The sequence below is a fragment of the Octopus bimaculoides genome, chromosome 4 (assembly GCF_046866305.1).
Source record: "Octopus bimaculoides isolate indiv1 chromosome 4, ASM4686630v1, whole genome shotgun sequence".
Taxonomy (NCBI): Eukaryota; Metazoa; Mollusca; class Cephalopoda; order Octopoda; family Octopodidae; genus Octopus; species Octopus bimaculoides.
The window spans coordinates 103482099-103554187 of record NC_142931.1 but is presented as its reverse complement, the minus strand read 5'-3'; the positions used below and the strand labels follow the sequence as shown (position 1 = coordinate 103554187).

The 72089-nt window shown below is 37.4% G+C and overlaps 2 protein-coding genes, 2 long non-coding RNA genes and 1 other non-coding gene across 7 annotated transcripts in view; 1 reads left to right on the top strand and 4 right to left on the bottom strand.

The window, feature by feature from the left end:
* Nucleotides 1-2380, bottom strand: part of LOC149136190 (uncharacterized) — a 5347-nt gene extending 2967 nt beyond the window's left edge. Inside the window, exons 1-2 of the long non-coding RNA XR_016241635.1 lie at nucleotides 2104-2380; nucleotides 1-643 (exon numbers count right to left, since the gene is read on the bottom strand). The exon at nucleotides 1-643 is cut by the window's left edge and continues 2967 nt beyond it. This is a non-coding gene — a long non-coding RNA (uncharacterized LOC149136190). The remainder of the gene's footprint in view (nucleotides 644-2103) is intronic.
* Nucleotides 1-22316, top strand: part of LOC106883776 (dynein regulatory complex subunit 4) — a 28587-nt gene extending 6271 nt beyond the window's left edge. Inside the window, exons 1-10 of one of the 3 annotated variants that reach the window (XM_014934906.3) lie at nucleotides 2435-2934; nucleotides 4127-4231; nucleotides 6088-6285; nucleotides 7045-7251; nucleotides 8955-9215; nucleotides 10908-11075; nucleotides 12500-12586; nucleotides 14451-14660; nucleotides 16099-16164; nucleotides 16818-17073. In XM_014934906.3, coding sequence (XP_014790392.1) covers nucleotides 2926-2934; nucleotides 4127-4231; nucleotides 6088-6285; nucleotides 7045-7251; nucleotides 8955-9215; nucleotides 10908-11075; nucleotides 12500-12586; nucleotides 14451-14660; nucleotides 16099-16164; nucleotides 16818-16967 — 1461 coding nt within the window. In that variant the 5' untranslated portion in view covers nucleotides 2435-2925 and the 3' untranslated portion in view covers nucleotides 16968-17073. Of the gene's footprint in view, nucleotides 1-2434; nucleotides 3053-4126; nucleotides 4232-6087; nucleotides 6286-7044; nucleotides 7252-8954; nucleotides 9216-10907; nucleotides 11076-12499; nucleotides 12587-14450; nucleotides 14661-16098; nucleotides 16165-16817 lie in introns of those variants that run through there. The other 2 variants (XM_014934908.3, XM_014934907.3) reach the window with 2 other exon arrangements.
* Nucleotides 22317-25154: 2838 nt separating this feature from the next.
* Nucleotides 25155-40344, bottom strand: LOC106883774 (large ribosomal subunit protein mL42). Its single transcript, XM_014934903.3, has 6 exons — nucleotides 40198-40344; nucleotides 35594-35660; nucleotides 31968-32052; nucleotides 30518-30550; nucleotides 28963-29084; nucleotides 25155-25302 (listed from the first exon to the last, which is right to left on the bottom strand). Exons 1-6 carry the CDS (start codon nucleotides 40250-40252, stop codon nucleotides 25248-25250), a joined length of 417 nt encoding a protein of 138 aa, XP_014790389.1. The 5' UTR covers nucleotides 40253-40344; the 3' UTR covers nucleotides 25155-25247.
* A 2753-nt stretch (nucleotides 40345-43097) lies between these two features.
* Trnaa-agc (transfer RNA alanine (anticodon AGC)) lies at nucleotides 43098-43170 on the bottom strand. The gene has a single exon. It is a non-coding gene; the product is annotated as a tRNA-Ala (tRNA).
* A 10674-nt stretch (nucleotides 43171-53844) lies between these two features.
* LOC149136189 (uncharacterized) lies at nucleotides 53845-54454 on the bottom strand. Its single transcript, XR_016241630.1, has 2 exons — nucleotides 54074-54454; nucleotides 53845-54040 (listed from the first exon to the last, which is right to left on the bottom strand). It is a non-coding gene; the product is annotated as an uncharacterized LOC149136189 (long non-coding RNA).
* Between the last annotated feature and the right edge of the window lie 17635 nt (nucleotides 54455-72089).

Here is a 72089-nt window from a genome sequence, read left to right as displayed (position 1 = left end):
TTTAGGGAAGCGGGTTACTCAATTACATCAACCCCAGTGCTCCACTGTTTCTAATTTCATTAACTGCAAAATGCTGAAAAGCAAAGTTAACTTCAGATGCACTTGAATTCAGAATGTAGAGATGGAAGAAATGCTGTTGAGTATTTTGTCCAGTATGATAACAATTCTACCACCTTAAGGAGTGCTGTAATAATGGTTTCAAATTTTGGCACAAGGCCAGCAATTTTAGGGCTTGTTGTTAATCAATTACATTGATCTCAGTCTTCCACTGTTACTTATTTTGTCATTCCCAAAAGGGTGAAAGGCAAAGTTGAGCTCAGTGGCATTTGAATTCAGAATGTAAAGACAGACAAACTGCTGCTAAGCATTTTGTTCACTGCTCACTGCCTTAAGGAGTGCTGTAATAATAGGCACCATTTTTAGCACACAAAATTACTGTCTCAGACACAGAAACCATTTTAAAACTTCTATGATTGAAGTGACAGTCTTTCTATATTTGAGTTTATGAGCATGAAACAAAAATCATAATTCATATTAGAAACATTGGAGAAATTAGATGTTTCATCATCGCCCTCCAGGTCATAGCAGAGGAATTTAAGACTGGAAGCTCATGGGAACTACTGCATGGTGATGATCTTGCCCTCTGTAATAGATTTAGAAAAGAAATTCGAGATGTGGAAACAGAATCTGGAATCAAAAGGTATTAGAGTAGCATATACAACAGAGCACTGGTGCATTGAGAGAGAAGTTGGGCATACAAGGAATTATATGCAGTGTGCAAGTTTGGTCATGTGATGTAGATAGATGAAGATAGTTGCATAAAGAAGTGCGTCGCTTAACCCTTTAGCGTTCAGATTAATTTGTCAAAAGTAATCCTTATTTATTCACATTAAAAAAAATATATCTGATATTATTTTGTAGCTTCAAGATAGGAAAGATGTAATTGCTTATTTTTAGAATGACATTGCAGGGTAGGTGTGAGATGCTGGTTCTGGCCAGTTTGAACATAAAACAGATAGAATATTTGGGCCGGATACAGCCGGTTTAAACACTAAAGGGTTAAAGTGGAAGGAAGTTGTGGAAGAGGGAGATCTAAGAAGACATGGGATGATGTATTGAAGGCCATCTCAAAATGCTGAGACTTATGAAGGAAATGACAGAGGAATAAGATATGTGGCATAGTGCTGTAATCAGGAAGACCTGCTCACCACAACAGAATTGAGATCCTAAAACCAGAATGCCATGTAAAAAGCATTGATGTGGCTGCTGGTTCCATGGTGCAGGTGTCACGTAAGAAAGTACTGGTGATGGTGCCACATAAAAAGCACTCAGCACACACTGTAAAGTATTTGGCATTAGGAAGAGCATCCAGCCATAGAAACTGAGCCAAAACAGACTATGGAACCTTGGTCTTACAAGTTGCTGTCAAGCCATCCAACTTATGACAGCATGGAAAACAGAAGTTAAATGTTGACAGTAATGGCAATGTTGATGATCTAAGTGAGATGTTCTTCAGTAGATTCCTGCTTATATTCTATGGGGGATTGGAAGGTATGTTAACATATTTTTTTATGGGTTTTGTATGTGTTTTATGTACTTAACATGGGGTCTTTATAAAATAGTTTTTCTGTGGGTTATATATTTGCAGTTTTCTTAGTTCATTATTGTATCAAACAAGTTAACTATTTTTAAGATAGGGGTTGATGGTTACAGATAATTTTAGGCTCTTGAAGAAAAGGGTATAAAAAACGGTGCCTATACATACATAATACATACATGCATGCACGCACGCATATGTTTGGACTCAGCCGTGGCTGTATGGTTAAGAAGTTCACTTTGTAACCATGATTTTTGCTTTAGTCTCACTGTGCAGTACCTAAGGCAAGTGATTTTTACTATAGCCTCAGACTCACTGTTATCTTGTGATCTTGGGAGTGAATTTGATATACAGAAATGCGTCATACAAGTGTGTGTATGTGTGTGTGTGTGTATACATGCATACATATTTGTACGTGTATGTATGCATGCTGTAATATTAACTACATCGAGCAAGGTGAAAGAACTCAATATAAAGTAGAGTATAGTATTTGATTTATATCGTACCCAAGACTAGTAATGACGTTACTGATGGATGTACCAAATAAGTACATAATGTCTATATTTGATTTATATGATTCCCAAATCTAGTAATGTCATTATTCACAGATACACAGAAGGGCTGTTATATCATGTCTGAATTTTGTTTATATTCAGAAATGCACGAAAAGGACTGTTATACAATATCTCTCATTTATCAACAACAAAGCATAGGATACTCATGCAATCAACAGGCACAGGTCTAGTCATTGAATCCCGGTTTTTCGTCAGGTTTCCTTCTTGTCGCAAGACATACAGTGTAGAAGGGATAATTCACTGCTAAACTAGTGAGTTACTTCCCTTTAAAAAGCTACGCAACAAATTTTAGAACTTAGCAGAATCCTTAACAAACGGGGCAAAATGCTTAGCGATATTTCATCCGTCGACTTTACCTTTTGCTCTTTCAGGGTCGATAAAATAAGTACTAGTTGAGTGTTGGGGTTGATGCAATCGACTTACACCCTTTACCCGAAATTACTGACCTTCTGATAAAATTTGCTATCAATATTTTCATCATTAAAAAAGGCGGCGAGCTAGCCGAATCGTTAGCACACGGAGCGATATAATTAGAAGTATTTCTTTCAGCTTTACATTCTGATTGTAACTTCCGCCGAGCTCGACTTTGCCAGCCATCCTCTCAGGGTCGGGAAATAAGTATACATGGAGCACTGGGATGGGGGGGGGCGACATAATCGATTTGACCCCTCCGGCCAAATTGCACGCTTTGTGCTTATTGTGGAAAGAATATTTATCACTAAAAGTTGATGGGAAGCGACGAAAGGCGCGAGAATGACTATGGTAGGTTGGGCTCATTAGGTTCTATTCTGTGAGTGTAATTGGTAAAGAGCATAGCTTCTTGAAAATTCAAGATGAAATCAAGATCGCAAGCTAGTGAAGGGCCACAACTCATGTACAGGTGAACAAAAATTTATAAGAGGGGATCTGAATTATTGGTTATCTTTTACTTGTTACAATCATTGGACTGCGGCCATGCTGGGTCACCGCCTTGAAAGATTTTAGTTGAACAAATCGTCCCCAATACTTATTTTTAAAGTCTGGTACTTCTATAAGTTACTTTTGCTGACTCGTTTATTAACGGGGGTGTAAACAAACCAACACCGGTTGTCAAGCGGTGGTGGGGTCAAACACAAAAGCACATATATTCACACACACGCGCACACACATGTATACATATATATTTTTTTATTCTTTTACTTGTTTCAGTCATTAGTCTTTGGCAATGCTGGGGCACCACCTTGAAGAATTTTAGCCAAAAGGATCAATCCCAGTATTTATTATTTGAAGCCTGGTATTTATTCTATCGGTTTCGTTTGTCCAAACCGCTAAACTGCAGAGATGTAACACACTAACAGTAGTTGTCAAACACAGACACAAAAACAAACCCCCGCGCACGCGCGCACACACAAAAAAAAAGGCTGCAAATCTACACAAGAAATTCACATAAAAGAAAAGCAGACGAATATTTAGAAAAACATTGATTTCAAGCTACTTTAAGCAACTTTACTGTAGATCGTTTGCTATGGAGTCACAATGGGGACAATGATGGTTTTGATTTTACCTGGGATTTGGTGAATATGTCTTTTACAGTTCTGTTTCTTCAACACAGATTGTTGTGATGCATCATGACACATCACATTATCAGTGCATACGCACTGATTTTATCAACATCCGAACAAAAGCATGACATTTTCTGCTCCAAATTGCAGATGTCAGTAAAATTCCATATCATGACAAAGTCATATTGATGGGCGATTTTAATGTCAGAATAGGCAACAAACACACAGTGTGGTCAAAAGTAATAGGAAAACATGGAACAGGAAAAACAAATGCAAATACAAGTAGTTTATGACTGTTTTCTTTTTGTCAATATGTTATATATAATATATTGTTATCCACATGGAGATCCACATAATAAATCAGGCACCAATTACTCTGTTTATCATTCTTGTTTTGTTTTGTTTTTTTTTAGCCACCTAAAAAGAAAGGCGGTAAAAAGGGTAAGAAATCTGGGAAAGGAGGTAAAACTCCCATCATCATAGACAATGTTTCCACAGAGGAGATGACAAAAGAACAGGTAAGATTTAAAGACTTCATAATTCATTCATTAATATTAATGTATTGGCATAAGGTGGCAAGTTGGCAGAATCATTAGCATGCTGGGCATTTTGTCCATCTTTACATTCTGGGTTCAAATTCTGCTGAGGTTGGCTTTACTTTTCATCCTTTTGGGTCAATAAAATAAGTACCAGTTGAGTACTGGGTTTGATACAATCAACTAATCCCCTGCCCTGAAATTGCTGGCCTTGGGCCAAATTTTGAAATCATTATTAGTGTATTGGTGAAAAAGTCTTATTTGCTGTCTTCAAGTTGGTGAAAAAGCCAAACTTGCTGCCTTCAACTCAGTTTTCATGTCTATCCTCACCTATGATCATGTATGTTGGCGAATAACCAAAAGAGTCCAATTGTGAATATAAGTGGCCGAAATGGGGTTTTGTGAAAGGATCTCTGGAATAACACTACAGAGATCCTTGTGAAAGGATCTGTAGAGTAACACTGTCTAGCTCAAAGATCAGGTGCTACTTCTCTGCATTGAGGTGTCAGGGTTCCAGTACTACAAGACATATGATTAGAATGTCACAGCGAATAATCACGATAGATTCTTCAAGCTGAGCCAACCAGCAGGAGACCTAGGGATAGACCAAGAATGAGATGGTTGGATAATATCTATAATCTCAGTTAGTCATTTTTGAGAATTCAGCTCTCAGAGAGTCTCATGACTTCTGATAGGACCCTATGGGAGTAGTACCTGAGGACTCTACCCCTGCAACCCTTCCAAGAATAGTCAGTAGAGATGGATGGATGGATGTTAATGTAGTTAGTCATTTTAGGTGTTCATTTATTTTTTATTTTTCAGCAATTAAGTCTTTTAACAGGCTTTTACTTTGAGTATCTCTTCAGATATTTCTCTAGGAATTTCAATTTTATTAATTTTGAGTTTTGTTAATTAAGGCATTTAATCTATAAAAGGCAAGCGACACAGAGAGGTAGGGGAGCCAGCTGGTATGTGAGGGGTTAAACCCACTTGTTAGAAACATAAGGTATGTATGTGTATGAAGAAGATGTTTTCTTTTTTAAATCATACCAAGCCTTTTAGCTTGTATTCTGATTACTGAAATACATAACAAACAATATAAAATGAAACCTACAGGTAATAGCTGGTCAGAACTAGATGAAATGGAGGCCTATTACCAGTTTTGCAGAGGCCTGGTAACACACAGTTGGAATAAAAGGGAAAATTATATTAGAATAAAAATAAACTGAAGCTAAATATATTTGATTTGTTAGCCTCTAATTTGATACTTTTGCCAATATATGTGTTGTGAGTGTGTGTGTGTGTGTAGGCATGTGGCCTAGTGGTTAGGTTGTTGCACTCACAATTACTAGATCGTGGGTTTGATTCCCAGACCAGGCAGCACGTTGTGTTCTTGAGCAAAACATTTCATTTCACATTGCTCCAGTCCCTCTTTCAATCAAGGAGAATTTTGGCCTGCTTACCTAGCCAGCAGGGTAGCATCATTCGAAGGTTAAAACAATGCAAAGCGCATTGTGACCAGCAATGTGTAACAACATCTAATAGTCTGGTAGGTCACATGATCATGTGATATATATATATATATATATATATATATATATACTTATACACACATGCGCTTATATGACAATGATAACTTAAACAATTAAACATTTTACTTTAATTGCTGTTAGTGCAATAAATGAACTTAAAGTTCAAATGTAAGTATAAATTCATTACTTTATAATTGAGTGTTTAAAACTCTTTATGTTGATATAATTCCAAATCTTGTCATGGAGATTGATACTAAGCCATTGTCTCGGCATGTTTCTCTGTTTCATCCATGTGTTTTGTTGCAGCTTGAAGAGCATGTGGTACGGATGAGAGAGCAGCTTGATCGTGAAAGAAGAGAAAGAAACTTCCATCAGCTGGAGCGTGACCGTGTTCACACTTTCTGGGACATAACTCAGCAAAAGTTGTCAGAACTTCAAGCTCAACTACGTAACAAAGACAGAGAAATGGAAGAAGCGGAAGAAAGGCATCAAATTGAAATTAAGGTGAAGTATCCACCTCATATTTTTCTAAACCTAGTCAGTTCTTCTTGAGAAGATCTATGACACGAAGACAGCTGATTGTCTTTTATCTTTTACTTGCTTCAGTCATTGGTCTGTAGCCATGCTGGGGCAACCCCTTGAAGGGTTTAGTCAAACATATTGACCTAGTACTTATTTTGTTAAATCTGGTACTTATTCTATCAGTCACCTTTGCCAAAACCACTGAGCTACGGGGACATAAACAAACCAACACCAGTTGTCAAGCAGTGGGTGGGGGAACATATACAAAGACACACACACACACACACACGCACACACACACACACACACACACACACACACACATATACAGTATATTAGTTGGGATATATAATCTAGGCAGTTAAAATATCAAGTCCGTTATTCTGGATTCAACACATATCGACAACGACCTGGAAATACTTGGGTATCACAGTGAGGTATCCAGTCACTTCATCTACAGAAGACAGCACTGCAGGAAATTTGGCTAAAACTTCTGAAATAAATGGTCAATGTTGACTAGAGAGAAATATTTTGTCTCATTCTTTCTTTTTATTCTTTTTCTTATTCTTTGCATCATGTGGTTGTGAAGTGAGCACACAGCTATGCTAACATAAAATTGGATAAATTGGTCTGTTATTCCTGACAAGGGAAGTGCAGAGATCAGTCCCTTTTATTTTAGAACTGGATAAATCATGGGAAACCTGTTACTCACTGACTTGCCTTTTCTGAATTTTCTAACAGGTGTACAAACAGAAAGTAAAACATTTGATGTATGAACATCAGAACAATATTGCACAGTTAAAAGCTGAGAGCACTGTTTCACTAAAACTGGCTCAGGAGACCAATTACAGTAATGAACAACAGTTACGTAAGGATAAACGAAATCTTAAGGTAGAACTGAAAGAAATGGAACTCTCCCATGAAGACATGGTCAAAACTCTGCAGAAGGTAAGCTTACTTTACAATCTTTCATGTGTTTTTAAATCTGGATGTTTCTTTAGATGTGCAGTCATGTATGAAATTCAGTTTTACATTTTTCAATCTGTTTGAATTTTAGTTGTTTATTTATGTTTTTTTCCATTTTGATTTAAGTTTGGATTCAATTTTCAGCAGTAAAACTAATTTGAAATCGATTTCATTTTTCAATTCTATTCCTCTAATTTTCAAAATGTCCTAAGAAAAAAAAACAAAATTCCCATTTCTGGTGATTTGAAGTATATGAATGAAGTTAATTTGGAGCAGGAAAAGAAGTTGTTTTAATGCTGATAGACGAAGATCATTGGTCAAATGGGATCTATTTTTACCTGTATTTCTAGACAAGATTAGACCTAGAGATGGTAATTAAAAAAAATATATATATTATCAGTTAGATCAATGACTGTTATTGAGGTAATTAAAGGCAGTGAGCTGACAGAATCATTAACATGCCTGGCAGAATGCTTAGTGGCATTTCGTCCATCTTTATGTTCTGAGTTCAAATTCTGCTGAGGTTGACTTTCAATCTTTCGGGGTTGATGAAATAAGCACCAGCTATGCACTGGGTCGACGTTGTTTATGGAAGACTAGCAGTCACCCATGCATATTAGCCTCCCCTCTCCAAGCCCCTGATGTTATCCAAGAGAATGGCATAGGCACCAGCTTGACACCAAAGTTTTAGGCTTTGTGCCTATAGTAGAAAAGATTGAGGTTGGTCACTTATGGAAAGGATAAGAGTTTACAATGTGTTAAGTTATGTCTGCTCTTCTAACAATAACCTAGTTTTCTTAACAAAAGTAAATGTTAAATTGCATTGTTGGACAGATAAAAAAAAAATGTACCTTTATTTTTGCCTCATGGACTTGATCAGCAAACACAATGGATTCTATGCTTTCCTGAGAAGGTTTAGTATGACTACAGCATGGTTGGAGTTGGCTCCTGTACATGTTGAAATGATTAGCATAATATATGTCAACATTTTTTGTCATCATATAAGTATTTCTAATTAGTTTTTTTTAATAATACTCAGGCATTAAATATGTTAGTCAACACTATTTTTTAAAAATATTCATGAACTTTAACATACTTCTCAACATTCTGAAGAGATCTGCCAAACCATTTGGCACATCAAAACGATCGTAAATGACTCATTATATAATCTCCACATAATTAAATCAATGGCTAACTAGCCCAATTGACTTGCTTCTTCTTGTGTTTGTTTCTCCATTCTCCACATAATTATATATATATATATATATATATATATATATATATATATATATATATAAAGATTAATCAGATGCAGAAGACAAGTATTCATGACATTTTCATAGGGTTCTTGTGATTATCAGAGGAAATGAGAGAAGAAAGAAGTCTTGATTATTTTCAAACTAAACTGGATCCAAATCTTTTCAACAAAGTGGACCCTGCTAAAGTATTGTAGGGTGTTGAACTGGGCATCAGACTAAGTGTTACTAATTTTTAAAGATGATCACAATGATGATGATAATGATGATGAAGTAACAGCAGCAGCAGCAGCAGCAGTAGTAGTAGTAGTAGTAGTAGTAGTAGTAGTAGTAGTAAACTGTTATTTGAATAAAAGAAAATTATATGAAACAGCAACAGTTTTATAGAAATATTTCATTCTGATTTTTTTTTTTTTTTTTTCCTTTTAGAAAAATAGTGAAGAAATCACAAACTTACAGGCAGAATTTGAGCGACGAGCAAAAGAAATTGAAAAAAAATATGATAGAAAAATGCAAGCTCTTCGTGATGAATTGGAATTGAAACGCAAAGTTGAGATTCATGAAATTGAAGAACGTAAAAACAGTCAAATTATTACTCTAATGAAGAACCATGAAAAAGCATTTAGTGACATTAAGAACTACTACAATGATATTACATTAAATAACCTTGCCTTGATTAATACACTCAAGGTAACAATTTAATTAATTATTCTGGCCCTAATTTATACTCTCAAAACATCCTATATAACCCTAATTAATTTTCCTGATCAGTATGGCTGAGTGAGTAGGGGGTTGTATTACTATTAGTTTGTGAGTTGAAATCTTCATCTGTATCTCTGTAAGTCTGGGTGAGACACTTACTCTAATGTACCTTATTCTATGTACCTATATCCCTTGTAATTCTGGGTGTGACACTTATTCTAATGCACCTTATTCTAAGTACCTATATCCCTTGTAATTCTGGGTGAGACACTTATTCTAATGTACCTTATTCTAAGTACCTATATCCCTTGTAATTCTGGGTGAGACACTTATTCCAATGTACCTTATTCTATGTACCTATATCCCTTGTAATTCTCAGTGAGACACTTATTCCAATGCACCTTATTCTATGTACCTATATCCCTTGTAATTCTGGGTGTGGCACTTATTCTAATGTACCTTATTCTAAGTACCTATATCCCTTGTAATTCTGGGTGAGACACTTATTCTAATGTACCTTATTCTAAGTACCTATATCCCTTGTAATTCTGGGTGAGACACTTATTCCAATGTACCTTATTCTATGTACCTATATCCCTTGTAATTCTCAGTGAGACACTTATTCCAATGCACCTTATTCTATGTACCTATATCCCTTGTAATTCTCGGTGAGACACTTATTCTAATGCACCTTATTCTATGTACCTATATCCCTTTAACACTCAGATTACTCTCACAAATGTAGTACTTATTTATTCATATTGTTTTGAATTAATCATGTATTATCTTGTTGTTTTGAGATTTCAATGATATCATTGTATATTTTTAGTATGACATTCTAAAAATAGGTTTGAGAGGCCAGATCTGGTTGGTTTCAACATAAAACAAGTGGAATATTTGGGTTGGATATAGCTGGTTTATATGCTAAAGGGATATACCTTATTTTTATGTACCTCATTCTATATAACTATGTGCATTATTCTTTGTATCTCTACATATCTGTAGTATACATTATTCAATGTATCTCTTTCTATACACTGTTATACTTTATTCTATGTACCTCATTCTATATACATTATTCTAATGTACCTCATTCTGTATAACTATATACATTATTCTAATGTACCTCATTCTATATAACTGTATACATTATTCTTTGTTCCTCTACATACCTGTATACATTATTCTATGCATCTCATTCTAGATACTTTATTCTAATGTATCTAATTCTATATGCCTATATACCTTATTCTTTGTACCTCATTCTATACAGCTATCTACTTTATTCTATGTACCTCAGTACAACTTACCAGGAATAGATAACTGATCTGTTATGGTGATTGACTAGGACTTAAGCTGGGAGGAAATTTATCTGTGATATGCTTTATATCATGAAACTAGCTCTAAACACTGACTCTCAGAAGCTTTGGAAAACATTTGTCTTTTATCCTCTCAAAATCTACAAGATTGTTACTTTTCCCCCTTTTTTTCCTTAGTTTTTACCATGTTTTTTATATAAAACCTCATGAAGTATTGCATATTGATGCTAAGTAGCTCCAATTAGAGCTGCTCATATAGACCCTGTAAAGAGACGAGGTTAAATAAAGGACCAACATTTACAAATTGAATAGAAATAAATTCTCTAAGTGTGCCAACAAATTAACACTACTTATGTTTCAGGAACAAGTAGAAGAAATGAAAAAGAAAGAAGAACGCCTTGAAAAGCAGATGGCTGATTTAATTACAGAAAACAAACGGTTAACTGAGCCTTTACAGCGTGCTCGAGAAGAAGTTGAGGAGCTGCGGAAAGCTCTTGCTAACTATGAGAAAGACAAACAATGCCTCAAGGTAACAAATCTTATTTTTCATTCTTAAAGTAAAAAGGTAATCACAAGGTTATAGTATTTGTAATGCATGGTATGTAACAGTTATATTGTTACACTATTTAAGTTACAAATTTCAAGTATATCACAGATATTGTATTCTATCATTAAGCAAAGCACCTTATCTTACCTCCTGTAGTATACTTAAAATGTCGGTCCTAGTATTGTATCTTTTTCTGAGAACTTGCTATTAAGAAAGGATTCATATAATAAGAAGTAATTGTTTTTCCTTATCAAGCAAGTATCTAAATTTACAAACAAATATATTTACAATATGTTCATACACACACACACATCCTCATAGATCATCATCATCATCATCATACTTTAACATCCATTTTTCATGCTGGCATGGGTTGGATGGTTTGACCAGAGCTGGCAAGCTGCAAAGCTACACCAGGTTCCAGTTCAATTTGGCTTGATTTCTACAGATGGATGCCCTTCCTAATGCCAACCACTTTACAGTGTGTGCTGGGTGCTTTTAATGTGGTACCGGCAGAAGCGCAATTACATGGCGTTGGCCCAAGTGCTTTTTGTATGGCATCAGCATAGGACTCTTCTTCCCCAAGGGGAGTGACCTTAACACTTCTGCTGTGGAGGAATGGTCTTCTTTAGTACAGCAAGGCGCCAGGTATTTTGGTCCTTTGTAATGTATGGTATGTAACTGTTATATTGTTACACTATTTAAGTTACAAATTTCAAGTATATCACAGATATTGTATTCTATCATTGAGCAAGGCACCTTATTTTGCCTCCTGTAGTATACTTAAAATGTAGGTCCTAGTACTGTTTCTTTACTGAGAACTTGCTATTAAGAAAGGTTTCTCATAATAAGAAATAATTGTGTTGTCTAATCAAGTAAGTGTCTAAATTTACAAGCAAACATGTTTATGATGTGTACATACGCACACACATACACACAGATCCTCCATCTCATCATCATTATCATCATCCTTTAACATCCGTTTTCCATGCTGGCATGGGTTAGATAGTTTGATCAGAGCTGGCAAGCTATGAAGCTACACCAGCTTCCAGTCTGATTTGGTTTGGTTTCTACAGCTGGATGCCCTTCCTAATGCCAATCACTTTACAGTGTGTGCTGGGTGCTTTTAATGTGGTACTGGCAGGAGTGCGATTATGTGGCACCAGCATGAGTGCTTTTAGCATGGCATCAGCACAGGAGTCTTGCAGGCCAATCCTCTTCCCCAAGGGGAGTGGCTTTAACACTTCCGCTATGAAGGATGGGTCTTCTTGAGTACAGCAAGGCACCAGGTATCTTGGTCCTTTGTCATTTCTGTATTAGTACACACAGATGTGTATACTAATACACACATTCATATAGGAATGTAGGCAGATGCTAATATATTGTTACCTTTTCCTTTCTTTCAGATGACCAAAGCTAGATTAAAAATGACCTTGGAAGAATTAAAAGGATTACAGTGGGAACATGAGGTCCTTGAGCAGCGATTTGAAAAAGTTAGAGCTTTATGTCCATTCTTTTGTATTTATTATTACTTGCTTACTTTCATAACACGAATATACAAATCACTGACCCTTTTGATATGAACCTGTCCCAGACCACCTCTGCTTCAGTGACACAAACTTTGTTTTAAAGTGATCTAAATTAAATCCTTCCATAAAAAAATTCAAGTTAATTTAGATTTCACTCACCGGCTTAACTGCGAAAAAGTTACTTTACTAAAAATAAGAAGTTTTGAATGGTACAACAATGCACTCTAATACAAAAAATGGACTATATACCTGTTGTAATTTAGTTATCTATAGTCCGATGATATTCCAGAGACTCCATCTAAGAAGATCTGAAGAAGGAATTGTATTTCGAAGTATCATCGGACTATAGATAACTAAATTACAACAAGTATATAGTCCATTTTTTGTATTATAGTGCATTGTTGTACCATTCAAAACTTTTTATTCTTTACAAACAATACACAATACTCTCTTACTTTACTAAGTTCTTCATAATTTTCAAAATCAATTTAAACAAATGCAGTGTATTTCAACAGAAATTTGGTACAGAAAAGGCTAGTATGAAAACATTAGTGGAACAAAAGATATTTAATTTGAATAACTTAAAATCTTTATAATTGTATGCACTTTCTTAGTTTCAATTTTTTTTTTAGATATAATTTTCTGCTAAAGATTACAATTGACCCTTATTCTCTAATATTGATATCTGAGATGCTTGTTATCAGTTTTTAAATAGTGTGTGTGTGTTCTATTAGTAATACTGTATTTTCCAGTGTGGTAAGAAGCTTGCTTCCCAACAACATGTTTACAGGTTCAGTCCTACTGCAGGGCACCTTGGGCAAGTGAATTCTACTATAGCCTTGGTCCAACCAAAGCCTTGTGAGTAAATTTGGTAGATGGAAACTGAAAGCAGCTAGCTTGTTGTATATATGTATGTGTGGTGTGTGCGTGTGTGTGTGTGTGTACGTGTGTGTGTGTGTCTTTGTGTCAGTGTTTGTCCCCCAACACTACTTGACAACTGGTGTTGGTGGGTTTATGTCTCCATAACTTAGCGGTTTGGCAAAGGAAACTGATAGAATAAGTACCAGGCTTAACAAAATAAATAAATAAATAAATATTGGCTGTGTCATAAGTAGCTTGCTTACCAACCACATGGTTCCGGGTTCAGTCCCACTGCATGGCACCTTAGGCAAGTGTCTTCTACTATAGCCTCGGTCCAACCAAAGCCTTGTGAGTGGATTTGGTAGACGGAAACTGAAAGAAGCCCATCGTATATATATATATATATATATATATGTGCGTGTGTTTGTGTGTCTGTGTTTGTCCCCCTAGCATTGCTTGATAACCGATGCTGGTGTGTTTATGTCCCCGTCACTTAGCGGTTCGGCAAAAGAGACCAATAGAATAAGTACTAGGCTTACAAAAAATAAGTCCCGGATTTGATTTGCTTGACTAAAGGTGGTGCTCCAGCATGGCCGCAGTCAAATGACTGAAACAAGTAAAAGAGTAAAAATAGTAAGGAGTAAGTACTGGTGTTGATTCATTCAACGTGCCCCAGTACAGCTGCCGTCTAATGAGTGAAACAATTAAAAGATAAAAGATGTGAGGTAAACATTCAAACATCCAAATTCTGCTGCATTTCACATGGAATTTTGGGTCCTCCAAAGTTGTCATGTTGAACTTATTGATAGAGGGACAAGAACAAGTGTCTTACTGAAGAGGTGAGTACATGATGGCTTCTCCATCTAAAGGGAGAGGGAGTGAGAGAGGGGGATGAATTAATTATCAAGTAAAAACTGATAGTTTCAGATGTCTTTAATATTGCTTTATTCTATTCTTTGTTCTGTAGATCCAGGAGGAGAGAGACGAATTATACAACCAGTTTGTCAAATCAATTCATGAGGTGCAACAGAAGAGTAGCTTTAAGAATCTTCTCTTAGAGAAAAAGATGGCTACTCTTGGGGAATTGCTTGAACAAAAAGAAGGCCAACTCAACGAAGTTCTCTCTTGTTCTAACCTCGATCCCTCAGCCCTCAACATGATCACACATAAACTTGAGGTAATTACAACATTTCTGCCTAGCAGTAATATTGCAGTGATTCTTCACTGGCTGTAAACTTTCCAAGAGTAAATGTTTGCAACTGTTTTTGTCACTGTGAGTTAATAGAATTTGATGCTATTTACTGAAATTGTTTTCATGTCTCGTTTGCAAGATTCTTTATGTGAATTCATGTGTTGAAACAAATATTGGCATAATGACTCTCCCTAGACACAACAAAATTACTGAAATTGGTTTTTACTGTTAATAGTTTGGAGTGTTATACAAGTGTGTGAAGGTGCATGGCTCAGTGGTTAGAGTGTTAGGCTCACAATCATGAGGTAGTGAGTTTGATTCCTGGGCTGGGCTGTGTGTTGTGTTCTTGAGCAAGACACTTTATTTCATGTTGCCCCAGTCCACTCAGCTGAAGAAATGAGTTGTGACATCACTGGTATCAAACTGGTGCCTATGCCATTCCCTTGGATAACATCAGGAGCTTGGAGAGGGGAGGATGGTATGCATAGGTGACTCTAGTCTTCTGTAAACAAACTTGTCCAGACTTGTGCCTTGGAGGGCAACTTTCTAGGTGCAATTCCATAGTCATTCATGACCAAAGGGGGTTTTTACCCTTTTATACAGGTGCAAACATGGTTTGTGTTATATCATTCTGAAAGTTGATGTTAGGAAGGGCATCCAGTAATAGAAACCATGCTAAAGCAGACACTGGAACACTATGCAGTCCTTGGACCCATCAGATCCTCCAAGCTGTCCAACCTATACCAGCATGAAACATGAACAGTAAATGATGATGATCTACTGCTGTTACGTACAAACAAGAAATTTCACCTAACCTTCTGTTTGCTTGTTAAAAAAAAACCCTGAAAAATAAGAAACTGTTTGTAAAAGTTGCTACACTTATTACACAGTGTAACAAAATTTTAATTTTTTTTTCGTCTTTGGTCAGTAAGAGTTATTTCCTATTTGCTCCTATCTAGAAATCAAAGGAAATGACTATTATTCCCTTCAAGCTTTGCTGTTATGACCTGAACACCAATGTTTTGAAACTGACCTATATTCCATTACATTTCAGACAGATTCAGCACTGACTTGTTGAAACAGAAATTTCATTATAGCAAACGTTTTGCTCAATACCACAGATCTGCTCGTCAATAGCTTGACCTTAACCACTTGAGCATGTCCCTTAGTAGCTGACAATATGTGCATCTCTGATCATGAGCAGGAGTAATGTGGGAGCATCATAGCTATGTGTTGAGAGGGATTCTTTTGGGGTTTGAATAAATGTAATAAAAACAAAGTTTGAAGGAAATAGCTATTTTTCATACTTTCTAGGGGTAAGCAAATAGGAAATAACAGTGGCTACCCAGGGACAAAAATCATGTTACACAGTGTTATGAAATAAAGTCAAGAATTGTTACAGAGTTTGTATTTTTCTTTGCAGGAAGTTTTGGTGTCCAAAAATACTGCAATTAAAGATCTTCAGTTTGAATTGGCACGAGTTTGTAAGGTAAGGTTTAGCCTTCTCTTATTTTATTGGTACATTTGCATTGTTGTTGTTTTTGTTGTTGTACAGCCCTCTGGATCAAGTAGGTCTATGACCAAATGATTAGGTGTTAGGCACTGATCTATTCTTGCAAATTATTCACTTATCTGAGAGACATATTGCATACTTCAATAGTTAATTGTGCAATGTGACATTCCTTCTATCATAAAATCTATTTCTGTCCGCTGTAATTTCTACCACAGCAGAGGTGGGTGAAGTGAGCTAATCAGAGCACAGAAGTTGCTGTTCCTCTGCAACTATCAGTGGTGGATGGTGGTAGTGGTTGTGACAGTGATGGTAGCAGTGGTGGTGGGGTTGTAATGTGCCTGTAAATTTCTTATGTTTGGCTACCATGTTCTTAAGTGCAAGAAAAAGATCCCAAAAATGTTCAATGCCTTTCCCTACATCTGGTTTTATATTAGCTTTAACAAAAGCTGGGGGGGGGGGCTCACTCCCAGTGGTCTTCCAACACATCAGACACCAATCCAGAATTTACATATATGTGTATATCTATCTGATTGTTTGCATGCATGCATGCATACATGTGTGTGTGTGTGTGAAATCAATCCTTATCATCAATATTAATTTTAATAAAATTCTTGATACTATCTTTCCAGGCGCACAATGATCTTCTGCATACATATGAAGCTAAACTTCAAACTTTTGGAATCCCTAAAGAAGAACTTGGTTTTAAGCCACTCGAATCGTCAGTGCCAGAGCAAGTCCTTGGTAATGGACCAGCTGGTCTGGTCTCAGCAAAAGTATAACATCTTTTACAACTTCCCTTCATTGCTTTAAAACGGAATGACATCTGAAATTCTGAAAACAGGAATGATATGTATAAAATAAAATATTACTTTTTATTGTATGAAATACTGGAAATTATTTATATATAATATATTTGTAATATATTAAGGTGGTGAACTGGCAGAACCATTAGCACACTGGGCAAAATGCTTAGTAGTGTTTTGTTCATCCTTATGTTCTGAGTTCAAATTCTGATGAGGTCAACTTATCCTTTTGGGGTTGATAAAATGTACCAGTTGAGCACTGGGGTTGGTATAATCAACTTATGTCCAGAATTACTGACCTTATGCCAAAATTTGAAATCAATATATTGATCAAACTTTAATGTAAACAGCAATATATGAAATGTTTTACTCTAAGAACTCTTCAAAAACTAATCATTAACAAAAGCAGTGTAGAAGAGACATCTCAGTTTTGATGGTCAACCTCTGTGGCGCTGGTTGCACAATACGATACATCCAGTTCAAACTGTAAAGTGGTTAGTGATAAGGTGGACATCTAGTCAATAAAATCGTCACTAAATCATGTCAGTTACAAATACAATGAAACACTTTAATTGTGCATATAGGAGTAACATTTACCATGTTAGTTTTTGCATAGTAATTGAATGGTTAGATGGAAACATCTAGCCATAACTGAGAATCCTTTGAATCCCAGCCACACACGTGCGTGTGCACACACACACACACACACACATTCTTATAATTTTATGCCTGTTTTATTCTGTGCTTGCATCAGTTAAGCAGATCTTCCCCAGTACAGCATTCTGCCACATGTGTTCCTTTGTTATATCCTTTCTGAAGGTCAACCTCCTGAGATCAGCTTCACTCCTTCTGCCAATGTCTACCTTTGTTTTCCTCTTTACCTGTTCCACTGGTTCCTTGCACATAGATCCCCTGGTACTTCTTTACTCACCTGTCATCATCCTTATATATTACCAATGCTGTCATCAGTCTCCCCTGTATGCTTTATCTGATTACTCTTATGCCCAGCTTTTCTCTCAACTCATCTGTTCCTTGTTGTTGATGGACTCTAACATTGTAGACCATGCTGAAAACTGAAAACTTTACCAGCTGTTACCCAGAGTTTTAGGTCTCCGATGTTCAAACAGTAGAGAAGGATAGTACAAAAAGACCTGATTTCATACAAAATGATAAAATCCTGGTTAGAACAACTTCCATTCTTACAAATGTTCATAGTTTGATAATTTGATTAGAAGGGGGAAAAACATATTCCTGAGTGATTAGCAGAGTGATCTACTTTGCTGGATATTCTTAGAATCATAGTGTCTCTTCTTGACACACTAACAGCCTAACCTCCTTTTCATATCCTTAATCATACTTTGAACCATGCAACTATCAATGTCAATAGCTGGTCCTTCTGTTGGATCAGCTCAGAGTAGTTCCTCTTCCTCTCATACATTCTCCTCATTCAGCAAACTCTTGTAGTAACATTTTCAAACCTCTTTTATATTTTATTTTAATCTATTATTTATTTCCACCAATGACAGCAAATGCACCACAATCATTCCACTCTTTATCAACGTTTTCACTTATACTGAAACAATACTTTGTAATTTAGAACACCACCCCAATATCTTTAATCTTCATGTCACAGAATATGTGTAATCTTCTTAATTTCTCCTTCTCCTTTATCTAAGTATTCCTGGCATTTAGCATTTCTTCTAGCTACCAGATATAGTTCATTACTCCTTTTCTTTCTAAGCTTCATTTGTAGCTTTTATGACTCTATCAAGTAATCTTCCCATTAAGTCACTTTCCATCTGCCAGGAATCTTTTACCAACTACAACCCTGATCTGCTACTCAATGTAGGTTGTCCTCATAGAAAAACTCAGTTGTCTTCTATGATATAAGTCTCTGTCTGGTCTTGTAGGTATAATCTTTATTTTGTGATCTATTTATTTCCTACCTTAACTTCTGTCCCACTATATCACTTACTGTCTTTTCATTGTTGTAAGGTGACAAGATTGTGCTAGAGGTTGTGGTGTAGGTGTTACTGAACCAAGAGACAATGCTGTCAGGTTCACCCTTGTCCCCAAATCTCAAACATAATGGAGTTAGTGTAAGGTTGCTATATGATACAATAACAGACCTTGCCTCTTCATTCTGTTCTTTGTTTTAAAAGCAACACATATTTTGCTTGATGCCAAACTTGACCTGACTGGAGAGATCTACTTTATGGACCAGTGATGACTGTCTCAAAATTGTGGATGGCACAGTCAAATTCTTTGTGACTTTGGCAATGCTCAGGTTAATTTCTTTCTTCCCCTTTCATACATGTGTGACAGTTTGGCTTGAAACTGTATTTATTTTTGTTACACATTCTTATTCTGCAGTCTTTCTTTTATCTAAATGTTCCACATCCAATGTTTGTTGCATGTTATGTTTGTAAAGATGAAATTAATCCTCCATTTATATTTCTAATATTATGCTCATTTGACAAAATTTATGCCTCTGAAACTGTTTAGCTTTAAGGTTGTTGATCACCAGGCTATATTAAGTAGAAAATTCTTCACTAATTAAAGGCTTTGTCTTCACAATCAATAGCTATCCTGCTTTCTATACAAGTAGTTTGCTTTTTTATCTTCTTCTTCAGGTGGATGACTAGTTACCTGAAGTGCTGCAATTAGGTCCTTTGCATTGCAGAACAAAAGGAACCTTGATTCCTGTATGCTGAAGGGTAGGCAGTTAAAGCTTTTACAGCTTTCATTGTGTTGTCATAGATGTCCTTTAAAAGTGACCAGGTATGATAATGAGATAGTTGATACTTGTCAAGGTAATTTAATTTTCTTGTACTTAAAAACTTATTGTCTTAAAATTGTTTAGATCAGAATTCTCTGCAGACTACATATGATAATAGTAGAAAAATAGAGAGATTGACATATAAGTCCCAAATAAATGGATAACAGAGAAATATATGACTGCATCTTATCATCTATGTGTAGACTACAGTAGAATTATCTCAAATATTTTAGGTTTACATATAGTACTGGAGTCTGAGAAATAGGTATGGTTACATAGGCAGTGTATACAATATTGTCCCACTTCATTGTGAAATCAAATCCTGCAGGGAAAAGTCCACTTTGCATTTCTTTCATTGAGGATCAATAAAGTAAGTTCCATGTATGAAAAAAAGAAATATGAAAAAAGAAATGGAAACAAAGAAGTTAATAAATGCATACAATAACAACCAGTTGGGGGTACTAAACTCAGCAATAGGTTAAGTCTGCTCTCCTTGCTCACCCCCCAAAAAGATGCAGTCTATCCCCAACAGGCTTCTGCATAGTTTCCATCAACTCAGTTTCACTAAAGGGAGTGTATGGTAGAAGACTCTTATCCAAAGTAGCATGCAGTAAGATTGAACTGGAGTCACATGTATGGGAAATGAACTTTTTACTTACATAGCTATCTTTACAAACAAATAATAACAACCCTTCCTACTATAGGCACAAGGCCTGAAAAGTTGGGAGAGAGTAAGGAAGGGTCAGTTGAATATATCAATCCCTGTATTTCACTGGTACTGAATTTATTGACCCTGAAAGGATGAAAGGCGAAGTTGACCTTGGTAAAATTTGACATCAGAGTAAAACAAGAAGTTCTGCTAAGCCTTTTGTCCAGCATGCTAACAATTCTGCCAGCTCACCACTTTGTTGTTGTTGTTGATGACAATGATTTCAAATTTTGGTACAAGGCTAGCAATTTTGGGGAAGGAGGAAGTCAATTACATCAACCCCAGTGTTCAACTGATACTTATTTTATTGGCCCAGAAAGGATGAAAGGCAAAATCAACCTTCATGGAATTTGAACTCAGAATGTAAAGGCAAGCAAAATGCTTAGCAACATTTTGTCTGGCATGCTAACAATTCTGCCAGTTTGCCACCTTTGGTTTAGGCATAAGACCAACAATTTTGAGGAAAGACATTTAGTTGATACCATTGAGCCCAGTGTTTCACTGGTACTTTATTATATTCTTTACTACTCTAGGCACAAGGCCTGGAATTTTGGGGGAGGGGGCCAGTCACTTAGATCGACCTCAATATGCAACTGGTACTTAATTTATCAACCCTGAAAGGATGAAAGGCAAAGTTGACCCCGGCGGAATTTAGGTACTTTATTATATTGACCCCAGAATGATAAAAGGCAAAGTTGGCCATTAGCAAGATTTGAACTCTATTCACAAACAAAGGTAAATAAATAACAAAGAAATTATCCTCGCTCTACCGGTTTTATCACTCACCACCTTAATCATGATAATGTTACTTTACATATGCTTGGCTACTCAGTTTCACCTCCTTAGAAGAAATGTTCTCTAGTACTTATATGAACCTCCTGTTTTAGAAAATGACGATGTAGACACAGTGTGGAACTTTAGACTAAAAGCCCATCAGATATCACATTTGAAATTGACTTAGCTTTTTGACTCATTGACTGTCAAACTGTCCAACCCATACCAGTAGGGAAGACAGACATTAAATGATTACAATGATGATGATGATGGTAATGACAACCAGCTTACCATATATCAACCCTCTGATTTATTGAATTCCTACTGAGTCGTCTAATGCATGATGACACAGAAGACAGATATTAAATGATTACGAAGATGATATTGACAAGTGATAAACCACCTGACATTACACTGGAACCCAATGCAGTCCTCCAACTCATGGATGCATTCAAGCCATCTAATCCATTGTCAGCATGGAAGACAGACATTAAATGATGATGATGATGATTATGTTGATTGAGGTAGTGATGATGATGATGTTGGTGATGTTGATGACGACAACAACAACAGGCCATCAGATATCACATTGGAGCATGATGCAGTACTCTAATTTGTTAGATCTTGTGAAACTGTCTACCCCACAGAAGACGGACATTAAATGATGATAGACCACTGGATATCACAATAAACCTGACATTACTGCAACAAAATGACAATAGGCAGTGCATTTCCAAAATGTGTTTTATGTTTATACCAATTTAAAGTGTGATCTGATTGTGCCTTTTTATATCCTGTCCCTTAGTTGTCTGGCAAATAAACATAAATACTGGAGTTGGTAGACATAGTCACAGCTAAAACCTTTGTAGGCAATAAATACCCCAGCATGGCCACAGTCCAATGACTGACATCATCATGAAGTTAGGGAATGCCATGAGAATTTCTTTTTGTACCCGAGATGGCTGCTTGGTCATTGAGAAAAGATCATCAATACTGGTTTATGTACACAGTTTTGTATCATTTACACATTAATTGAATAAATTTTCCTTTATTTTCTTATAAAGTGTTTTATCCAATGTTAAAGTTGGGTCATTTGACTTCACACATTGAACATCTGGTCAAATACTGCATCTGTATTTTTGAAAACCTCAGTTTTTCAGTTGAAATAAGGCTATCTATTATCAAAATGTGTTTTGGGTACAATGATTAAAAAACAATACGCATGTTTAACAAAGGCATTCTCTCACCTGGTAAAAGATCAAATTTTGAAATGCAAGGAAATTTGAAATGAGGTAACATATATTAATGATAGGAATCAAGTTCCTACTTCATAAGCAAATATAGAACATTTGTTAGGTTTAGAGATGTGGGTTTAAAGTCCCTTTGGCAGCCTTCATCTTTTCCTATCCCAAAGGGATTTTAATCCAATATTTACAAGTTGTTATTTTTAGCTTTATATATGTAGAAACAACCGTGCGACCAAGGAGATGGTGACGAAGGACCGTCTCCTTTTAGCGTGTCACACGGTCGACACAAATATAAGAGAAAAACAAATAGATGGAATAAGTTAAGTGCCAACAAGGAAAAGAGAGAGACTCGACTAGTAAAGATGTATAAAAATAAGGTTTATTGGTATAAACTAAAATGTCTGTGTAAGTGTGTGTATGCGACATAATAAAACACAATATAAGACAGGCTGTCATGTAAACAAAGAGTGTGTGCAAATACAAATATGTATGTGAATGCAAGTGATACAGAGCATAGTAAACTGTCTATAAATAAGTAAGGACGTCGTGAAACGTCAGTTTGTAACTAAGGTACAGAGCATAGAAAACAGTCTATAAATAGGGACGTTAAAAGTCCAGACACAATGAAATGTGAAATACCAGTTCGTACTAACACAGTGGTTGAGTTGCTGTAGCAAGAAGTTGTGGCATCGAGGCAGAGCTAAAATAAGACACATGTCGTGTAGAAGTTGAGGCTTCCATGCCGAGCTGGTTACTTGATACAGGAGTTCTCGCAGGTTGAGTTCGGACTGTTATTTCTGTGTGTGAGCAATTCACACAAACAGTGTTGAAAGAAACTGTGCGGGCGCTGTGTACATAGAGATGTCGGGGTAGACGCAAAGAAGCTGGAAGTGGCAACGCAGAAGACTGGTGTTGGTTCTCCAATGGAGTGGAGTAATGTCGTCGCTGGAATGAGCTGGTGCTCTGTGGTCAGCGACTAGACCTGAGAAGGTCTAGAGTCGCGACAAACTTAGCGCAGATGAAGCTGACTATTTTAAGAATAGAAATCGGCTTACCAGAGGATCAAAAACACTGTCTCACGTGACCTCATCAGAAGGCTATGATTGGTTGGTTTGCACTCTGGAGCGAAATAGAACTAGTGACTCTGGACGCAATCAGAGTGATGGACACAACAGGGTCCAAGGTGCGGCCGATGGCTAGCTGTTATCTGCTACATCCACATTTAGGTATATATAACAGAGGGAGAGAGAAGGCTAGCTGTTATCTGCTACGTCTGCATTTAGGTATATATAACAGAGGGAGAGAGAAGCTTTCACTAGAGAAGATGTGGGCTTTAAGTCCTTTTGGTAGCCTTCAACTTTTCCTATCTCAAAGGGATTTTAATCCAATATTTACAAATTGTTATTTTTAGCTTTATATACAAGTTCTACTGTTAAAAATGAATCATTTCATGTTTTCTCGAGGTTTTGTGGCTGTGTGGTATGAAGCTTTGTTACCAGCCACATGGTTCTGGGTTCAGTCCCACTGCATGGCACCTTGGGCAAATGTCTTCTATTACAGCCTTGGGCTGACCAAAGCCTTGTGAGTGGATTTTGCAGACAGAAACTGAAAGAAGCCTATCATATATATATATATATATATATATATATGGGGTAGCCCAAAAATAGGTTTACAGTTATTCAACTATCTCTTTCGCATTCATTTATTAACAGTTTAGATCTTAATTATAAAAAAATATGAAATCATTATTCTATGCTAATTTATTTCATTTTGTAAAGCTCCCTTTTCAGTTTGTAAGATAGAAATTTAAATGTAATAAAATGTTTTAAAAGAAATTTAAAGTGCCTACATGATATCTGTAAACCTACTTTTGAGCCACCCTGTATATGTGTGTGTGTGAGTCTTTGTGTTTGTTTGTTCCCTCATACTGGTGTTGATGTGTTTACATCCCCTTTGCTCAGCAGAAGAGACCGAAAGAATAAGTAGTAGGCTTAAAAAAATAAATCCTGGGGTTCATTTGTTCAACTAAAACCCTTCAAAGCAGTGCTCCAGCTGCTAACTAAAACAAGTAAAAAAATAAACAACTTACAATTCTCGCTGGTAAGAACAAAGTTTCTAAAATGGGTAGAGAATTTCAAAGGATTGCTTTGGTGCAGCAGCAGAACATCCATCATGTTTTCAGAAGATGTGTGTTCAAGTCCCACAGGCAGCCTTCAACTTCTTCAATTCAAAAGTTCCTTAACTCAATATTTACTTGTCAAGCTAAGTGAAATTGTGGTCATGGCTGGTGACACGTGAATGACACCCGTGTTGGTGATGCATAAAAGGCACTCATGTCAGTGGCACGTAAAAGGCACCCAGTACACTCTGTGGAGTGGTTGGCATTAGGAAGGACATCCAGCCACAGAAACCAAGTCAAAACAGATTGGAGCCTGGCGCAACACTCCAGCTTACCGTCTAACCCATGCCAACATGGAAAACAAACATTAAATGATGACAATGATGATTTACATGCTATTATCTAAATCTTTATCTACATTAAGTTCTACAGTTAAAGACCCAAATATAGTAAAAATTCTCAAACAAAAACAATTCCATTCGCAGTTATCAGAAAATGGTTGACAAACAACAAAAGAATCCCTTCAACAACAAGATGATGATATTTCTTAATATTTTATTTTCTAAAAAATATCCTTATTAATCTATCATTACAAAAGGGTAAAATAAAACAAAGGTAAAGTTGTAAATCAAAGTCTGTCTCTGTCTTTTGGTTCATTTGGTTTTTTGTATTTTTTCTGTGGCCTGAAATGACAGGAAGAAATGTTATTACACAAATGTTACCTATTTTACATGACATGATTATCTTCAAAAATGTTTAGCCCTTTAGCATACAGATTACTCTCTCTCTCTCTGGCCAGGTAACCATGTACCTTCTCTATAGCAAGACACCTATTTTTGCCTCTCTGTCTCTGCCACACTAACCTTTCATCATTTGACACAAGATCACATCCTTCAATGATCCCTCCCCTCTCACAGATTCCTTGTCTTGCAAGTTACTTGGTGACCTTGCTGGTGCCATGTAAAAAGCATCCAGTCAAGTGGTTGGCATTTGGAATGGCATCCAGCTGTAAAAACCATGCAAAAAATTACCTCGCCTGTGCTGGTGCCATGTAGAAAGCACTCAGTCCACTCTGTGGGGTGGTTGGTATTAGGAAGGGCATCCAACTATAAACACCATGTCAAAACAGACACAGAAGCCTGGTGTAGTCTTCTGCCTAGCTGGCTCCTGTCAAACCGTTCAACACATGGTATATGATGATGATGATGATGATGATGATTACACTGTCAATTGTAATGGTTATTTATTTACATTGTTTTGAATTTATCAAGTATTATCTTGTAGCTTTGAAAATGTAATGAATGATGTGGTTGCTTATTCTGAGGATGTTATTGAAGGAAAGGAGTGAGAGACTGGATCGAGATGATTTGAACAGAAAACAGGTAGAATATTTGGGCCAGTTTAAATGCTACAGGATTAACCTTCTTTAAGCAGATTTACAAATAATGACATTCTAGCCATTATTATATCATCTTCTTTTCAACATAGTAAAAAAAGCAAGAAAGCAGCAGAAAGCTATGCACTGTGTATGGAAAAGATGCTGTTACAGAACATGTGTTCCAGAAGTGGTTTTCAAGATTTCAAAATCAGAAAATGCTTTGGATCAAGATGCAACTCACTCTGGCCAGTCACCTGAGATTAACTGTAATACTAACCCCTGTTATATGACTAGGATGATTGCAGATATTCCCCAAATATCCAAATCGAGTGTTGAGAATCATCTCCATCAACTTGGTTATATCAGCAGGCTTGATTTTTGGGTCACACACATCAATAGAATAATGAAATAAGGCTAACTTTGCCCAACGGATTTCCATCTGCGATCCATTTCAGAAAAGTGAAGAAAATAATCTTTTTTTGAAGAGAATGGTGACAGGGGATGAAAAATTGATCAGTCTATAACAATGTGAAGTGCAGCAAACCATTACAAACAACCTCCAAAGCAGGACTCCACCCAGAGAAAGTTATGATTTCAATTTGGAGGGATTGGAAGGGTGTTGTCTTTTACAAGCTTCTTCCCATGAAAAATGACCATCAGTTTGGATGTGTACTGTGACCAGCTGGACAAATTAAATGCAGTGATCCACCCAAAACGTCCAGCACTAGCTAATTGCAAGAGCATTGTCTTTCATCATAACAATGCCAAACAGCACACTTCTATGCAGACGTGGCAGAAGTTATTGGAAGTTAGCTGGGAAGTTTTGTTGCATCCTCTATATTTGCCTGACCTTGTGCCTTCAGATTTCCACCAGTTTTGAATGGTTAGGCCTTCAACTCCGAGGAGGACATAAAAATTCACATGGAAGAGTGTTTCACCAGTAAAGATAGGAAATTCTTTGAGCATACAATAATGGATCTGCCAACAAGATGGCAGAAAATACTGGAATAAAACATTAATTATATCATTGATTGAATAAACCTCTTTGTGTTTAAAGCTTGTATTTTCGCTTAGAAAACCGATAGAACATTTTTTGTCAACCCTATCTCTCTCTCTCTCTCTCTCTCTCTCTATATATATATATATATATATATATATATATATCTTTTACCTGTTCCAGTCATTGGATTGCAACCAAGCTGGGGCAATGCCTTTAGATGAACAAATTGATCCCTGTACTCATTTTTTAATTCTGGTACTTATTCTATCAGTCTCTTTTGCCAAACTACTAAGTGATGGGGATGTAAGCGTACTAACCAGTTGTCAATTACATATATAACTGGTTTCCATGCAGTTTCTGTCTACTAAATTCACTTAAGGCACAGGTCAGCCTGAGGCTATAGTTGAAAACATTTGCTGAACCCACCAGGTGACTGCAAAGTGAGCTTCTTAACCACACAGACATACTTATAAGACAAAAAAATTACTTCTGTGTTAACATTGCTTTCTTTTATTATCATAATGTACTATAGAACACATCAATAGATTTATTTACCAACACTATGTGTTACAACAATTGTAAGCAATATGGCAGTCCATGAACGACATATTGTTTATGGCCATAATGTTTACAACTGTCATTATATACTGTGTTGGTTAATAAATCTAAAGATATTTCTATATTATAGGAATGATCTATAGACTTGAACCTCTATTATATTAGTCTTCTAGCATTCATCAGATTTACTTATGTTAGTTTCAAATTTTGACACAAGGCCAGCAATTTCAGGGGAGGGGATAAGTCAATTACACCAACCCCAGTGTTCAACTGGTACTTATTTTATTGACCCCAAAAGGAATGAAAGGCAAAGCTGACCTCAGTGGAATTTGAATTCAGAACATAAAGACAAATGAAATGCTGTTAACCATTCTGCCAGCTCACCACTTTTAAAATGGTTAATACTGGAATTGATTAATCACCAGAGAAACTCATTGATTTTTCAGTATCCAAATTGTATAAATATATTAAGTGTGAATTGCAGCTGGTAAAGGTGGTACAATGACAGAATGGTTTTGGGCCTTCAACTACTGGAGTTGCAAGGGTACTGTCGTAACATACAATGTGTCTTGGGTATTTTAAAATTTGGCAGAGTTCATCTGTCTTTGTTTAACCCTTTGGCATTTAAACTGGCCATATCCGGTCAAAATATTCTACCTGGTTTATGTTGAAACTGGCTAGATCTGGCCTCTCACATCTACCCTACAAAGTCATTCTAAAAATAAGCAATCACTTCATTAAAATTTCAAATGCATGATTAATACAAAACAATTGAATAAATAAGCATTATATTTGACAGAATAATCCGAACACTAAAGGCTTAACCAGTTAAATTCTTCTAAAGATGAAGACAGAGTAGAGTCAGTCCAGCACTGCTCTGGTTCTTTAGGTATTGATTCCAAAAAGATGAAGGATGAAATTGACCTCAGTAAGATTTGAAAGCAGAAGGCAGAGAACTGGAACAAATGCTACAAGACATACCTTTTATTTGACACCTTAATGACTCTGCCAAGTCATGCTGGCATGGGCTGAATGGTTTGACCAGGGCTGGCAAGCAGGAGAGCTGCACCAGGTTCAAGTCTGATTTGGCATGGTTTCTATGGTTGAATGCCCTTCCTAATGCCAGTCACTTCACAAATGTGTGCTGGATGCTTTTAACGTGGCACCATAAGTGCTTTATGTAGTATTGGCACACGTGCTCTTTATGTGGTGCTGGCACAGGACTCTTGCAAGTCAATCCTATTCACCAGGGGATGTGGCCTTAACACTTCTGCTGGTTCACTCAACTTTCAGTTCATAGTTCTCCCAAGATTATATGTAGCTACTGAGCCCCAACTACATGCTGTTAGGTTTATGTCACTCACCAGAAATCTATAGTAAACTCATTTATTATTTAAGTTGACTTACTTTGGATACCATCGGTGTTTTGTTGTGAAGAATATGTTGGCAAGTTCCTGGTTTGTTGGTCCATCTGGTCTGAGACGTAGTTTTTCTGCCAGGAGATGCTGTACTTTCATTGGAGATTCAGCCTGAAAGAATAATATTGTTTAAACAGACAAGAGTAAAGTTATAAATCATTTCATATTTAATAGACAAAAGACAAATGAAAATAATAATGATATCTTTTTGTAGTAATTATAAGTGTCTCTCACTAAAGATTAAGAGATAAACTATGTAGTGAGCAGACTCATGTCTTTAACTACATCTTCCACAATAAGGAAACATTACATTCCTGAAAACGTTTTTTCATATGGAATTCCCTAACATAAAACCTATTTTCCTGTTATCTTCTATATTGCATGGAAATCAATGAACATCAAAATTAAATGAGAAAGCATGTTTCCATAGTACAGAAGATGCCTGTATTTTCATTCACTGACACCCCTAAAAAAGCATGACTACCACACAGCCCCATTCACCAAACTGTATAAATCTGGGGAATCAAAACAAACCAACATTTGTAAAGAACAGAAGAAGAAATGAGCGATGTGATTACATTGGTTTTGAATTTGGAAGAATGAAATGGAAAGTTGACTTCACAAATGTAATGTATAATATCAGAGATATTTAGTAACAGGTTCAGAAGGTTACCATTAATGGTGGCTGACCTACTCTTGCTGAATTCATGTAAATCATACACATACTCAAAAGCAACAGATATTTTTTATTTCTGTTTTTATTAAACTAACTCAGGTTAGTTAGTTCTGTACTGGCTATTATAAATTTTTGTATGAATTTCTAGTGAAGTTGGATTTCTTCCCTAACAAAGAGAAATCTATCTTATCTGTTTTTTATTGGTAGATTGTCTAAAGAGAGTAACATAACTTGCTTAAGAGTACACTGCATTGTTTGAAATAATCACAGATTAAATCTGACCATCTCCACCACTTCTATTCTCAACTTGATCATCTCCTCCTCCCTCTATATCATTTGAAGTATTGTCTCCTTGTAGAATCAAGTTTTAGATTCTTCATCCTTCTTTCTCCAGGCACCCCTTCACTTCATCTGTCTGCAACTATCTTCTGTCTCCTCAAATGAAGGACAAAAGTTTGAAATATAAAATTCCTTCCACCTTGCAGTAACTGAATTTCTCAAACACTTCTTTGAAATTATAGTCTAACATCTTAACCACTCTACCGAAAATGAAAGTTTGTGATAGAAATACAGGAATTACAAATTTAACCAAACATAAAACAAATTAAGGAGTTACCTAAATTTAGATGCAAATTAGTCTTTAAAATATTCAAATATCTCATATTAATCACTTTATTATTATTTTATGTTTTCTCAGAGTAAGATCATTTATAATATGATATGTAATGATTAACATTTCAGCAGCCTTCAACTTAATTCTTACAAAATCATTTTCTCAATAGATTGGTTAAATTCTCCTGAACAAATTCAAAGAGTTGCCAGAACTTTATGTTTGCAAATTAGAATTGAAGTAAATATTTTTACAAACCTCTTGAATCTCTGGGAGTTTCCGAGGGAGTGGCTATAAAGAAAGAATGGTAAAAATAATACAAAATTACAGAATAAAAAAAAAAAAACAGAAATTAAAAATAAATTATATCAACACTTAAATTCTTGTAGTGCTTCTTCTAAATAAACCTCCCAGTTCTGTTAGAAACTGGAAAGTTTGAGAAAATGTAGTTGGTCTAGGATAAAAATCATAAAAATATAATTATTGTATGAATTTTTATGAAATTTGGTGAGCATTGTGAATGTAAATTTTACCTGTTGTCATGTTACTGTCACTTGCCCAGGTAGGTTGAATACAAATAAGTTATTACACATAGATGCTGCAACATATTTATGAGATGTTAATTTCTGGGCATTGATTACCTGTCTCAGAGCTTAATTTGTATGCCAGTGGTCACTGTAACTTGGAAGCTGCATAACTATCATCTGAAAACCATTGAGATATACCACAATCTCCATTTATGTAATAAAAGTTGTGTTGACCTGTTTGACATACATATTTTGTGATCTCACTGTCCATCTTTCAGGAAAAAAGTTGCAGAAAATATACAATGAGCTTTGCTTTCTAAGTGAAAAGGTGCCAGATCACTAATGAAAGCATTGATGTAATGCTTTTAACTACATGATCATTCCACCCCTTCTAAGAATGGATAAATCTCACTATAAATTGCAGTCACAATCACTTAGATGACTAACATGTGTAGATGACATTGAAATATTTCTCTGATTGTTTTCTCTAAGTCCAAGCTCTTTTTCTCCAATTAAATCATTGATAAATAATAATAAATATGTCATTAATATATAATACCAAGAAATTCTAACTCACTGCTTGAGCTGCTACCTACCATGATATGTGAAAACTAAAGGAAGAAAAGAATTCAACGAAATTCTCTTAATAAACCACAAAAAATAAATGTACATAGTGTAAATGGGAAGTCTTTTGACAAGAATTTCTTTCTAGAATGATGCTAAATTTTGTTCCTTGCACAGAAAAGTGCTTACTTCATGCTTTTTGACTCTAAAGAATAACACTCTTTAAATTGCGGTTACAGTACATTGCAATAGTTGTAGTTTCTAGGCGCATGGGACTTTAGGAGTTAATAAATGTAGAAAAGGAAGGACTGAACGGAAGTGATGTAGAATAGCAGGAGTCTCATTTGTCAGTGACAACCTCTCTAGAGCTAGTTGTATGACAAAATGCACTTAGTGTGGTTGGTATTATAAAAGGGTATACAGCTATAAGAATCATGCTAAAAGCACGATATAAATTACACAGATGGCCAATTCCCTCTGTTGCTATGTGTACCAGAGGGGGAAGGATTGCACCAAGTAGTGAGACCCTGAAACCTGTTCAACCCATGCAATGATGATTTAATTATGCAATAATTAAAAATGAATATAAAACTAAGGAAGTAAAAATGTCACCTCACCTTACTATATTCATATGGAAAAGGGATTTCTGGATGCCAACAAACGAATGTCATATCATCATCAGTTTTTCCTACCAAAACATTTCTGTAATGTAAATAAAAATGATTTTCAATTTACTGATTATGCTATAAACAGATACAAACACAATTTCCTTTATTAGAGTATAGGTTAATGTCTTGAAATGAATCCATCATCATCATCATTTAACGTCTGCTTTCCATGCTAGCATGGGTTGGACGATTTGACTGAGGACTGGTGAACCAGATGGCTACACTAGGCTCCAATCTGATTTTGGCAGAGTTTCTACAGCTGGATGGCCTTCCTAACACCAACCACTCCGAGAGTATAGTGGGTGCTTTTACGTGCCACCAGCACGAAGGCCAGTCAGGCAGTACTGGCAACGGCCATGCTCAAAATGGTGTATTTTACGTGCCACCTACACAGGAGCCAGTCCAGTGGCATTGGCAACGATCTCGCTCGAATGTCTTTACATTATATATAAATCTGAGCTGTTGTTGCCAACCAACAGGAAACACCTAAACTTAGACATGTAAACACACACACTCTTTCACAAATGTAAAGCAGACTTCAAAAATACACACACACACTAATGTATGTCTGTCTGTAAGTATATATGTGCATGTGTCTGAGTCTGAATATGTCTATATCTCCATCTGTGAAGACACAGACATGGTGGATGTTAAGCTTGCTTCTTGTAATAAGCCAAGAAATTCTCTTTAATTAAAATTACACTCTCTGATGAGGACAACCATTACTAATCCACACAAATAAAACAAGGTTAATGGAGACCACTCCGAAATCTTTACGTGGTGAAGAATGGATTTGAACAGTATGGTGAGCTGGACATATTGCACTATCTTTATACTACATTGGTAAAACAAAGTCCAACCATTTACTGTAAGATCTTAGAATGACTAGAAAAAATTAGATTTTACATGAATGAAACATAATTCCAACTTACAGGGCACATCTAAACTGTAGATAATTTATGAAGCTGAAAACTAACTAGATAGGCTGAGGAATCCCCAACTGAAGATATTGGTTTTAAATGAAATTCCCAAAACAACTGCATTGTCAGGAGATGCATACTACTTTGATAAGACAAAACAGTGGTACTTATTCTATTTGTCTCTTTTGCCAAACCGCTAACTTATGGGACATAAACACCAGCACCAGTTGTCAAGTGGTGGTAGGGGACAAACACAGACACACACGCATATATATATATATATATATATATATATATATATATATATATATATATATAATATAAATAATATATATGTAAGTATATATGCATGTATATATATATATATACATTATTTATATTATCATCTGATTGAATGTCACGCATCCATTTCCAAGTAAGTTTATCTATATATATATATATATATATATATATATATATATATATATACAAGAATAAGGGCAGGGAATCGTCAATTAGTAATAGAATTAATAATTAACAATTTTGCCAAGTAGTTATGCTAATCCCTGTATATTTACGATGATAAATGATTTTACCGATAAAGGTTTTTTTCATACTGAACTACTTGGCAAAATTGTTAATTATTAATTCTATTACTAATTGATGATTCCCTGCCCTTATTCTTGTATAATTTATATTTGATACCTCTAAGTTAGATGGTTAAACCGTAATCCCTTCACACGGGACTTTTTTTCATACGGGACTATTTTGTGACACACATGGAATGGATTTCTTTTGAGATGGGATGCCTGAACTCGCTAGCCGATGAATTCGTAAGTGCCTTTTCTTCTCGTTGATTTTTGGCGTCGCATGGCCAGAAATTACCGTGAATTTTTTAGAGACACTTTCAGATTTATCAGAATATTGGGCTGATGAGACGGAATAGATTAATATCTTAACCGCGAAACGTTCGTATCCAATTAACTAAAGGCAGGTTTGTTTTTGCTTTTCACTCTGGTTTTTTGTTCTATGTGCGCCATAAATATCGCCATCCATTTAGAGAAAAATTTGTAGTTTAGAATCAGTAGTTTTTTGACTGCTATTTCTAAATTTTCAGTATGTTGGAGAAGCAACTCAATGCTAATCCCTGTATATTTACGATATATATATATATATATATATATATATATATGATGGGCTTCTTGCAGATTCTGTCTACCAAATCCACTCACAAGGCTTTGGTTGGCCCAGAGCTATTGTAGAAGGCACTTGCCCAGTGAGACTGAACCTGAAATCATGTGGTTGGGAAGTAAGCTTCTTACCCCAAAGTCATGCCTGTGCCTTTATGTTATTAATTATCTTGGGAGTTAATAAATCTATTTACTTCATAACCCTTAAATAACAGTGAAACTATCAAAAATAAATTATCCAAGAGAAGAAATATAATGATGAGCAGATGGTGTAGTACAAAGAACAAAATGATGAAATTATAATAAGATTCTAAAAGAAAGGTATCAAAGATAAAAGCTATCAATGAAACTAATTTGTCTGCTTTCTTAAAGACCACCAACATTTAACCCTTTAGTGTTTAAACTAGCTATATCTGGCCCAAATATTCAACCTGTATTATGTTTAAATCAGCCAGGTCCGGCCTCTCACACCTATCCTACAATGTCATTCTAAAAATAAACAAACATATCATTTGAGCGTGATCGTTACCAGCGTCGCCTTCCTGGCACTTGTGCCGGTGGCATGTGAAAAGATATTCGAGCGAGATTGTTGCCAGTGCCGCTGGACTGGCTCCTGTGCAGGTGGCACGTAAAATACACCATTTTGGGCATGGCCTTTGCCAGTACCGCCTGACTGGCCTTCGTACCGGTGACACGTAAAAGCACCCACTACACTCTCGGAATGGTTGGCGTTAGGAAGGGCATCCAGCTGTAGAAATTCTGCCAAATCAGATTGAAGCCTGGTGTAGCCACCTGGTTCACCAGTCCTCAATCAAATCGTCCAACCCATGCTAGCATGGAAAGCGGACGTTAAACAATGATGATGATGATGATTATTGAGATCTCAAAGCTACAATACAATACATGATTAAATGAAAACAATATAGATAAATAATATTACTTTTGACAGACTAATCTGAATGCTAAAGGGCTGGGGTGCAAATACAATCCTGATTTAGAGAATGGTGATTATCAATCACCACCACAATCACCCAGGCAGTGGTGGCAGTGAGTGCCACTCATTTAACATCCACTCCATCATGCTTGCATGGATCAGACAAAATACAGCAACTTTATTTACTAAAGGGTTTTTTTCCCTTAATTTTGACCACATACTTTGCTTTGAAGTTTACATTTTAGCAATATTACAAAAACAAATTATTATAATGTTAATGCTTTTGTTACCATATTTCTACTGCCATTCACTGCTTTTGTTTCAATTAAGTTTGAAAGTAATGAAGAATATAGTAAAATAGCTTTGTCATGAGAAAGCTGGTGTTTGGTTATTGTATTGTAAAGTCAGGGATTAAGCAGATATTTAATCTAACTGAACTACAGAGTCAGAGTTTAATGTTGGAACTAATGTTTTGTCATAAATACAGTAATCCATTTTTATATCAAATAATTCATGAATATTTTCAAACAAATGTAAAAAAAATTAATTTACTTTTTGGCTTTAAAATGTGCATTTCCTGATGAATTGTGTCTTGTAGGTAAGACTAAACTTGGAATACCTGCAACAGATAAAAATTAATGTATGACATCAGAGATATCAAAACAAATTTTAAAATTCATGACACCAGTGCTAACTTACCTAATTTTTAGCATTGAGTAGAAAATAAAATACAATTTGCTTTGTCAAAAAGTAAACCTATAAAGTAAAGTGTTTCAAGTTTGTTATTTTGACGAGTGTTTGAAGATTAATTGAATGTGTCACTAACATTTAGGAGAAAGACATGAAAGTTCAACACTATGTGAGGAAGAAAATCTTCAGTATAGTATTCTAATAACCTTGTGGTTAACAGGGTTTTTAAAAATTAAGAGACTTGATAAGGGCAGTTTGTCAATCTTTACCCTTTAGCATTCGGATTATATATATATATATATATATATATATATATATAAAATCTGAATTAAGGGAACTATGAAATGCTTTGTTTAAGGGAACAATAAAATATTTTTGATGGGAAGTCAGGTGGGACACTGTAGGGCCCAAGTGCCCAGTGATGCCACTCTCTACCATTGTAGTTGTTCTATACATAAGACCAACAAGTATATTTTACCTTAGTGGAAAACAAATCATTTCCACAAATCTCAACCTTTAAATCATTTAATATTCACTCATGTCCAGATAAACTTAAATGGAAAATTTAAGTGCAGGAGAATAATTGAATTGTTAGGTATATTTTAACAATGCTTGCTTTCTTATGGAAAGAAGATATCTTTCCATAAGAGAGAACATATAATATAACAGTAACATAGAGACAACATGAACAACTATGTTTCTGTAAAGATTTAATTGTTATAATCACAAACATTTTCAAATATGAACAAATGCAACAGTGATAATAGGCTTAACATATCAAAGTATAAGAAATTTGATATGCAAACACACATGTATGGTGAAATTCATAGATTTTCAAAAGATTAAGTGATTTGTGATCAACAAAAGCTGATAAAAATTTACTCTTTCCAACTTTTCATAGATGAAATATTCCTTAATACTGTGACCAGCGCTGAAAATAGTGGTCTGTGCAAGAGTATTAAAAAAAGAAAAAACAAAACAAAAAAAAACTATCATTTTTGGTCAGTTTTTATATAGTTCATCAAAAGACTTGATTTTATATACTGAAAATGCCTCAGTGATCACTATCTAGATTCTGAACTCCCCCTCCATACAAAATGGAATATTCATTCTTTAGAGCTGCATTTTATATTCCATTTACACAACTAACAACTGCAACTTCTGTATCCACTGTCAATATCCAGCTTTCATAAATAACTTCAGACTTAAGATCATTTCAACCATATGTCACATTTTGCTTAATAAATTCTTTGATTTAAAAACTAGACATATTTATTTGGAATCTACAGAGTCAAAGTTTCCTACTTGTTCTCGGATGTTCTGTTCAAGAACAGCAGCATGGAAATAGCCTAGAAAATTATCTGCAGTAGTATTTATATATATTTTATTGAAACAGAGTTATTACTGATAGATACAATATTATTCTTGTTAAGCAGCAAATGCTTCAATGATGTTCGTTTTCAGTGGCTGGCTTTAATGACCAGATACATCTCAACCAACATTGTCTATATTGTCCAAAAATTGCAAGTTGGAGTTATCTTCCTTGTCCAACCACCCACCAACAAACGATTTTTCTTAAAAAACCTCTAATAGAGTGATGGTTTGTTGCCAAATTAATGTGGCAGTCCCAGGAAAGGGAGAAATGCTACTGCTATTTAACCACAGGAAACATCGTTTCCAGTTGGCTATGTAACAAGCATTCTGTGTCCTTAAGTTTTCAAACAGGGGAGATAAGCACATCCACTCAGCAAAGCCAGCATCCAGACTAGTTTCAGAGTAATTGTTTTTCATCAGTCTGGAGTAGCTTGGCTTGCTAGCTGTCGATGCTTATTTGCCTTTGAAAACCTATAGAATTTCAAGTGAAATAAATTCACTGATCTACAAAATTAGAAATATTGCATTTCTAAATCTCTCAGAGAGACTTATACAGTAGTAGCACTTGTCCACCAATTGTTTAATTAAACTCAACTGGCCCAAGGTCTTCAACTCTCTCTCTTACAAATGTAGGGCTTGGTCTCTTCAGATATTTTCTTGTGGCCATATCGATGACAAAACATATAACAGGTTTACTGAGGAATGTAACCCTGTTGAAAACCTGAAATATTTATTGTGCCTAATATGCATATTTGAGATTTGAATATATAATTAGCTAATTTACCTATTATTTAGATTTCAAACTGGGTATTGTTCTTAAAGGTACTGCTTAGTATAAGTAATTAATATACCAAGTTTGAACAGTGTAATAAATATAAAACTTGAGATATTTCATTTATATGTATTAAATTAACTGAACATATTCATTTTTCAGCTGTCTCTCCATTTGAAAATTGCATTTTCAAGTGTGTGTTGAAAAAATATGCAATAAATTGCACATCTGAATTATTTGTAAACTGAAATCTTCTAAAAAGTGCTTCAGTTTCTAAACAAAACACTTCTGAACATTTTATAGGCAAAGATTTTAAAATATAGAAGTTTAAAATCACCCCATCCTGCCAAAAAATTTATCAATCGGAATTTCGAAACAAGTTTTGCTTTACTTTGAAAGGCAACTCCAGAAAACATTATCCAATATACAGTTTTTTCACCAAATAAAATTCATTACAAACATCTCTCAAATTTGACTAACTTTGTATATTCTTCTATTCTTTTACTTGTTTCAGTCATTTGGCTGTGGCAATGCTGGAGCACTGCCTTGACAGGTTTTTAGTTGAACAAATTGACCCCAGGACTTACTTTTTAAGCCAAAAATCACACAACCCTCACCCCCAATTTTCCATGACAGGTTAGGGCTTGGAATACACCAAATGGATGCATGGCATATCACTTAGTCAAATTAGCCCATCATTTACTCCACAAATGTTTTGTTGTTAATGCTGCACTTTCCCATATCACCTGTTTCAACAGAACTGTAATGTATACACAAACTATACCATATTAATTTTGAGCAATGCCAGGTATCTCTGCTAGTATATATATATATATATATATATATATATATATATATATATATATATATATATATATATACGATGGATTTCTTTCAGTTTCTGTCTACTAATTCCATTTACAGCGCTTTGGTCAGCCTGAGGCTATAGAAGAAGACACTTGCCCGAGATGCCCTGCAATGGGACTGAATCTGGAACCATGTGGTTGGGAAGCAAGCTCCTTACCATACAGTCACTGCCTAAAAACATATCAAAGGGTCAGTCTGTCGAAGTATAAATACAACGATGTGGTTATAAAACAGAGAAACAAGAAATTATATAAAATGTCGATCCTTGAAACACAATAAGAAAATAAATACAAGGTCAATAAAAAATTTAATAAAGAATAAATCTAAAAATATTGCGAAATTCGAATTCATTTTCCCACCTTTCCCTTTGTTAAACAATTTGTTACTTCATCGAGGTAATAACTAGTTCCACTATCACGAGGATCACGGCTAATACTGTCTCACCTGCTCTGGGTTACGTTGTAGCCAAAACAACAGCACCTAGCTCATCACAGGTCCCTCTTTGTCGACCGGTATACTTTTCAGCGATGAGTGTACGCTCATCAAGTTGCTCTAGGCTACGACCTCTACATGTGTGAACCACAAATACCACTCTAGAGTTACCGACGGTGAGTTTTAAAGGAGCTTCGACGTTGCCGGTTCCCATCACAACTGGAGACTGTTGGCCTCGAACGCAACGACGACAGGCGCCCAAATGGGATAAAGCTTTTTACCCGTGCCAGGGTACAAGTCACTCACCTGGGACGTCACATGTGACATATTCTACAATGCTCACCTGGTGGCTTTGGACATTATCTTGGGAGCTACTGGTCACAGAGTGGAAGGTGCCTATCAATCATTAATGAGAAGATTCTTTTTAAGCTCTTAAGAGCTCATATATCCCCAGTCTCTCAACAGTATCTCTCCTCCTCCAAAATAGGATGGAGGTGTGACGTCTTACAGAAGAAAACAGTGAAGTCGAGTAAAACAATACAATGGGCATCGGCTGACAGTTCTTCGATAACACTTTTACTATCTTATCCACGGGATGTAGATGAAGGAAATTGTTTAGGAGGGGAGATTGTTGCTTACATGGATAAATTGACTTTGTAGTCAATATAAAGATCCTCACCTGGGAACAAAAAACAACAAAAAATACAGCCTGAAGGGTGTTAAGTAGTGTGTGGAAAACGAATATGAAAAAAAGAAAAATGCGCGCTGACGACCTTGATGGGGGGATGGGATCCGATTTTTCTGTCATAAATTCGGGTAAAATGGATATATATAGATTTTTTTTTTACGGAATCGCACGTTTTTGGTTATGGACAATCCGAGAAATAACATGCTGAAGGTCACATCTACAGAAGAAGAATAATAAACATTTCTCAAGAAAAATAATTCCCGATAAAAATTACGAAAATAGTTCTATATCGAATGAAATGAATTAGTTAAATGATGTAAAGTAAATACAAACCGCTTATTTTAGGACGTTGCAAAACAGAAATTATACATTTTGAGACTTGAGTCATTTTCTTAACTACAAAATCGGTGTTGCAGGAAGCGGTGTTCTGGAACAAAGTGTTCCCGTTAATTTTTCACCGACATAATTGAAAAAAAAAATAGTTAATGAATTTCATTTTTGGATTTGGTTTGCAAGATTGTTTATGTGAGTTCGTGTGTTGAAGCATATTCTGTTGTGTCTGGGGAGAGTCATTCTCTTTTAGTGCCTTATAATTTAACACAATCACCGGTAAAAATTTCACTCATTTCCTTCTTTATTTTCCCAAAATTTTCGTTGCGTCTTGCAACCTTTTCAATAGTTTTGACTCTAAACTGCTATCCCTAAATATTTTAAAACTCCTTTATTAATTAACTCTGATACTCCAACAATTACATACATACATACATACAAAAATACTGTGTTGTTGATGTTGAAATTCCAATGAAGGAGCCTTGGGTCTAGGTTAGAAACCGGTTCTTATACCAACATTTTTGGCTGCTTGATTGGATGTTTGGTGAAATCCGAGTCATTGATATGAAAACCTGAAAAATACTAACAAGCACACATAATTTCCACATAAACAGTGATGTAGATCGCCACTACCTAAAACGAAAACAAGGCGGAGGAGGCTTATCATCGATCCAAAATGCCTTTGAATGTCGCATCATATCCATTCGGCAACACCTTTTAACCACCAAGTGTCGAAGTGCATCCCTTGACCAAGTTTGCATACATGAAGCTGATAACATCATAAGACTTGGAAGGCAGCTCCTTGAGCAACACTCTTTGTCTGATAACCTAAAATACATGCCCAAAGAAGTCGCACGACTCTACCGCAACGTATCATCAGATGAAAGGATGAGCCTATATGAGCAGAAGACTATGCATGGATATATTAGTAGAAAGTTCCGTGACGATAGTAACATCGACCATCAAAGCAGTTTATCATGGACCAATAGCCGGATTACTACCTCCCACTTTGAAGGCTATGCGTTTGCAATCCAGGAACAGGAAATATCAACCAAGTACCTGATGCACAAAAGGGATAGAGATAAAGGAAAAGCAGCAAAATGTGATAGCCGATGCAGACTTTGTGCAGTTATCACTGAAGATATCAGTGTACAATTGTTTTCCAGTAATTTTGCAAACACATCATTTGCATCACTTTTTTTTTCTTCATTTACCCATTTTTAATTATCCATTTGAGAGCATAGCTGTCCACTTCATAATCATTTTCCATGCTTTTCTTCTTAAAAACTCTAAGCATTTGTCCGAAAATGTCATCACGGTATTATCTACCGATGAGACATAGCGTTGTAGCTAGGACACTCTATAAGGAATTCCGTCGGAAGGATAATCCCGAGGACAAAGAAATAAGAACCCACAATATGGTAAAAACCATAGCCACTCATAATAAAAAGAAATTCTGGTGGAATGTACCAGTGAAGACCTCAATAAAATGTCAGCACAACAGACCTGATATAATGATTTAGGATAGAGAAGAGAAACTGTGCACAGTTGTGGAAATTAACTGCCCAGCGGATGTTAACATAAAGCTGTAAGATCTGTGAAAAAGAGAACACCTATGCTGAACTATTGAGAAATCTGCAGTTACTCTAACCAGATTACAAGTTCAGGTTTACACCTGCAATTATTGGGACCCTAGGATATGTAACACTGCTTAAATACCATTCTTGAGAAATTAGTTTTCTCAAAACCAGAAAGGGGAAAGCTAATTCGAAGACTACAGATCTAATCCATCACTGGAACTGTAAAAGTCTGTAAAACTTTCCAAAAGTTTATCATTTTAAATATATATGAGCATGTCTAGATATGCAGCTATATGCATGAGAATACATACATAAAACATACAAATCTGCACATACATACATACATACATACATACATACATACATACCCTGTTGTTGATGTTGAAAGTCCAATGAAGGAGCCTTGGATCTAAGTTAGAAAATGATTCTTTTTCTACTGGCAAGAAATCTTGAAATAAACTGAATAATGACATAAATACTTGCTTTCTTATTCCTATTTACAGATTTAGACGTATTTAATATGCAAGCATAAACCGACACTACTTTTGACATCAAAAATTAAGACTATAAGACAGCGAGTTGGCTAGTGAATTGCAATGTTCGTTCCTGTTCTCTAAGTGCTGAATTCAAATCTCGCTAAGGTTAATTTTGTCTTTATTCCTTTCGGGGTCGATAGATAAAGTAGTCGTAATCTCTCTCTCCCCTCTTTCTCTCTCATTTTCTCTAAGTCTCCTTGAAATAATCAGCTGACAAATCTAGACACAGATGGGCTCCACTTGGTTTAAAATGATTAAGATATTCCATATATCATAACTCTATCATGAATTGAGAACTCAAAGAAGGAATTATAAATATTATTTTCAATGTACAAAAAAAAAAAAAAAAAATGGCATTGGTGGGGCAATGCATACCCTGAGCGCAGATAAATTTTTTCCAAAATTATAGTGTGGTTACAATGCGTTGCTTACTCATGCCTTTTGAATTGAATTTTTTTTTAAGTATCACCATTATAGATATTTATACTCCGGTGAAATTAAGAAATCAACCATCACTGTACTCACAAACACACACACTGGATAATGTAATTCATCTGTGTCTGAAAAAGATAGGTTAGTCACAGCTTCAGCGCTATTAATTAACCTACTCGATCAGGGTTGATCTAGGATTATATGATAGAAATCAGTTATGAAAATAGCTGTAATTGGTATAAGAACATCAGCGATTAATAATAATGTTGGTGACATGAATCATCTAAAAGTTAAGAAAAATTAAATGAAATTTTTAAAAAAATACCAAAAAAAAAACCTCCAAAAATATTGTGCCTGGAGAATCCGGGCATCGATCCCGGTACCTCTCGCATGCTAAGCGAGCGCTCTACCATCTGAGCTAATTCCCCTTCGACAGAAATGAGTGAGAATTTATTATATAAATAATTTTTAATGTCTAACTCTCAAGTAGATAATTATTGGCCTGTTTCTATAAAGGAAATTGTAATAAAAAATTCTTTTGAATTACACAGAAACCGGGGAAGGAAAAAATAGTAAAAATGAGCGTATTCTACTGATCTCTTTCTTCTTTATGCGCTTCTGTTGTCACTGTTTACTACTTTGATGTGAGACACTATAATGGCGATCCTATTGTTATGTGTCCTATATAAATATAAAATATTATGTCATAAATATCTTTTCATTTATACTTTCTTCCACTTTTTTTCTTTTCTTGTGTTTGAATTAAATTATTGTGCGTCATTCTTATGCTGTAAAATATGATTAAAGAGGAAAAGTACATATAGTAGTCCAATTGTTAATTTAGTATATTTCTGAAATTAGTTTATTGCGAAAAGGAACAAAATATACAAATTAATTAGTAAGAAAATGAGGGGAAAAACAGTAAATAAACAATCAAAAACAGGGTATGCGTACCCTCAAATTATATAGATCGTGTCATGGGATACTGGCATTCCTTCTAAAGATATTTAGTTCGTTATAAATTGTAAATAAAAAATTTCACGAAGTAATTTTTTCCATCTGCTGACGTAAATAAAGGTGTCCGATATCTCGACTGAAACCCATTTAAATAACTTACAAAGAGGATATTTAACACCTTGCAATGTATTCTTTTCATTGTTTGAATGACTTCAAAGCGATTCTGCTCTGGGCAACCAAATTTCTAGTTTTGACAAACTTATTCTGATAATTGACAACGTCAAAATAAAAACTTTTTTCTTTTTTTTTTTTTGATGTCACAAAGCTGAAAAAATAACAACGAAAAATAAAAAATTTAAAAGAATATAGTCGGAAAATGGAATTGGCAAGAAATATATAAATTTAATAGATACTCTAAACATAGGATTGATGATATTATTATATATACCGTATTTACTTGTGTATATGTCCCACTCTTTTATATTTGATTTTAACTGAGAAAACTCAAACACAGGACAATAAAAAATTTTAACACTAAAATAGGAATGCTACTTTCACACGATTAAATATGATATATTGCAGTTATGGTTCACTATTTTTCACCGAATCGATCACTGCTTCCACGGATTGCTGATGACAAGACTTATAAGTCTGGAACTTAGTTCTTCGCTCTAAGAGCACCGAATTTACATCATTGCCTAGGACAGGGTTTTTTAAAAACTTTTTGACTTGCGGACCCCTTTATATTTCAGGCTTTACCTTAGGGACCCCCTTTAAAAAGGCTTATGAAATTTATACATGAATATTTGCTTAAAATAACATATATTTTTACATTTATTTATTTAACAGTATTTAACAAATAGGTTTATTGTCAATTAAAAGATTTCGATTAAAAAACATATATAAAATCAAATTGCCCATAAAAAGTATTTGCTGTCCACGTACCCTCTGCCTTGTCCTTGCGGACTACAGTTTGAAAACCCCTGGCCTAGGATACACCACACGTAAGGATAGAAACACTATGGCTGAATGGTTAAGAAGTTCGCTATGCAACAAATGTGCTCCGGGTTCGACCATACTTAGTAACATTTTGTACAGATGTCATTTTCTATAGCCCAGTTTTACCTTGTGAGTAGAATTGGGTTGAAGAAGGTCGCCAGGTCTATTGTATCTGTAATTCACAAAGGTACAGCCTAGGCACACTGATTCTATCTAAGACGTTAAAAGTAAACGTGTCTGTGGAATACTCAGCCAGTTATATGTTAATTCAGGAGCAGGGAATGCTTCAAGTGATTGAACGATAGAATTCGCATCGTCGAACGACAGAAATCTACCACGTGTGTATGTATTTATATATATATATTGTTGTTGTTGTTGTTGGCACTCCGTTGCTTACGACGTCGAGGATTCCAGTTGATCCGATCAACGGAACAGCCTGCTCGTGAAATTAACTGCAAGTGGATGAGCACTCCACAGACACGTGTACCCTTAACATAGTTCTCGGGGATATTCAGCGTGACACTGTATGACAAGGCTGGCCCTTTGAAATACAGGTACAACAGAAACAGGAAGAAAGAGTGAGAGAAAGTTGTGGTGAAAGAGTACAGTAGGGTTCGCCACCATCTCCTGCCATATATATACTCTTTTACTCTTTTACTTGTTTCAGTCTTTTGACTGTGGCCATGCTGGAGCACCGCCTTTAGTCGAACAAATCGACCCCAGGACTTATTCTTTGGAAGCCTAGTACTTATTCTATCGTCTCTTTGGCCGAACCGCTAAGTTACGAGGACATACCCACACACACACACACACACACACACATATATATATATATATATATATATATAGTGGATCTTGCATGCATGAAGTGGATTCGATCCACCATAGCCAAATTTAAATCAACACTGCAACAGAACTTTTCCCACGGTGGAACAATGGTTTTTCTCTGACAGCAGTTTAATATTTTCCAGATGCCTTTAGCTAGGCCGAAACAATGTCTTCACCACTTAACCCTTTCTAACCTCTCCTACATCACCAAAATCTAGAATAGAGATAACAAGACCACCAACTAAATCTATTGTTCTCAATAATATATCTATCCTTCTAGATGGTTATAAAAGCCAGGAAACTCAAAGAAAAATTTAGTTTAGTCACCAGTCGGTGACGACTGGACATCTAGAGTCATGGTCACAAGCAGGCAGCCACTAAAAGACTAACGACCAGAGGGAGAAAGAAGGTTACAACCAGCCAACTATAAGACACAACTTCTTTCGACTCTATAACTATCACTAGCTCATTTCCTTTTCTCTGTAACATTACCCTATCTTTATCTGTTTACTACTACAAGATCGTGTATACACATATACAGGCCGAAATTAACTTTCTATACCTTGCATGCTTTACGAACTGTGTTATACTATACTTGCTTGTGGAATGATGGGTGTGTCAGTAAGTGGCATAAATGTTTCGGAAAAGGCCTTTTCTACTATGTCGATAGAGACAGTCTCTTTTTTTCCGTGAGTGTCCACAGTGAACAGTTTCGGTGTGCTTTTAAGAACGCGATAGGGTGCAGTGTAGGGAGGTGTGAGCGGTCCCTTGTCGGCATCGTTTCTTACAAATACGTGAGTCCAAGTAGAAATATCCGGAGGTACTGCAGAGGAAATAGACTGGTCACGAGGAAGCATTGGTGGCAGGTCAGCAAAGAATGTCCTGGGTCGCGTGACGTAAGATGTGGGGTCCGCATTCGATAAGTTGACGGGCGCCAACATTTGTCTAGGAAGTTCTTAAGTGGTGCCATACGGGAGCTCAGCGGAGGAGTAGCCTAAATCCTCCTTGACAGCTGAGCGGCACCCTAGCAGAACAATGGGGAAAAACTCGGACCAACGATGAGGGTCAGGAGCCGTGCGAATAGCGGCTTTAAGCTGTCGGCGTAATCTTTCCACCATTCCGTTCACGGCGGGATGGTAACTGATGGTATGGATGTGCTGAACTCCGAGCAATCTCGAAAGCTCACGGTACAGGCCAGCTTCAAATTGGCGTCCACGATCAGTAGTAATTCTAGAAAGTACTCTGAAGCGAGATATCCACCCAGAGATGAGTGCTCTGGTGACTGTTTCCGCGGAAATGTCCACGAGAGGGATGACTTCAGGCCATCTGAAGAAACGGTCGATGCTGGTCAATATATAAGTAAATCCACAACTGACTGGCCAAAGACCAACCAGGTCGATGTGTATGTGATGTAACCTGGTGTCCAAGCGGTGCTCTCACGTGACGATGCACCTTGGAACGCTGACATGGTAGACAGGCACGTGACCAAGCAGTAATAGACCGTCGCATATATGGACAAAGATATGCTTTACTGTGGCCGCAATGCTGAGGTGTGACAGTGAATGCAGTGCTTCAAAAACAGCATGACAGTGATATTCAGTAACGAGGGGTCGTGGTGACCCGGTAGAAACATCGCAGAGAATAGTTCCTTCAGAAAAAGACAGAGGCAGGTGTTCAAACTTGTGGTGAAGAGATATCCAGAGAGTCCAAAGAGGGTTGGTCAGTAGCCATAGCAACCAAATCAATCAAAGCAGAAAACGACAATGCACCGATAGGCAGGCGAGATAATGTTGTCAGTGCCAGCGATGTGGCAAATGTCACTAGTGAACTGTGATATGTAGTCCAATTGCCTCGTTTCTCTGGGAGAGTACCGGTCCGTTTTTGCAAAGAGAGCTAACGTTAGCGGTTTGTGGTCGGTGAAAATCGTGAAATCTCTACCTTCAAGAAGATGAGAGAAATGCTTCAGCGCTAGATAAATTGTTTAGAGTTCTTTACCAAACACACTGTATCTCAATTCGGCATCTTTCAACTGGCGCGAGAAAAAGGCACATGGCTGGCATCGGCTGTTGACAGATTGCTCTAAAACTGCGCCTATAGCAGATGATGACGCATCAACAGTAAGTGATAATTTTGCATCCGGAACAGGATGAGCGAGGAATGATGCTTGAGCAAGGTCAGCTTTGACAGATTCATAAGCTTGGATGGCTATAGGAGACAGTGTTATCTGGGCGTCTTTCTTTTGTTGATCTTTCAAGTGCTGGGTCAAACGAAGCAACTTCTCTGCACATTTAGGAATGAAGCGACGATAATAATTAATTAAACCAATAAAATTTCTGAGCCTTTTTAAGGAATCAGGAGGAGACAAGCGTTTGATGGCTTCTACATTACAAGGCAGCGGACGAACACCGTCAGAGTCAATGAGGTGCCCCAAGAATTCCAAACTGGTAGAACTGAAGACACACTTAGCCGAGTTGATCTTCACATCATAGGAACGTAGGCGCTTGAACAGCTGGGTCAAGTGTTGAAAGTGCTGGTTTGAAGTACCACTGGCGATAAGAAGTGGAGGAGATGAGGTCACGTGTCTGAACCTTAATGTTGTGTAACGCCCTCTATATCGCCAGCTTGTTTAACCGACTGTCAAGATTGGGTGGGGGTGGGGTGGGGGTGGGGGTGAGGGTGGGGTAATGCGCCTACGTATATATAGAGAGATTGATTGATAAATAGATACGTAGATACCTATACGTGTATACTTATATATATATGTAGTGAACTACCTATCACCATTATATACAAAACTAATATCGCCATTATATACAAACTATCTTCTCACTATTATATATAAACAAGCGCGGGCGTAGTAGAAAACATCTTTCCCTGTCATCACATGACTGATTATTATTTGAAGCGGCAACTGCTTCGTACCGTTCCCGCCAGAACGCAAACTGACCAATCACAGCCCTTAATAAGGTCACGTGATAGTGTTTTTCTAATCCTTTCTTGGAGCCTAGCCTGCTAGATACCCAGCTAATTCGTCTCGGTTCAGTTCTCTTAGAGACTGTTCCGTGTACCACACAGATCAGCAGCAGTAGTTCCAGCGACTACATCAACAGCATCTCCAACTACGACTACCACCGACGTCGCCATCAGCAACACGATTTCTACGACTACCACCATCGTCGCCGCCAGCGTCAACACCACTTCAACTACGAACTACAAGATTCGCCACCAGCGTCGCCAACATCGTCAACATGACTTTCTACACGTACACACGATACCTACAGCTAACCAAACAACCGCGGCACATCTCTCTTCGATTTTGTTTGGTGATTCACCTTCACCACGATAAATAACAGACAAGAACCCAGCCTGCGACGAACAACTGTATACAAGAACCCGGCCCGGCATTGAAACCCTAACATCACAACGAGTGATCGCACTGCCACACACGCCTCAACTTCTTACAGACAGACTGTTCCTATTGTGTACTCTAAGAACTGGCAAATTCGTATATGTGTTACTGACTCTTTCTATCTGCTGTATCTCACGCATACACATACATGTATCACTTACACACATTCTTTTCTTTATACGACGGCCTGTCTTTTATTATGTTTTAATATGTTGCATTCACACTCACACACAGGCATACATTTTAATGCAACAATAAATATTTCTGTTATTCATCTCATACGGTTGTATTCTATCGTCTTCATTACTGGCAATTTACGAAATCACTATGTTATCGAAGTATAACATATATGTATATCATCTTTGATATATAATTTTTGTGTTCGACCGTGTGACGCGTTTAAATAAAAGGAGCCCTGTTTTTTCCATTCGTCACCATTTCTCCTTTTGGGTTCACACGGTCGTTCTTACACACACACACACACACACACACACACACACGCACGCACACACACACACACACACACACACACACACACACACACACACACACACACACACACACACACATATATATATATATATATATATATATATATATATATGTAACGATAATGCTTTTGTTTCACGAGGTCACCAATTGTAACGGTAGGGTTTTTGGTTGTAGTCGAGGGTCACCACTTGTACGATAATAATTTGTTTGTAGTTACCAATTGTAACGGTTGTAAGATGAACGATGAACAGTGATCGAAGTTGTAAAGAAAATATTTATTTACCGTTACTTTAATAAATGCCATACCACGACGGATAGGTTAGTGTAATAGTATAACATAGTTCGTAAAGCATGCAAGGTAAAGAAAGTTAATTTCGGCCTGTATATGTGTGTACACGATCTTGTAGTAGCAAATAGTCAGAGATATGGTAATGTTACAGAGAAAAGAAAGTGAGCTAGTGAAAGTTGTAGAGAGTGGGGCGTTGTGTCTCATAGTTGTCTGGTTGTAACCTTCTTCTCCCTCTGGTCGTTTTGTCTTTGTGTCCATGACTTTAGATGTCCGTTCACTAACTAATTGAGTTGTCACTAGTTGCTTCGCTCTGTTGTCGCCAAGTGACTACTGCTCGTTGAGTCGTCACCGACTGGTCACTAAACTAGTTGAGTCGTCACCGACTGGTGACTAAACTAAATTTTGCTTGGGGTTTCCTTGCTTTTATAACTATCTAGAAGGATAGATATATTATTGAGAACATCACCCATTCCTTCCTTATTCATCTATCGTCCCTTCCTTTCTCATTCGTATGTTGTGACGGAGAAAAACACAAGACTATTATTATAGTAGCCTAGCTGGCCCCGTGCCGTCAAAAATGACGGCTAATTGTAGTATTTTATATATAAAGACAAAAGATAGAATATGGATGGTAATTCAAATTAATACACTTCTCACTGTTATCTAGTGTTTGTATTTTGAGATGTGACATCGATCATCGTTTGTTATTGAAAGAACGCTGGTTCACACATATAAACGCTCACATACTTCCCTTGTACACGCACAAACATACACACATATATTCACACAGAGTTGAAACGCTGTTTGATTTTTTCTTTTCGGCGTTGAATGTTCACCATCTTACTTCCATTGCACGCGCGCGCGCACACACATTCACATAGCTCCCTTTTACATACACGCACATATACTCATATAGAGTTGAAACGCTGTTTGATTTTTTTTTCAGCTTAGAATTTCCATCATCCCACTACAAAGTTTGCCATCACCCCTTCCTTCCTTCTTCTTCTATCGTCCCTTCCTTTCTCATTCATACGTTATGACGGAAAAAAGCACAAGTGTATTATTGTAGTACATATATACACGACGGGCTTTTGTGTGTGTGTGTGTTTATGCCCCCAACACCGCTTGACAGCCGGTGTTGGTGTGTGTACGTCCTCGTAACCTAGCGGTTCGGCAAAAGATATCGATAAAATAAGTACTGGGGACAATTCATTCGACTAAAAATTCCTCAAGGTGGCGCCCCAGTACGGCTACAGTCAAATTACTGCAACAAGTAAAAAAAAAAAAAGAAACTCTTTTGCTTCTGGTGTTCGTGTCATAAATAATATATTGTAATCTGAAATGAAAACTAATACTACAATAAACGAGTTTGAAGTAGTGTGCGCACAAATGAAATAATATAGCGAGGAGTGTTTATTTTTGAAGTGCTTGCATATTTGCGTAGGTAACCATATACAATAGCGTCGGAAATTCTTTAATGCATAAAAATTGCAATTTCTTCGGATTTATATTTAGCACTATTTGATACGTATTTTTTTTTTGTCTAAAACCTTTCCTAGCCTAGCCAAATACCCCAGTAATATGTATTGAAGCATTAGTACAGAACTGATCTTGACACATTAGTTATCCTGCATACAAAAAAAAAAAAAAAGTACATATCTTCACAATTTGGCCTGTCATTGTCAAACCATATAATTAAAATATATTTCAATAATGAAGGTATCTATTACTTTTTATAATGAAAGTAATGGTGAAAGTTTGAGATATCTTAATGAGTAGCAAGAAAAAATAATTTTCAAGAAGAAACTATAAAAGTCAGATTGCATAATTGCAATCTCCAATGGTTAAATGAAATTTCTGGAAAAAAGCTACGAGCAAAAGTCAAAAATACAAAAATTAAGCTAAAGGAGCAAACAAACATAACATTTTGCTTTGTTTTTAGAATCATAATCTCCGATGTTTAAAACATACAAATCCAATGGAATAGTGTTTACAAAATGTTATAATTTTCGACGCAATTGTTTAGGACTGTACACATTCTTTCTCTCCTCTCCTCTCTGTGTTTCTTACACCCCCCACACACACACGCACACACACACACACACACACACACACACACACACACACACACACACACACAAAGAGGAAGATTAGAAAATAAACGATTCAGAAGTTTCTACAATTGTTTCGATAACGTGCACGAGAACATTTTCAATAAAATAATAGTTAAATAATTATTAACTATAGTTATTTAATTAATTATCTTGGATGTGTTTTGGAAGTCATTTCGTGAGGAACAAAAACATTCCTGACGAGTTCAATTTCATGGCACCTTCAACTGAGCTAATTTATAACAGCAATTAATATTTATACCATTATTATCTAAAATCGTTTACGTGTACGTTATCGAAACAGCTGCAGAGAAAAATCAAATTTGTTTTCTCTTCTTCCTAATATACTGCTTTGAATATTCGTTATTGTCAGTTTTAACATTTAAGCAGTGTCACACCTATTATTGCTGTTGTATTGAAGTTATAAGTTTTTGAAGTTTAATATGTTAAAGAATTCTGCAGATAGATTTTCATAGATGAATCTAGGTTTAGACGGCACCAGTTTGGATAGTTTCATTTCAATGCGGTTCTAGTTGTTTCTTTCTTTATTGACGTACTATATGACGCGGTAACTAGTTTGGTGGAGCCAGTTTGTGTGTCTAGCATTGTTGCATGGGATAATTTAAATGAGCCTCTATATGACGTGTCCATGGGAAGCTTCGGCAGAGGTGAGATTGTGGCTATCAATGGGAAGCTACGATAGGGCTGAGGTCGTAGCTCTCCATGGATAACTATGGTATAACTAACCTCGGCAGGTTAGTTATTCTGAATAGAAAAAAAAAAAAAAGACACATTTTCACTGTTTGGCCTGGCAAACCATATGAATGGTCTTGATATGGATAATCACAGAAAGAATCTTGCAAATAATTTTAAAGAATTCGGACTAAGTATAACTGTTAACACCAACTTAACAAAGGTAGACTTCTTGAGTGCCGCCCTAGACTTTACAAGAGTTAGTATTGCTTCTGTAGAAAGCTTAACAAGGAAACTGATTATATCCATAGAAATTCAAATCATCTCTATTGTAATTAGAACCGAGCCATAGGGCAAGAGAATTTCCAGTCTATTGGCGAGCAAATTTTCAGAGTTTGACCATATGCAGGGTTGTGTGTGTGTGTGTGTGTGTGTGTGTGTGTGTGCGCGTGCGCATGTGTGTGCATACACACACGCACACACGCACACACGCACACACGCACACACGCACACACGCATACTTTATTATTAAAGCTGTAAAAACATTACAAAAAACTACTACTCAGAGTTTCACGTTCCCGTTCGTCGGACAGTTGTGATTCAAAATAATTTTTTCCTACCTTGCTTCACATTTATGTGCTTACTCTGGTATATATATATATATAAACCACCAAACCATGCACACACACACACACACACACACATACATACGCACACACACGTTCTGTTATCACACACACACTCGCAGACTTTCGCACGCGCACCGATATTCATCTCCCTTTTTCACTCTCCTATCTTAGAAAGAACTTTTCCCCCACCACCTCCTCTTCCGGTCTTTTCATCATGTAACCTCGTGGGCATCGGTACCATTTTCCTCTTTCTCCGTTCTTCCATTCTCCGAACTTTCCATCTTTCCGACGAAGGGCTACGCCCGAAACGTCATACACTCTCTCTTTCCTTTCCTGAGCGTCCAATAATACTATCCATATCACGTCCTCACTTTGTTGTTTTTTTGTTTTTTTGTTATTGTTTTTTTGAACTATATGACGTACACTCACACGGACCCTGGCCTTTCAACTGGATTTTATGTACCCAACCGCCGGATTACCTTGGATTACTGTTCCCGTTGGATCTGCCTTTCCTGAACCTTGATTGAACATCAGCAAAATTTGTCCGTGACTCTTACACTTTTTTCCACTTTTTTCGACTTGTTTCACCTTTATCTGTTCTCCTTCTACCTTTCTCGTCCTTCCCTTGTCTCGCCACTAATAACACCCACACCGACATTCACATCCTCTCACCATGCCTGACCTTCACTCCTTCACCCAACATCTTCAGTCCCTTCTTCGCCGTTTTCTTTCTTTTTTTCCCCCACAATGCTTGCAACCCACAAAAAACCTCTCTTACTTGCTCTTCAAAAAGACCCGCCACACTAGCCATCTCAACTTTCTCAGCCGCTGTCTCCGCCATCACGTCATACCCCGTGGCTTCCTCTTGAAATTCCACGCTCCCCCCTATTCCTCCCCCTTCATCGAGCCCACCCTTGCCCGCACCTCCCGCCTCATCATCCGTGCCACCATCCGTTCCACCCGTTCCCTCCTCCACTCCATTGACCACCAACTCTCCCAAGCTTACCTCCTCCTCTCCTCCCTCTGCCCTCAACCCTTCACCCAACCTATCCTCCGCTTCCTCCTCAATCTCAATCACCAACTCCACAATTTCCTCACACACACAAAAAATAAAAAACTCCACAACCTCCTCAACCCCCACCCTTCCGCACCCCTGACACCCTCCCCTTCAGCTCCCCCTCCCGATTCCATGCCCCCCTCCACCGCCCATTCCACACACTCACACTCCTCCCACCCGGACATCCTAACCCCCACGCCATCACCTCCCCACACCTCCAACAACCCCAACCCCACCCAACCCCATCCCACCTCTTCTCCCCCTCCTCCTCCCCCCCCCCCGCCTCTACACCTCCTCCTCCCGACCCTACTCACCCTACCACCCCGCTTCCTCACATTGTTGTGACTATACCACCCAATCTCCCCCTGTCCGCCGCTGAGCGCTCTCTCCTTGGTAGGGGCCTCCGCTTCACGCCTCTCACGCCCCATTGTGACGAATTCGGGACTCGCACTGATGTCAGCCAGTTCCTGCGCCGCATCAAACTGTGCGCGTTCTTCCATACGTCAACACAGCGTCCCGACAATCGGGACTACTTCTCGGACCTGGGACGCCGCCCATCCAACTGGACGCCGCCTCCAGGCCAATTCAGTAGCCTAGACTTGTTCGTGGATGACTGTAAGGCGTTGGTCGAGCGTTTCGACTTTAAAAAAAGACCCCTCCGGGCCAATCTCACCCGGGCCGAATCGGTCGCCCTCCGCAATCTCCGCCGCCGTGACGACATCGTCATCAAGCCGGCGGACAAAGGTGGAGCAGTGGTGGTGTGGCGCGCGGACCTTTACAGGAGGGAAGCGCTCAGCCAGCTTCACAATCCCCTCTTCTACCGCCTCCTCCCCTCCGACCCCACCCCCTCCTACCAACGGCTTGTGTCCTCCACAATCCATGACCTCATCTCCTCCTCTGCTCTCCCCGCTACCGCCACCAACCTCATCGTCCGCACACCTCGCACCTCCTCCATCTACTTCCTTCCCAAGATCCACCAACCTAACAACCCTGGCCGCCCCATTGTCTCTGCTTGCAATTGCCCCACCGAACTCATTTCAAAATACCTCGACCATATCCTATCCCCGTTAGTTGCTGCCCTCCCATCCCACATACACGACACCAACCACGCCCTTCGCCTCTTCAATTCCTTTTCCTTCCCTCCCGGCCCCTCACACCTCCTCTTCACCCTGGACATCAAATCCCTATACACGGTGATTCCACACAACGATGGTCTCTCAGCCCTCCAATACTTCCTTGACCGCCGCCCTGACCCCACACCTAGCACCCCTACCCTGCTTCGTCTGGCAGAACTCGTCCTCACCCTCAACTGCTTCACGTTCGCCGGAGATACCTACCAACAGGAATCTGGGGTCGCGATGGGGACGAGAATGGGGCCCAATTACGCCAACCTCTTTGTTGGTTACATTGAGGCCCAAGTATTCTCCCAATTCTCCGGTCCGACCCCGGAACTATACGGTCGCTACATAGATGACTGTATAGGAGCCACCTCCCTCTCCCGCGAACAGCTCTGCCTTTTCATCTCCTTCCTCTCCAACTTCCACCCCGCTCTTGACTTTACTTCCACCATCTCTGACACCTCTGTCAACTTCCTCGACATCTCTCTTTCCATCAACCCCCCCTCCAACTCTCTCACTACCTCCGCCTTCTTCAAACCCACTGACTCCCACCTCTACCTCAACTTCTCCTCCTCCCATCCATTCCACACCAAACGAGCCATCCCCTACTCCCAGTTCCTCCGCCTCCGACGTTTGTGCAGCCTGGACCAGGATTTCGAGACCCAGTCCCAGTATCTTGCTCGTCTGTTCATGCATCGAGGATACCCCTCCCACCTTGTCCAATCCGCCCTCGCCCGCGCTCGTCGAATCGACCGCACCACCGCCGTCTCTCCTCCCCCACACCAATCCCCTAACCGTACCCCCTTCCCACTCCGTTTCCACCCTGCCACCCTACCCCTTCGTCGGAGGATCCTACGGGCCTTCCGTCGCCTCCAGCTCGATCCCACTACCCACCCCATTTTCCCCAACCCACCCCTATCCGCTTTCAAACGCGCCCGCAACCTACGCGATCTACTGGTCCGCAGTACCTTCTCCTCTTCCTCCCCACCCCCACCCGGCTCCTTTCCGTGCTCCAGATCCCGCTGTCACACCTGCCCCTTCATCACCAACACTACCTCTGTCACCGGATCGAACCTAAAAACACTTCACATTCCACACAGTTTCACCTGCACCTCCTCCAACCTTATTTACTGCATCAAATGCACCCTATGCAACCAACTCTACGTGGGGCAGACGGGCCGCCGGCTGGCCGACCGTTTCACCGAACACCTAAGGGACGTTCGGCTAGGTTCGGACTCCCCTGTCGGCCGTCACTTCCAACTGCCCAACCACTCTCCCTCTAACATCTCCGTTTTTGGCCTCGCCCTGCACCATGGGTCCACTCCCTCGCGACTCCACTTGGAGCAACGCTACATTTTCAACCTTAATTCTTCTTTCCCCTTCGGACTCAACACAGCCTTCTCTTCCTTATGACTCTCCCCTTTACGTCCCTGCAACACTTTACATAATTTTTTTTTTTTAACCCCCCCCTCGTCCCCCTTACATTATATCCATTATTCTCTTGTTATTACACTTACTTTTTTCTACTTTTTATCTCACCACTACCTACACGCACACATACCCATACACCTTACATATATACCGTCCACATACATATACCGCCCACATACATGACAAACATACATACGCGCCCTCACACACACATAGCCGAACGCACATATATACACACACACACCCATATATACGCGCACGCCTACATACACAGCCGCATACACATGCACACACATACACACAGGAGTGCACACACAAAATAACACACATACCTGGCACACATACGCACGCACACACATAAACACACACATACACACCCCTCACATACATAAAACCACACACACACACACACACACACACACACATACCCGACACACATACACATATACACACATGCACACACAACTCTCACATACACAATACTCACTCATATACATAACACATACGCACGCACGAAAACATACACAATATACACATACACGCACGCACAAGAAATATACACACACGCGCACACGGAAACACATACAGACATACATAAACACACACACACCCGTACCTAACACTCACAATCCCACACACACACGCACATCCACACATATACACACACACGCACACACCCACATACACACACACTTCTCACCAACACTACACACTCACACAGACACGCATACAATCATACATACATGGGCATAAACAACACACGCATATACAATAGCAAACGCACGCACACACACGTACACAGCAACGCACATACACACAACATACACATACACACAAACACACACGCACGCACAGAAAACATACACATACACACACGCGCACATACAAAATACACACACACACGTACACGTACCTAACACCGACAACCCCACACAAACACGAACACACACACACCCAAATAACCACCTGTTGACCTTCTACCTACACTGTCTACAGCGTCCACTAACCAGTCCTGCTACTAATTTCTTCCACTACGTCATACACACACACACACACACACACAAACACATTAACAGATAAACCACCAAACCATGCACACACACACACACACACACACATACATACGCACACACACGTTCTGTTATCACACACACACTCGCAGACTTTCGCACGCGCACCGATATTCATCTCCCTTTTTCACTCTCCTATCTTAGAAAGAACTTTTCCCCCACCACCTCCTCTTCCGGTCTTTTCATCATGTAACCTCGTGGGCATCGGTACCATTTTCCTCTTTCTCTGTCCTTCCATTCTCCGAACTTTCCATCTTTCCGACGAAGGGCTACGCCCGAAACGTCATACACTCTCTCTTTCCTTTCCTGAGCGTCCAATAATACTATCCATATCACGTCCTCACTTTGTTGTTTTTTTGTTTTTTTGTTATTGTTTTTTTTAACTATATATATATATATATATATATATATATATATATATATATATATATATATATATATATATATATATATATATATATATATATATACATGTATATATATTCTTTGTATTATTACATTATTGAACGCACACGTCCTTTTTTTTGCAAGTAAGTCTAATTTATTATTCTGACGTGACTCTATCTATCTATCTATCTATCTATCTATCTATCTATCTATCTATCTATCTATCTTTCTATCTATTTATCTATCTGTCTTCCTCTATCTTTCTATCTATCCCTCTGTCCTGGCCTCTCTGTCCCTTCCTCCTTGTTCCACTTCCTCCCTCCACCATCCTCTCTGATCTATCTGTCTTCCTCTATCTTTCTATCTATCCCTCTGTCCTGGCCTCTACTTCACTGCTATACCCTTCTGTCCCTTCCTCCTTGTTCCACTTCCTCCCTCCACCATCCTCTCTGCTCTCGTGTGACCTGTGGTCAGCTTTCTTTTCACTCCAGCCGCTGTGAAGGCAAGACGAACTACTAGCGTTCTACCTCAGATTCGCGTTTGGCCGTACGGCTTTTGAATGTTGTTTTCACTGTCCAATTTTTCCTGTCTTGGTTTGTGTTTGCCACCTTGGAATCCTCTGTGTAGTGGGTTGATCCACTACTCAGGAAGAGACTATTCTAGAGTACGTTCTGTCTTATCTTCGAAACGTCAGGTTAGAATAGAGACAGCTGATGAAGGAATGTTCCAAGTGGCTTTCCGTTTTCCTATGTGTTCGTTCCGTTGTCTGTAGTTCATTGTTCTAACGTCCTGTACCCTGATATGCATATATATACACATGTAGATGTAAGTATGTACATATATGTGTGTATACATGTATATATATTCTTTGTATTATTATATATATATATATATGTGTGTGTGTGTGTGTGTAACGGTTAAGTTTTTGGTTGAAGTTGAGGGTCACCACTTGTAATGGGAGAAATTGATTTGTGCTCCGCACCAAGAGAGTGCTCCATACATACACTGGAGCGGAGGACGCTATGATGAATTTTTAGTATATCATTTTGGCCAATGGTGGAGTCTCAAGCCCTCAACGCTTTTTAGGTGGGACAGGCATATTACATGAAGCATAAATTATCAATCTTCAGCTTTTGCTGAGTCGAAGGCCCTACTGACAATTTTCTAATTGGGCCCTGCACTTCCCAGTGCCGGCCCTGCATGTGTATGTAATTGCATATTTACATTATATATGTTCCCATATTCGTGAATACGTTGCTTACATATTTAGTATGAATGAATGCGTAATGTATACATGTGCGTATATGCTTGTGTGTATATATGTATGCATGTGTATATGCATATATGAATGTATGCATGTGTGCATGCATGCAGTATGCATGCATGTATACATACATATGTATGTGTATATATATATATGTGTGTGCGTGTGTGTGTGTATTTGTAAGTCCCATTAGACAACGATTAAAGAATTCAAAACATTTCCGTAAAAAAAAAAAAAATTAAAAAACGTTTTCCGCAGAAATTCTTTTTATCGAATAAGTTTTATTTGATCTAATTTTGTTGATGATGCAAGTAGTGGTGGTGGTGGTGGTGGTAGTAGTAGTAGTAGTAGTACTAGTTGTAGTAGCTGCGGCGGCAGCAGTGGTGATGGTATTAGCAGTGAGAGTTGTTATGACGGGGAAAAGGTAGAGGAATGTGTAGTTGACAATCTTCCATAATATTTATTTATAGATACTAAAAGTGAAAAGAAATTGAATATTCTTGATAACCGCCTATCATTCGCTCATACCCAGAGACATAGCCAGCTTTTAAAGTTAGAGAGAGCGAGCACTTAAAAAAGGGGGTCCTCGGACAACCCCCACCTCCAGAACAAAACTCCCTAGAATAAAACCCTCTAAGTCAAAGTGTAAAATAGGACAAAACTCCCTCAGTTACATTTTCTCTGTTTTCAAACTTTAATATCATTTAATACCATTAAAATTAGAAGAAAAAATATAATCTAAGTAATTTATTACTGAAGTTATCGTGAGAAATATAATCTTTCTTTGTATTTGTTTACTCCACGTGATCATGGTTTTGCCTACTTGAGCAGCGTAATTCATCATGTATAGATAAAAACATATCTCCCTTAAAAATATAACAACGCAACTATTTTTTTTTTTGTCCTAATGAGGTTTTGTCCTCAATGGCTTTATAGAGACAAGCAAAAAAAAAAAAAAGAAAAGAAAAAAAAAGAAAAGAAAAGCTTTTTAGTTCAAGGTGAAAGCCAGAGAAAGGAAACATTGATAAATATAATTTATCAAAAAATATTGAATTGTTATGGTTACATATAAAAAGAAAATTACATCACCAATATGGAACAAGCAATTCATATTTTCAAACGTATGTATTTGAATTTGTATCTTAAAAGAAAATACAATAAAGATGAAAGAATGGGAAAAATCCTGCTCGAACTAGAAAAGTTCTTAAATAGAAATTAGTTTGTAACATGTCTGTATGCTTTTCTGTTTGCGAAGTCACGATCCGCCCTTGAAGGACCCCTCGGGGTAATCTTGGATAAATGTAATCATTTGGGATTCAATCTTGATCCTACCAATGTGATGACTGATTTTGAACGTGCAAATTATCAATGCTGTTTCTCCACTTAAGCGACCACATGTGTCATCGCGTGGCTGTTTCTACCATTTGACACAAAGTACATGGAAAAAGGTGCAAAGTTTAGGACTGATTATTGCATACAAGAGTGATGATCGCGTGGAACATTTTTGTGGAATATTGGATGAACTGACCTTTCTCCCTATAGACAAAGTGACCAGTGGGATGGGTTGTCTGATGGAGAATATATCTGATGTTGAAGGACTAGAAGATTTAGTGGATTATTTCGGTAGCACCTATGTTCGGCACTTATCGTCGCATTCATCCACCAGCTCTTCCTGATGGAATAATTCCTACGGTGTGCATGAGCAGTATTCCTCCCCTGTTTCCGTCACAGTTATGGAAATGTCCATCAGGCAACCATCGATAATGAGGGTCGCACCAACAACCTATGCGAGAGTTGGAACTTTTCTTTCCATGATCTTGTGGGGCATGACCACCAGATCATCTGGAAGGCCATTGAAAGTATTAGAATGGATCAAGATCTTGTGTCAACAGCTGTGATGAAGAATTCTCGTGGTGAGCTTCCAAGAAAACGAGTCAAACGTGTCACAGAGGAGCATCAACAACGTTTGAAGAACCTATGTCTGGACTATATGAATGAGAGGAAGACCGTGGAGGAATTTCTGAATGGTGTAGGGCATAGCATGAAGTTGTAGCAAAATGAACCTCAACATTTAATGAGGTTTTCAATATTGTGTTTGTTTTAATTTTTCAAAGATGAGCATTATATAAATGCTCTTTTAATAAAGCTAATTTTTGTGATTGAGGTTACATAAGTAATATATTACACATACGACTAATTATAAAAATAAAAATCATGATTTAAGATTTTCTTTTTTTCTTCTTTTTCTTGCCCTAAGGACGTTTTGTTCTCAGGGGTTATTTTCTTAGGAGGGGGCGAGGTTGTCCTACACAAAAAAAAAGGCGCTGTGACTCATACCATTTTTTAAACTTCTTTTTCTAATATTACACGAAATATTTCATTAGTTATAATATACCTAATTGTATTCTACATTCATGAATTTCATGTTTCAGTAACAACTAATGACATGGGTAACTAAAGAGTGAAAAAAATATTGTTGAAAAGGCAAACTGCTCACACCAATAGATGTGCGCACACATACAGTGAAAGTCGTTTATCATACTCACGGATAATATTAGTCTCAAATTTTAACTAAAACCCAGCAATTTTGGGAGATGGGGTAAGTCAAATTATATCGACTCCAGTACTTGATTGGTATTCATTTTATCGAGCCCGAAAGGATAAAAGGCAAAGCCGATCTTGGCGGAATTCGAACTCAAAACGTAAAAAGCCGAAAGAAATGCCGCTAAGTATTTTGTCTGACCTGTTAACGTTTCTGCCAGCTAACCGTCTTACACCTACAAATAATGATTTCAAATTTTTTGGCACAAGTCCTGCAATTTCGGGAGAAGGTACTTATTTTATTGACCCTCGAAAGGATGAGAAGTAAAGTCGACCTCGGCGGAATTTGAACTCAGAACGTAAAGACGAACGCAATGTCGCTAAGCATTTTGCCCAGCGTGCTAACAATTCTGCCATATCACAATTCAGTCTGCATTTCTCTTCACACTCGGCACCACTTCATTCACAGGCCTTAACGAACGACTCTCCTTTTCAAAAAGTAAAACAAACACACACACACTGACACGTGCGCTCGCACATACATACATACATACAGACAGACAGGCACACACACACAGGAACACAGGCACAAACACACACACACACACACACACAAAGTATGTTACTGACACCTGGTTACTTTCTCCAAACTTGTTTTACTGCATCTACATCAACAAAATAGTTCTTTCTCTCCTAGTAGGGTATTATGTTTGCATATGTACGCGTGCACACACACACACACACACACACACACACACACACACACACACACACACTTTACTTAGACCGCTGACCTATAATAAAAACACGCTCTTCTCCGCTTTATTCTTTCTCCTAATGTAGATTTTAATCATTCTCTTTCAGCGCACACTGAATTTTAAACACTCTTCACTGACCTACGACTAACACGCCTATACAATTATATACACTTTCTTCTCCAGTAGTTTATGCTTAAATATACAATTTCTATACTCGTTTCGCATGACAACTCGATGTGTGTGTGTGCGCGCGTGCGCGCGTGCGTGTGTGTGAGTGAGTGTGTGTGTAATACTGAAATTCAATATCTCTGTTTCTGCTTTGGTGACCCGCGATTTTAGTGAAAACAATGTTGTGTCAATAAAAAGTTTTGACTAATGTGCAGTAACACAAGCCCTTTCCCCTACAATAACAACCAGTCCGAACTTTTTTGGAGTTTCTGCTCATAGCTGTGGCCATGCTGGAGCACCGCCGTTTTGCTACACTTTTATTACTGAGATCTTCCTTTGGATCTTTTTTAAAACGGGGGCCACATTTTTCATTAACGAAACACTTTGAAACTTGGAACACTGGTAGAATGTGTCATATAAAACATCTTTTTCTCTTAGTCTTCTTAAAAAAAAACAGAAATCCATAAATTATTCCATGTTAAAGTTGTCGTATTTCTGTAATTTCAACCAATCACTGACGTCCATTCAGCCGATATACATAAAGTGCCGATTACATAAACAAACGATTCTGAAACAATTAATCCTAACCCTAACCCTAACTCTAACCCTAACCCTAACCCTAGGGTTAGGGTTAGGGTTAGGGTTAGGGTTAAAGCAAATTTAAAATGAAAAAAGCAAATAAAACGAAGGTATGGAGATTAAATACGCTTTACATCGCTTAATCATCCAAAGGAGTAAATGTAAACAACTGAATACTTGTCAGTGATTGGTTGAAATTATCGAAATAAGACAATTTTTTACATGAAATAAATTCGAATACAAAAATATTTTTCTGTTCTATAACACAAAATAGATAAGTATACGAAGTTTGAAAGTCTTTCGGTACCAAAAACACTACGTAAAACATTAATGAAAAATGTGGCCCCCGTTTTAAAAAAGATCCCTTCCTTGATGTAGAATGGAGTTTGATGTAGCTACCCTCATTTGCACCTCTTGCCGTGAGGTAGGTTCATCTGGGACTCTCGACAGGAAGAGGTCCAGCCTTGATTTAAAAACGCCTACATCTACTTTGTGGAGATTCCTCAGGCTCTTTGGGAGAATATTAAAAAGCTGTAGGCCCCTGAAGCCCAGGCTGTTGCAGTAACTGGTCCTGAAGCGCGATGGCATTGCTGGGATCTTTTGCACTATGCAGTGTCGACCCGTTCTGGCATTGATGTAGCTTTCAATGCCAAAATTTGGCACAATTCCTTCCAGGATCTTCCAAATGTATATTACTACATACCTCTCCCGCCTTCGCTCTAGGGAGTAGAGTCTTAGCTGTATCTTGAAAACTGAAGTATCGTTTACTTTTATCAGTCATGTGTGTTGACGCGTGTGTGTATGTGCTTATGTACATGCACGCAGTGGAGGCGCAGTGGCCCAGTGGTTAGGGCAGCGGACTCGCGGTCATAGGATCGCGGTTTCGATTCCCAGACCGGGTGTTGTGAGTGTTTATTGAGCGAAAGCGCCTAAAGCTCCACGAGGCTCCGGCAGGGGATGGTGGCGAACCCTGCTGTACTCTTTCACCACAACTTTCTCTCACTCTTACTTCCTGTTTGTGTTGTGCCTGTAATTCAAAGGGTCAGCCTTGTCACACTGTGTCACGCTGAATATCTCCTAGAACTACGTTAAGGGTACACGTGTCTCAACCACTTGCACGTTAATTTCACGAGCAGGCTGTTCCATTGATCAGATCAACTGGAACCTTCGACGTCGTAAGCGACGGAGTGCCAACAACAACAACAACAACAACAACAACATGCACGCACAATCGCTTACACACACACACACACACACACACACACACACACACACACACACACACAATCAGTTATATTTTGAGTGCTCATACACATCTCGATAAAGAGTGAAATTAGGTATTTTTATCTGCGTTCTGTCTTGGAGACAGAACATAAATACATACATACATACATACATACATACATGCACGCATGCGTACATACATGCATGTATGCACACATGCTCACGTTCATACATGCATGCATAATGCATGCATGCACACATGCTCACATACATATGTACATGAAACCAGTCTGCTTTGAAACAAAGCTTGACCACGTCAAGCACAAATATAGCGTTAGCTCCTCAAGTGGGAAAAGATATGGCTTTTGAGCCCGGAGACTCATAAAAAAAACTTTCCACAAATATTGCAAACGTGTCTCAGTTCTGAATCTGTTATTTCGTTGTGCTTTTTGTGCATGTATAAAATGTCTCTTTAGACCCCACTCCCTCCCTCCATCCATCCATACATACATACATACATACATACATACATACATACATACATACATACATACATACATACATAGCTTATTTACTAGCCTTTAGGATATGTAACAAAATGCCTCAGCACCAGTCTTGACAAATTACAGTTACCAAAACCAGAAAAGAGAAAGCTAATTTGGATATTACAAATACAAGCCATGAATGGACCTGTAAATATACGTGAAACCCTCCCCGCCTCAAATTAACATTTAAGTACATATGCACGTATAAATGTGCAACTATATGCATGAGTTTACATACATTAAACAAAACTTACAGACCTGTACATGCACTGACTTCGAATACTTGCACATATGCACACAAACATGCACCAATACCCTGTTGATGTTATTGGAACATTAGATCTAGGTCAAAAACCGGCTGTCTCCATTGGCCAGAAATCTAGAAATAAAACTAAATAGTAATAATAATAATAATAATAATAATAATAATAATAATAATAATAATAATATTTAAAAAAAGGATTGACGTAACTCTTCACGAAGGTAAATAGTCAAAACGAAGAGCGCGATTTTAGATGTTTTATTTTTTGAACAACATTTCGACAGAACGTCTGTCTTTCTCAAGTTCAAACCAAAAGGTGATTGAAAATTCAAAATTTCAGAAACCAAACTTAGACTATGAACGTGAGTAATCAGCGTCCATACGTTGATAGAATGACATCATCAGCTTTTGTCAGTTTTTTAATAAGCAGAAAGAAAGAAAGAAAAAGGAAGACGACAGAAAAAGAAAAGAAAAAGTGAGAAAGAAGAATATTCAATCAAACAGTTTTGTATAAATTTGATGATATTCTCCTGTCATCTTATTCATTCCTCCAGGGCGTGATGTCAATAACCCGCAAACATATTTCTCCTCATACATTCTGAGAAGTGAAAGTGGGGTACATTCAGGATATTTTTTGAGAATGTGCACTTTCAAATCTTCTTCAAAATTGCAGCCGCTTGAAACGAAATGTTCAGCAAGTTCTGTTGAACTACTGTTCTTGTGCCTGACGTCGAATCTGTGCCCATTAAACCTTTTGTTTAATTGTTCCGTTGTACAACCAACATAAATCAAGTTATGTTTCGTGCATTCTGCACCGTACACTAAATGGGAATCTTTGCAGGTTCCCCCTTCTGTATAAATCATAACATTTCTATTATGATTTTTGATGGTATTCACTTCACTCATGTTGTTGCACAATGAACAGGGCTTACCTCTCTTGCGGCTGTTCTTTAAGGTACAGCGTGTAGATACTCCAATGTTCGTTTTCTTGGAGTCAGATATAGAGGTCAATAATTCTTTTATGTTCTTATTCCGTCGAAAGGCTACAATGGGCGGCTGAGGAAATGTTTGTTTGAAACTGGAATATTTTTTCACCACATGTTGGTAACTTTCATGCAACACTTTTGAAATGCCAGCGAAACGTCGGTGCCAGTTAATCACTAAAGGAATTCTGTAATCTGTTGTATTTTGTTTGCTAAGATTAGGCATGTAGGTTTTACTATCTTTGCTAATCTTGACTTTCGTGTCCAAAAATTCAACGCTAGTTTTTGAAAAACTAGACTATGGCTTTAAGTCCAATATAAAATTTACGTCTAGACGTAAATTTTATATTGGACTTAAAGCCATAGTCTAGTTTTTCAAAAACTAGCGTTGAATTTTTGGACACGAAAGTCAAGTTTTCTGGAGGCAGAATAATGACAGAGTTATTTTGCAAGCCAACGTCATCCCACATATATCTCCACCGCCGCTCCGATCATCCACATCATCTTATTCGGTCAAATCCGAAATCCCAATTTTTGAGGATAAAACGGATTTGCACTGACATAGGGGATTACTGGAAACATGCAAATGCTTTTGTATGTCATTATGTTAAACGAGGTTACAGTGAATCACGTTTAAAGGAAATAGCAAGTGAAATAGCTAAGATTAGCAAAGATAGTAAAACCTACATGCCTAATCTTAGCAAACAAAATACAACAGATTACAGAATTCCTTTAGTGATTAACTGGCACCGACGTTTCGCTGGCATTTCAAAAGTGTTGCATGAAAGTTACCAACATGTGGTGAAAAAATATTCCAGTTTCAAACAAACATTTCCTCAGCCGCCCATTGTAGCCTTTCGACGGAATAAGAACATAAAAGAATTATTGACCTCTATATCTGACTCCAAGAAAACGAACATTGGAGTATCTACACGCTGTACCTTAAAGAACAGCCGCAAGAGAGGTAAGCCCTGTTCATTGTGCAACAACATGAGTGAAGTGAATACCATCAAAAATCATAATAGAAATGTTATGATTTATACAGAAGGGGGAACCTGCAAAGATTCCCATTTAGTGTACGGTGCAGAATGCACGAAACATAACTTGATTTATGTTGGTTGTACAACGGAACAATTAAACAAAAGGTTTAATGGGCACAGATTCGACGTCAGGCACAAGAACAGTAGTTCAACAGAACTTGCTGAACATTTCGTTTCAAGCGGCTGCAATTTTGAAGAAGATTTGAAAGTGCACATTCTCAAAAAATATCCTGAATGTACCCCACTTTCACTTCTCAGAATGTATGAGGAGAAATATGTTTGCGGGTTATTGACATCACGCCCTGGAGGAATGAATAAGATGACAGGAGAATATCATCAAATTTATACAAAACTGTTTGATTGAATATTCTTCTTTCTCTCTTTTTCTTTTCTTTTTCTGTCGTCTTCCTTTTTCTTTCTTTCTTTCTGCTTATTAAAAAAACTGACAAAAGCTGATGATGTCATTCTATCAACGTATGGACGCTGATTACTCACGTTCATAGTCTAAGTTTGGTTTCTGAAATTTTGAATTTTCAATCACCTTTTGGTTTGAACTTGAGAAAGACAGACGTTCTGTCGAAATGTTGTTCAAAAAATAAAACATCTAAAATCGCGCTCTTCGTTTTGACTAATAATAATAATAGTAATAATAATAACATCTAGCGTGACTCGTGAATATTTCACGGAATTAATAGCAAACCCATTAGGTTATTTCTGAAAACTTTATCCCAAAAACATGAATGCGTAGCCTGTGTTGTGTCTGTATGGAAAGACAGTCGTTCATCTGCTACTCATTGAAAAGTGAAAGAAATTGGAATACGATGATTACTTGAATTTTCAATCACCTTTTGGTTTGAACTTGAGAAAGACAGACGTTCTGTCGAAATGTTGTTCAAAAAATAAAACATCTAAAATCGCGCTCTTCGTTTTGACTAATAATAATAATAGTAATAATAATAACATCTAGCGTGACTCGTGAATATTTCACGGAATTAATAGCAAACCCATTAGGTTATTTCTGAAAACTTTATCCCAAAAACATGAATGCGTAGCCTGTGTTGTGTCTGTATGGAAAGACAGTCGTTCATCTGCTACTCATTGAAAAGTGAAAGAAATTGGAATACGATGATTACTTAATGCACTTTATATATACATTTTATATACTTTATGCACAATTTTATAGACACAGCACTCATAAAACAAATATTCACTCTTATTTTTCCCACAATATATATATGTCCATCCCGTACATAGGATACAACCTTTAGTTAAATTGCATATGTCTGCCACCTAAATAAGTTTGAATATTTCACGGAATTGCATTTATGCGCATGCGTTAAGTGATAGATGATATAAAAAACTTAGTTCAGTTTTTAAAAAAATACACTTTTCCCTATCTAATCACCACCACCATCACCTCCATCTCCACCACGACCACCACCATCATCATACAGGGCAAAATGCCTAGTGGCATTTCGTTTGTCGTTACGTTCTGAGTTCAATTCCGCCGAGGTTGATTTTACCTTTCATTCTTCCGGGGTCGATAAAATAAGTACTAGTTAGTCACGTGGGTTGATGTAATCGACTTAACTCTCTCGAAATCTCTGGTCTTGTGCCAAACTTTAATAATTCTAGAGGGAATAGGAATTTTCTCAATGGCATTAGTAATATGTAATGGTTTATAAGTCTGTCTCTGTTATGATATCATAATTAGGTTAGAAGATGGTCAGAATTTTCTTCCTTACTAGACGAAAAACGTAAAAAATATAAGCTATTGTTTCTCTCGTAACATATATTTCCTTTTATTGTTCTCGTCATTAAATATACTAATTTTATGAATGCCGTATACGCAACTGAGGTAGTGTTTAATTAACATAACCATCTACGTATTCTATTTTATGAATACACACTGTCGATAGGCGAGATAACTTGCTGTGTTAAAAACAATAAATATCGGAGTGAGATGAAGGTTTGTCCCAGTAACGGCCAACCAGAGTGCCAGATGTTTTTCGGCTTTTTTGGGGTTCTTTTCAATGGTGTATACTCGTAGCCAGTCACATGTTCGGTCGAGAATTCGCCTTTTCTGATACAGGAAAACGTGGATAAAACATTCACTGATGTTACGAACAGCAGGACGTAACATCTTTTATAGATTTAGGACGAATTTTCGTCTCTCTAATATTTATTGTGTTTTTAACACAGCAAGTCTTTTAAACAAAGACATGTTACCTTTGGAAAAATACTGAAGTAACAAGCCTATCGGAACAGGCAAAGGGTTACTTATTGAAACTGACAGAAAGACCGTTTTATATTTCTGAGAAACTGAATATTACTTCTAATAACATAGAGAGTAGAGATCTTTTATCTTTTGTCGTTTACTTGTTTCAGTCATTAGGCTGCGGCTATGCTGGGGCACCACCTCGAAGTGATTTTAGTCGAACGAATTTTTAAAGTACTCTTTTTAAAGCCTGGTACTTATTCTGTTGGTAACATAATCCTCTGGGGACATAAACACACCAATACCGGTTGTCAAGCAGAGGTAGTGGACAAACGCGCGCGCGCGCGCGCAGAATAAGCTTCTTTCAGTTTCCGTCTACGAAAACCACTCACAAGGCTTTGGTCGGCCCGAGGCACTCGCTCAAGGTGTCACGCAGTGGGACTGAACCCGGAACCGTATGGTTGAGAAGCAAAGCTCTTCCAATACAGACACGCCTGTACCTAATGTATTAGGACACTTTGTAAGATTTGGCATACTTTAGGGATTGGGACACTTAAACTCTTAATATTGTATTTGTTTCACGCACTGGGTACTATGTTTTTTCTCGGACAAAATATTGGATCTTTCCGACCTAATATTAATCAGAGCTTATAAAATAGCTATTACAACTTGAAAAACAAGTATGCTTCTATTTTTAATCACATGTCGAACTAACCCAGGTGCCATATATTAGTTATGCTTTTATGCTTTCCCATGTTCCAGCGAAGATCCTAACATCGTCACGTATGAAAATTTGGATTCATGTCGAATGTACTTCAGCTGAAAAGATCTTTCTGAAACAAACAGTAACACATCATTTCTGTTTTGGCAATGTTTTAAATTTAGATCAGTTTATTCTTTATTTGCATTCTGCACAATATCGATGAATCTATAAATGTTACACAAAAGACACACGTGAAATATAAACAAAACTGGTTTGAAACATTTGTTCAAATGGTTCAAATTTTCTGACATTTCACACGTGTAACTACAAAGAGGTGGTAAGACGAGATAAATGCATTTCCTATTCATTTCAGCAGCCATATATAAAGGAGGTAAGTTAAGGGAAAACAACAGAGCGTCGAAGTAAATGCGTTGCTGTTTTTAGTTTGGTTCTTCTTAGTCCTGGGATCAAACCATTTCAAGTCAACTTACATTTCTTTATTGCTACTTTGTCAATTAATCTCTTTATGTTACACCCAACATCCCCTTGAAATCAGTCCATATATTATCAAATTAACATAACCATCAATATATCATATTCAATGTATTTACACTAATAATGGGCCAGTTACTGCAGTATTTGTCCTGTGGTAACATTTCTTATAGACTTGTTGCGTTAAAAATACAATAAATATAGGAGAAATACCAAAATTCGTCCCAGCAGCTTCCATCGAAAGCACCAGACGTATTTCAGCCTTCTTGGACCTTTTCAATGGCGCGTACTTGCAGCTAGTCGCATGCTCGTCGTCTCTGATATGGAAAAAACTGGATAAAATGTTCACTAATGCTGCAAATAGCCTTCCGGCTCATTAAAAATCCGGTATACGCAACTGAGGTAGTATTCGATTAAAATAGCCTTCTGTGTATCATACTTAATATAAACACACAGTCAATAAGCCAGTCACTGTAGCATTTCTCCTGAGATAACATCTCGTATGGAGTTGTTGTGTTAACACAATAAATATTAGAGAGACGAAAATTATATATATATGTATGCATGTATATCTATCTATATACGTATATGCATGTGCATGCATATATATATATATATATATATATATATATATATATATATATATATTACCTTATACCTACCTGTCTGTCGTTAAACTGCGGCCATGCTGGAGCATATACATACACATTCACATACATGTATGTACGTATATATATATATATATATATATATATATATATATATATATATAAACAATATATGAGTATATGCATATATGTACATGTATGTATATACGTTCATCTACATGTACATATAGATACATAACTGGGTCCATGACGTGGCAAAAGAACAAGGACAAAATGGTAAACAAGGTGCAACAAACAAGCAGGCCACTTAGAAACATCCCCTTCATCAGCTGCCACCATTAAAACTCCGGCGTTTCGAAGAATTAAGGCAGTACGCATCGTTAAAATGATTCTTCCCACGAACACAAATTAAATTGTTTTCGTGGAGGGTAGTGGCGGTGGATCTTGCAGGCATGAAGTGAATTCGATCCACCATGGCCAAATTTAAATTAA

Excerpts from the sequence above, each read along its gene's own strand:
- LOC106883774 (XM_014934903.3), bottom strand. The coding sequence starts at position 40,252 with ATGACTCAAGTCTCAAAATGTATAATTTCTGTTTTGCAACGTCCTAAA. Across the intron at positions 32,053-35,593 it reads GCACATTTTAAAGCCAAAAA|AAATGTTTTGGTAGGAAAAA; the intron begins GTAAATTAATTT and ends TTTACATTACAG. Across the intron at positions 30,551-31,967 it reads TTCCATATGAATATAGTAAG|CCACTCCCTCGGAAACTCCC; the intron begins GTGAGGTGACAT and ends CTTTCTTTATAG.